This window comes from Mercurialis annua, linkage group LG2 (genome assembly GCF_937616625.2).
Source record: "Mercurialis annua linkage group LG2, ddMerAnnu1.2, whole genome shotgun sequence".
NCBI lineage: Eukaryota > Viridiplantae > Streptophyta > Magnoliopsida > Malpighiales > Euphorbiaceae > Mercurialis > Mercurialis annua.
In genome coordinates this window covers 42,646,764-42,711,211 of record NC_065571.1, presented here as the reverse complement: position 1 = coordinate 42,711,211, position 64,448 = coordinate 42,646,764, and the positions used below count along the sequence as shown (strand labels likewise).

The 64,448-nt window shown below is 31.7% G+C and overlaps 5 protein-coding genes across 6 annotated transcripts in view; 3 read left to right on the top strand and 2 right to left on the bottom strand.

The window, feature by feature from the left end:
- The first annotated feature begins 5,699 nt into the window (after positions 1-5,699).
- Positions 5,700-11,255, top strand: LOC126670660 (uncharacterized). Of its 2 annotated transcripts, none has more exons than XM_056104827.1 (6): positions 5,700-6,237; positions 6,324-6,373; positions 6,738-6,825; positions 8,194-8,310; positions 9,234-9,368; positions 10,843-11,255. In XM_056104827.1, the coding sequence occupies exons 1-5, from the start codon at positions 5,740-5,742 to the stop codon at positions 9,300-9,302; spliced, it is 822 nt and encodes a 273-aa protein (XP_055960802.1). In that variant the 5' UTR covers positions 5,700-5,739; the 3' UTR covers positions 9,303-9,368; positions 10,843-11,255. The 2 variants fall into 2 exon arrangements, with proteins under 2 accessions (XP_055960802.1, XP_050220393.1); XM_050364436.2 differs by having other exon boundaries at positions 10,796-11,255.
- LOC126670661 (stellacyanin) lies at positions 10,280-10,967 on the bottom strand. Its single transcript, XM_050364437.1, has 2 exons — positions 10,802-10,967; positions 10,280-10,696 (listed from the first exon to the last, which is right to left on the bottom strand). Exons 1-2 carry the CDS (start codon positions 10,965-10,967, stop codon positions 10,491-10,493), a joined length of 372 nt encoding a protein of 123 aa, XP_050220394.1. The 3' UTR covers positions 10,280-10,490.
- A 4,983-nt stretch (positions 11,256-16,238) lies between the features above and the next one.
- LOC126666999 (kinase-interacting family protein) lies at positions 16,239-17,198 on the bottom strand. Its single transcript, XM_050359942.2, has one exon. The coding sequence runs from the start codon at positions 17,069-17,071 to the stop codon at positions 16,355-16,357; it is 717 nt and encodes a 238-aa protein (XP_050215899.1). The 5' UTR covers positions 17,072-17,198; the 3' UTR covers positions 16,239-16,354.
- Positions 17,199-30,084: 12,886 nt separating this feature from the next.
- LOC126669174 (succinate--CoA ligase [ADP-forming] subunit alpha, mitochondrial) lies at positions 30,085-38,928 on the top strand. The gene is made up of 7 exons (XM_050362562.2): positions 30,085-30,385; positions 30,785-30,994; positions 31,310-31,480; positions 31,604-31,727; positions 33,218-33,279; positions 34,318-34,399; positions 38,619-38,928. Exons 1-7 carry the CDS (start codon positions 30,155-30,157, stop codon positions 38,756-38,758), a joined length of 1,020 nt encoding a protein of 339 aa, XP_050218519.1. The 5' UTR covers positions 30,085-30,154; the 3' UTR covers positions 38,759-38,928.
- Positions 38,929-60,566: 21,638 nt separating this feature from the next.
- LOC126667704 (dolichyl-diphosphooligosaccharide--protein glycosyltransferase subunit STT3B) overlaps positions 60,567-64,448 on the top strand; it is a 6,958-nt gene continuing 3,076 nt past the window's right edge. The window contains exons 1-4 of the mRNA XM_050360753.2: positions 60,567-61,661; positions 61,971-62,507; positions 63,508-63,962; positions 64,131-64,253. Of these exons, the coding sequence (XP_050216710.1) occupies positions 60,732-61,661; positions 61,971-62,507; positions 63,508-63,962; positions 64,131-64,253 (2,045 nt within the window). The 5' untranslated portion in view covers positions 60,567-60,731. The remainder of the gene's footprint in view (positions 61,662-61,970; positions 62,508-63,507; positions 63,963-64,130; positions 64,254-64,448) is intronic.

Genomic DNA, 64,448 nt, shown 5'->3' with positions numbered 1-64,448 from the left:
TGCCAACAACGATCAAACGATAATGCGCATATACAATCTATCGATAATCATTTAAAATATCAGAGTAATGAAGTATTAAAACTTTAGTTAGAACAAATAACTTTAGGACATCTGTCTACTGCAACTCTATGATCAAAATACTTTTTCTGTACATACTTCAAAAATAGGTAAACTTCTGTAGTAAGGATAGAAGTCTGACTCTTCAAAATTACTTCTTTGCTGAAATGTAAACATGTGAGGGGTCAGTATATGGGGATATACTGAATGAGCTTGCATAGTTACTAATAAGCATTTAAATAAAAACATGAACCTCAATAATGTAAACGATTCGACCAAATGCAGCAAGTAACTGATCCGGATGAAACCCTATTCTCCAAATATCTATCAATATACGATAACAATATGATATGTTACTACCGAAACATGGAAGAATTGAAATCTTAGATCAAAACATTATGTATGGATGGTATGGATTGTCTAAACAAGAATTCTTGAACAACGAGCAACCAGAACTATTACTCACTACATCAAAAAAATTCCATTACAATCCGATCGATCCAATTGGTAGGGTCCCGAGATAATTCAACCGAATTCAACCTATACCGTCACTTCATCCCAAGTTGTGGCTCCCGAGATAGTTCAACCGAGTTAAACCCACTGGATTCGTGTCTCGAGATAGTTCAACCGAGTTAAACCCACTGGATACGGGTCCCGAGATAGTTCAACCGAGTTAAATCCACTGGATACAGGTCCTGAGATAGTTCAACCGAGTTAAACCTCGGATCCAATTTGATATATATTCAAACTTCGATATGATACGATATTCGATAATATGGGCCCTTTTCATAACTTCCCAAATCAAAACTGGTGATCACGCAGTCTTATTACCGCCCAATAGAAAGGAACGTTCCATCAGATCTATACTGGTTTCATATCCAAGTATGAATGTAATTCTATATAAACATTCACGGTATAAACATGTGCGATGAAGATGAATGTTAAAGAAAAATTTGCGATATGAAAACGATATACTCTGTAAATACTTCAAAAGTAAATAAACAAACTCACGGATCGTGCTATTAACAGCAAAAGCAAAGCAAACTCTTCGATCAAGTTCTTGGAGCTCCGGGTCTCGTAGCTGGATGATTCACCGGATCTATAACGATATTAGATAAACTCAAATCAGGAACCTATTCTAGAATTGACTCTTGACTCACGACACGACACATTAGAATTATAGACCGTCGTGCTCCCCACGTATCAATTCCGATAAATGATTTATAATTCATTCGATTCCCATCGATCTTTTGATTCGATCCTGGATTCGACCTCCGATATAGACTTTAAAGTCTTCTTACGTAGACCAATCGATAAATCAATTGATTTCGATTACGATGCGCAAATACGAAACATGGTTTCAAAATCCAAGACGATCGGCTGAGTCATTGTATGATCGCACGCCTGATTGTGCGTTCTCACAGTTGGTTGTGCGTTCGCACACAGACTGTGCGATTGCATAGTCCTCAAACGGTCGAGTTGTGCCCCAGATCTGGTTCGAACAAGGTTCGTCTTCCTCGTGACAAATTCTGTCACGAGGAAGACGAGCGGGTTGTCGATTTTTAGAAAAAATAAAATTAATTATATATTTTATTAAATAATTTATATTAATTTATTGTGGAAGAGAACTTTTTTGTTCATTTTATAATATTAAATACTTTTCAAAAAATAAATTAAAAATGAAAGATCAAAGTGGCATTTTTTCTAGTGAACAAGGGTCAATTTAATTTTTTAGGGTGTAATTGGAAACGAAAGGTGCGAATTAAGGTGATATAGACGAAATTGCAATATTAGGGTGCAAGTGAAAAGGAGCTAAAAGGTCGGGGATTTTTTTGTGATTAAGTCTTAAAAAAATAGTACTTCAATTTTTAATTTTTATAAAAATAATTTTTATAAAAATTATTGATATTAACCTTAGAATTTTGTGTAGTTGGCCCCCCTCAAGCTTTTCTTCTTCAACAAAACCGCTTTAATTTTCTCTTGTTTTAAAATTTAATTATTAACTCTGAATTTTTATGTAATTTGGCCCTCCTTAAAACCCAATTCTCGCTCTGTCCTTGGTTTCAGCTATATATAACTCTAATATGACCTTTGTTCCATGTTAGTTTTTCTTTAATTTGGTTATGAACTTGTTACGTGCAGGTGATTCCTTTTAGATTCGTATTCACTTTTCAACGGTTATTCTAAGCTAGGATATTCTATGTTGAAGCTTAATGAAAAGGGATCATTTATACTCTCAAAGTTTACCTTCAAAATTAAATAAGTCTCAACCTTTGGAAAAGTTCAGTTATGCCTTTAATGTCTTTTAAAAAAAAGAGCAAATTACTTAGAAACCTCTGAGATATACCATAATTAACAGTTTGCTACCCCTTATTTCAAAAGTCTATTTAATGGTCCCTCAATTTTAATCTTGTTAACTGAGAGATCATTTTGTTAATTTGAGGGACCAAATTGTTTAACGGATTAAAACTCAGGTACTAAATCGTTTAAAAGTGATCTCACAAAATTAAAGGTGGAGTACCAAATCGTTTAAAAATAAGTGTCGAAATTAACGGAGGGACCTAATAGTTAACAGAATTAAATTGAGGAACCATTAAGTAGACTTTTGAAACAAAAGGTACCAAACTGTTAATTATGGTATACCTCACGGATTTTCGCGTAATTTATTCTTAAAAAATAACTGTTTTTTCTAATTTAATTTACTTTTATGTGATTAACTTCGTTTTAACGATAAAATATTTAAAATATTAATTTAAAAAACTTTAGTAGTTTATCAATTCAACAAATCAAATTTTTCTAAAAAAGTCCATTCATCTCAAATTTGTTCTACAAGATTAAAAGTAGAAATTAGTTTTAGTGGCCAACACCATGGGAGAAGAAAGAAAACATGTTTTAGCAAATGAAGAAGTTGGGTTTTAAAACAGAAAATGACATATGAACCAAAGCTTTATTGAAAAGAGGAATATGGATAACAAATAAATATTTTATCACAAATTGCCATATCTTATAAATACCACTTATTTGAATCCATCACTATCCAAATAAAAAATAAAATGTCTTCAGCTGCATTTGCTAGAGGAGCACACTCCATCTTCTCCAAGTAAGTCTACATTTTATTTCCAAATTAATACCACATCTATTGATGCAAAGGGGTGTGCAAGCGATTTGGTGAGATTTAATATTATAAAAGACATCAATTTAGGGATAACGTTATAATAATTTACCAACTTTAAACATTTTTTCATTTTAATCATCCAGTTTAAAAAGCGTCATTTTCATACACGAACTATAAATTTTTTTCAAATACAAACACCGTTTAAAAATCCGGTGAAATTGCTGAGTTGGCAACCGGAAAGTGACATGCCACAACGAACCGAATAGTGTCATGTCAGCTATTTTCGTTGGATTTTTGAACGGTGTATGTATTTGAAAAAAACTGGTAGCTGGTGTATGAAAATAAAAAAATTTAAATGACGAGATTAAAATGAAAAAACGTGTAAAGTTTGTAAATTTTTATGACATTATCCCTTTTTTTTATAACCTTTGTCTAAACCTTCTAAGTGACTAATGCTCTAAGAACACTTGTTAATTGTTTCTCAAAAATGCACTCTCCTTGTTGTCAATTAAATTTGTTTTACGAATCATCGATGTGTCAAATGTTACTAGGAACTTATAACTATTAGTAGCATCAATTTAACGACAAAAGATTATATTGAGATCCCATATTTTTTAATTTTGATAAAAAAATTACTGGTATTCTTACAACAATTATATTTGATAAAATCATTTCTTTATATCCACATTTTTAACAATTGTATCAAATATATTCTCAAAATTTAAATATTCCGATTCGTCAATTTTACGAATAATTAATGCAGGAGTACCGTTCGAAAAGGATACCAGAAGAGAAATAGTAGTAGTTCAACAATGAAGACTGATGAGGAAGTAAAGATGAACAATAATAATAATAATAATAATAATAATAAAGAAGATAATAATAATAAGTATTGGGTTCGAGATGGGAGGACTGGGATTTACTATCCAAAGGGCCAAGAGAAAGTTATGGAAACCGTCCCTCCAAATGCTGCTAAAAACTTTCCTCGTATTAATTGGCACTCATAAATTGAGGACGATGCTTCTTCTTCCTAATTTTCAGTGTTTTAAAGATCGAATAGCTCCTCGGTACGGCCATTGATTTATAGTTCAATCGGTTTAATCACCGGTTTCATTGTTTGAATAATAGTAAATATGTTTGTAATTTATACTATAATATTAAAAAATGTGTATGTACTATTTATATATAAGATCTCTTATAATTAAATATATTTAGTTTTAATATTTGGATTTTTATAGTTTTGAAAAACAAAATTTAAAATTTTATGGGGCTTCAGCAGATTTTTACAATTCAACCGTTTAGATGGTTCATCGATTCATATAATGTTTTAGATCAAATATGAAAATCAAATCGTATATAATATCTTAATAGCCTAATTGAAAATAACAAGTTTGGTCACTAAATTGGCAATCATTGTAACGAAAAATATATTTGGCTATTATTATAAAAAATTAAAAAGTTTGGCTTAGATCGCAACAAGTCGTAAAAATTTGGATTTCTTTACTATTAAACTTTAATAATTTGATGATGATGCGTTCTGCTCAAAATTCTTATTTTAATGACTAACTCAGACGGTAAGAGCATCTCACCTAAGATTAATAAATCTTATATTCGGATAACATTTGAATAGAATTAAAATATGTCCATCCTCTTCATTATAAAGAAAAAATGCTAACTTTCGGTACAATAATTAAATTTTTGTTAATTAGTACAAGTTTTGTGAATAACATAAAAATGTTATATTATGATTTGATTATGTGCTATTTATTTTGCACTGGTAATGATAACATGTATTATTAATAAGTTCTCTATGTCTATATGGTAACAAAATACTTTTTTTTTATGAATGGTAACAAAATACTATACAGACAAAGGAAGAAAAAAATAATAGACCATGCTAATAGATTGGAGAGTTAGCCTTCAAATGATCTCAGTAAGTTTTTTTTTAGAATAAAAGAAAATTGTATTGATTAAAAATATTATTTATATTTGGTTTAATCGCCAAAAAACTCCCAATTTTTAGCCTTTTTTAAATGAACCCTGACGTTGCAATTTTATCAACTGCACCCAAATTCGCACCTTTTAGTTTCAATTCCACCCTCAAGTATTAGATTGATCTCTTCTTCATTTGAAAAAAATTAAAATATGTCATCCATTTTTAACTTTTTGTGTGGAAAAGAGTTTAAACGAGTACTTTATAAGAGTTTTTATGAATTTTTCACGAGTAAAAAAGAGTCCAATTTAATTTTGAAGGTGGAAAAATTGCAATGTCAGAGTGTAACTGAAAAGGCTAAAAGGTGGGATTTTTTTTGGTGATTAAGCCTTTATATGTTAACTTTAACTTCAATGTTTGTGGGATTATGAGCTTTCAATATTTTTTATATGTTATTTTTTTGATTGTAAATGTGATATCTAATAGCATTTGAATGCTAAATAATTTAATAGTATTTGAATGCTAAATAGTTTGCCTTAATTCTCATTAATGATTTAGTTGTATCCCGCTATATATATCGACGGGCATATTTGACCCTTTTTCCTTCTTAATACGGGAAAACTGGTAATAACTGATGCACACACCACACGACCCGCCTCAAAGAAAACAGATAGCGGCTATGGCGACGAGCAATTCAGTTAACTACCAGACTTGGTTCCGGTTACCATCATCAACCAACATCAACAAAAAATTATCTAAAATTCATCATCCTCCGGTATCAAAACTGGACGAAATCAGAGTCTGCACGAACCGGACATGCAGAAGACAAGGTTCGACACAGACACTTGAAATTATCCGAGACATTTCTCCTCCGCATGTCTCCGTCAATTCTTGCGGCTGCTTAGGCTGCTGCGGTGCCGGCCCGAACCTTGCTATTCTCCCGCAAGGGATTCTCGTCGGTCACTGCGGCACTCCTGCTTCAGCTGCTCGCATTATTGCTGGACATTATTATAATCATGACGATAATGATGCGGCGATACGCAGCGTTTTGGAAGCTGTTTCCCTTAGAAAACGAGCTGAAATTGAAATTGATCAGGCTAATTTTTCCCAGGCTGAGCTGCTTCTTTCACAGGTGTTTTTTTTATTATTATTATTTTGTTCTTAATTTTATACTAATTTGTAGATAATTAGATTTGTATTTGATTGTTAGTGCTGCAGGCTATAGAGCTTAAACCATTTGGGGGACTGCATATTATCTATAAATGCAGGTAATTTTATTTGCCTAGACTGATTATTGTTAGAATTGGAATTGTAATCTAAAGTTAATTTATTCATTTATTTGGATTTTATTAATATGGTTCTTTTTTAGTTAGAATATAATGTGAAAAAGTTCTATAATTTTATTTGAACACAATTCACAAAGTAATTCATTAGTAGGTGGAGTTTCAAAGAAATTAATAAGGGATAAAACAAGAATTAAAATGTGAATTTATTGCTTCTTAAACAGTTTAAATTAAAAAAAAAAAAGACTTCTTGAATGTGACGGAGGGAGTATCTGTTAATCCTACATATTGGATGTCTAGAAGCACACTTAACTCCATTTTGACTAGGTTCTGCATTGCCTAAATCCAGGTCTACTTTAAGATTGGCAATGAAAAATTATTCAGGGGCTCTTGAAGATGCTCGGGAAGCTTTGAATCTAGCTCCTCAATATCCTGAGGTCAGCCAATTATTTTGTTGAAGTCTATATGTTTGGAATGCTACCGCAGACTGTGATATCTAAGGACTTGGTTAATTGGCCTTGTTCTATTACTAAAAATATCTAGAACTTGAGTGCTCTTAGTTGTACTTGATATGTTTTTTAATTTTGTCAATTACGGTTTAAAAATCATTTTCATTGAGCACGGTTATAAATTACTGATTACATAACATTGTTCTCAAATCACAATTACATCCATGATGAGGAAATGATAAACTTTAAAGACGTACCTAAACACTGTCGACAATTTCCCAAACTCTACTAGATTTCTTTGTTGCCTAAGGAAATCCCTCTTATATCTCCTCAAGTCTGGCATCCGCACAATGCTCTTACGCATCACAAACTGAACAGGTGCAACAAAAAACAGAAGGCAGGCATGACATAGCTTGGATGCTGTTGACTGTCCCTAAACAGTATTACTGCTGTTGATGATACTATTGTGATTTTAAACAAATAAATGATAACTGGGTTCAATTGTCAAAAGAAAGTAAGTTCAGTATCTTAATTGATAATTTAATGGAACTAGCCAAAACTGTTAAAAGGCATTTAAATTTCAAGTTTTTGAACATTAAGCTACTCCATAAGAACTGAAAGCTAAGTAAATTAAAAAAGGATCAAATAATTAATTCTCTTCAGCAACGCTGAAGATTACTTGAGAAATTTTTCTTTTTGGAATTAATTGTCTTGTCAGTATAAATTATTGTCAGGTTTATTTTTTGATTTTCGTCTTGCAAGCTATAATTCACAGATAGTACCTATGTATCAAGTTTCATTTGAAAGTTTTTTTTATGGGTTTATGTCCTCATTTTATTTATTGAAGGTCAAATGTCGTAAAAAGGCCAAACCTTTCATAAAAGTTTCACAAAAGTCCTGACCTTTTAATTTTGTCGATTTTGGCCAAAAATAAATTATTTGGTTTCAATTATGGCCAACTCTCAATTTGATTTCAATTTGCCTATGTGACGCCTATGTGGCGCCTATATGGCATGTCAAATATTGAAAGGTCAGGACTTTTGTGAAACCAAATAATCCATTTTTAGCCAAAATCGACACAATTGAAAGGTAAGGACTTTTGTGAAACCAAATAATCAGTTTTTGGCCAAAATCGATAAAATTAAAAGGTCAGGACTTTTGTGAAACTTTTGTGAAAGGTTTGGCCTTTTTACAACATTTGGCCTTTATTGAATGTATAAAGCAATCCCTCTCTTTATGTTGCGTGCATGTATAGCTCTCTGGCTTCAGAACTTTTTGTGTGTGAATGTGTACATAATCTAATGGAAAAATGTTTTAGTAGTCATGAAGATATGCTTATGAAATATTATTTAGCAGGCATATCTGTGTGAAGGTGATGTTTTCATGGCAATGGAAAAGTATGAAGCAGCTGAGAAGTCATATTTGATGTGTTTAGACGTAGATCCTACTATTCGTCGTTCCAAACCATTCAAGGTGTCACTCATTCCTTTTTTATCTTTAAGAGAAAATTTCTTTTTCAAATTTCAATGACAATAAAATTATTGGACCAAAAATAATTGTTTTGTTTTGCTTTCGTGAGAGATCCCTTTTATTGTTTTTTCTGTTGATTGGATTTATTTGTTATGTTTTTGGGCAGTGTTAGGAACTTTATTAGTTTTAGTTGAATTTTAAGTCGTGCTACTAACCCTTTATGCATGGGACCAAAGAGATCTTCAGGCTGTATTCTTTTTTCAATTATTGGGGCCATAATGTATTTAGAGAGAACTTGTGCAAAAAATTAAGAGTGGAAATAAAATTTAGAAAATTGGTAGAGTAATATGAACTAGGTATTCCCCGGTCTCTATTGTTCAATTCTTCTTCTTAGGTTTCTATTGGATCTTCCAGAAGTATTAATCTTTAAAATTATAATTTAATTTATACCTTGATTTTGCACTGTTCTTGAAAAAGTAAATTAAGCTTGATCTATAACATAGGAACTTTTTTGGCTTAAATGCACAAAAAAATCACCAACTTTCACGTGTTTTTGGTATTTGACACGAACTTTTAATTTTGGCACATAAATACACGAACTCTCAGTTTTTTGCATATTTAACACGGGCACCGTTTTTGACCTAAAACGGCAACATTTTTTAGTTTCCGTTTTAGGTGAAAAAAGGGCGTCGTTTTAGGTCAAAAACGGTGCCTTTTTAGGTCAAAAACGGTGCCTGTGTTAAATATGCAAAAAATTGACAGTTCATGTATTTATATGCCAAAATTAAAAGTTCGTGTTAAATACCAAAAACACGCGAAAGTTGGTGATTTTTGGAGCATTTAAGCCAACTTTTTTTCTTGTTCTTATTTTTGCTCGTACCATTCTCTCCCATTTTATGCTAATATAAGATCCTTCCTATATGCAGGCTCGGGTTGCAAAACTTAACGAGAAACTGATTGCATCAGATATGCCTCACAGTCACAACCAGCAATAACAATGAATTTGCCAATGCTTATGTATCTAATAACGCAAACAATAGTTATCAGCATCATATTTCCAGGTTTGACAGTCTTATTAAACTGCTTGCTGTGATTTTAGAGTATCAGAGAGATTTAGTAAATTTAAATGAAAGTGTGATAATTGTAAAATCTTATAGATTAGTTCACTTTGATTAATTTTAAGATATTCATGGGCTCGATACCTAATTATACAGATTGCGTTATAACCAAATCTCGTTGACGTCATTTCTTGGCTGCTTCAACACAAAGCTCTGTTCCATAGTCTTGTATTTGTACCATTACTCATTTTCAGTTTTATTTCCAAACTTAAAATATACGCATGGTTGACGGCTAAGATCAGCAATTTGACTTTGTTTGTGGCAATTTTATTTACATTTTTCAAAATTTTATGCCAATTTGTAAAATTACTTACTGATTTCAATTCTGCTGGTAAACTCTATCCATGACTTCCTCAGTGTTTGGGAACTTTTTTTCCATAGACCATAGTCCATGACCTAAAGGTGAATGTAAAATCAGAAATTGTGCAGCTTTTCTCTCTGCTCTATAACTTCACTGATGGACCCATGAATTAATTTTTCAAGAAGAAAAGATGCTACATCTTGTGAGGTAGCAATTATTCCGTGGTTGGTTGATTCATCGATGTGCCATTAATAAGGTTTAGGGAAGAAAAATCGAATTTGTGTTGCCTTAAAATTCTGTCAACTACATAATACAAGCAATCCTAGCATACTTAAAATGGTAAATTAGGTTTATATTAATTAATTAGAAGGAAATGGACTTATAACAATACTCGTGAAAAATGGTGTATGTTTCGCGAGTTGGTCAAGGCTTTGAATCCCTGCAATTAAGCTAGGATGAGATTTTGAAGCCACGTGAATTCTCATATACCTGGTTCTGGATGAATGCTTAAGAGAATCTCCAAGATACTCACTAAACAAAATGTTCTTTTGTGAAAAATTAACTTTAGTTTTGACTGCTTCGTACTATGCCCATATATTTTGAAGTTACAAGCAAGCTTGATGACTACAAGATATTATATAACAAAAGACTGAACTTGTTGTAGTTTAATTTGTGCTGTGTCAAACATTTTGATTTATTCGAGGAAAACTAGAATTCCTACTTAGCTAAGGAATCACATTAAGGAGGAAAAATAATAGTTCTACTTAAGGAGTCACATTGATGGTCAACTTCTGGCCATTTTCACAGTGATTACTTACCCCACATATGAACCACATTTGGGTTGCCTCTGTTAAAAGCATTGAGTCATTGCCGTTAGTGAATTGCCTGATGTGTGTGTCCTTTATGCATTCTTCATATGCATTTGAGTTCACCTGCATTACAGTGTGCGCTCCCTTGGGGTAATTGAAATCTGAAAACATAACACTCATATTTTGTAGTTTCAGAAACTTAGATATTGTTTACAAGATTCTTGATTTCTGATTATTTGTATGCATGTTGTTAATATAAGGCTTACCTAGAACATCACCAACATGAAACTCTTTTCCTTGGAGCCAGTTGGAGAAATTGGTGAAGGGCGACCAGCCATCGAGATCTCCAACCGTGAAGGTTATTCCTCTTGCATGAAACACATTGAATGATGTAGCAACAAGGTGAAGTATAACCAAACTGGAAAATGCCATTCTGTTTCCTGAAATTCTAATACAGAAAGAGGTACATCTTTTTGCAGCGCGTTATTGTCATTAAGAAAGGTACGTATTGGTTGATCACAATATTAGTGCTATTTTGATTAGGTTGACATGTAAGTTGCATTACCACTGCTATGCCATAATCACTTATAAATTGCTACATCTATCAACAGCTCTTCACATGTAAATCTCGAGCTGCTTTAGTCTGTTTTTTCATTTCAACTATGTGTTTTGTTTAAATAATAACAATTAAATAAGCTCATGAGAACTGTTTTACAATCATCACGCTTATTGCATGTAAATCAGCTTAACCATATCAGACCCACACAACCTTATTGATTGAAGTAGCACCATTTTATAGTCTTCACAACAAAGGGTGTATCATGTTGTTCAGGGTTATAACCGAGTTCAGCTAACTCGCGAGCTTCTCGTAATTGACTAGAAAAAAATAATCAAAATCGACTTGATGTTAATTTAGTCGAGCTCGAGTTGATTTCCGAGTCGAGTTCGAGTCGTGATCTTAATAACCGAGTCGAGTGGATTGGAGTTTGATTTCCAGTTGTTCAACTGAGGTCAAACTAGAGCTACTAAAATCAACTTCAATCTGAGTTTGATTTGAGCTTTGAAATTTTAATTTTGGAATCAAATTGATCGACTCTATTATCTATTACTTCCCTAATAAAAACAGAAAGTTGACATTTTAGCTTAATTAGGCTTCTTCGTCTAACATTAGCTGCACCTTTGACTATCTTTATTTCTTTGTTATTTTAACTGCAGTTGTTCTGTATATTGTGTATTATTTCATTCCATTTTTATCATTTTAATGTGCCATTTTCATTTCTGATGTGGCTTTTATCACTGGGTATTTGGTTTTACTTACAATTTATAGTTATTTTTGCAATAATCTATTTCTAAATAATAATTGCAAAACTATTCTTTCACTTTTTTATTAATAGGAATATTTTTTACCAAGCTTAAATACAAAATGACTATCTTTATGAAAAGGGCTTGTAGAATTAGAGAATAAAGAGGAGTTGTCATCCAAGTAAAATTTAATTGGCTGCTTGATTGGCAACTAGCTTTCCTATTGGATCTCCTTATTCCGTTTATTGGTGTCTGCCTCTAAAATTACAAATTTCATGTTATATAATTTGTGTTAATCAAATGAGTAATGGCGTTGTTTGCAATTACGTGTGCAATAGGTTTTCGAAAAATTATTACACGCAACCATCGCGCCATGTCATTCGTGCAACAAACCATTATGCGTTAGCCATGTGGAAAAATTGTTAATAAAAAAATTAAGTAATAATTAAAAGATTCCCTAGGTTTTCAGTCCGGAAGTGAGTTTTCAAACATCGATCGGGTTTTTAAAGGAAATAGAAAAATTATTCAATCAAGCTTCATTTTCTCAAGTTCTTGAGAGGAAGAGGGTCTAACTGAAGCATTCAACGATACTTAACCGGTGACGTTGGAGAATAAGTACTTCGTGTAAAAAGTTGCGACGGTAAAAGTTGCGACGGTTGACAAGGTGGTGGACTTGGCATTTCCATCTTAATAACCATTGTATCCTTAAAGACGTGGGTGACTTTGAATACCTTGAATAACATTTCAGATGAATTTGAATTCGGTCACTCATCCGCGTAAGTAATTCATTGAAAAAAATGTGTCATTATGGAAAGCTTAATATGAAAACATGAAAGAGGATTTCGCTAATAAACTCATTAGTTCTACCAATCTTCCTTATTTTTCAAGAAACTAACATAAAACACTTCATTTTTTATTTTATTTGTAAGCTATATTTCATTTTTAAAATCTTTTACTCTTTTTAAACTATTTTTTTATCGCTGTTATCTTTTAATTTTTTTAAAGTAAAAAAAAAACTTTATGTATAAACTCTGTGTTTGTGCACGATTCATGTTTTTTTAATCTTCAAACCATTTTTTCCTCAAAAATAAAATTATTTACGATTTTTGATGTGAATTTAAAATTTATGAAAGATTTGGTTTGAAAATCTGAATAGTTATGGAAGGGAAAAGGGTCATTCATGCCCCTAAGGTTTAGGGTCTGGATCAAGTAAGCCCTCAACGTCCGGAAAGGTTCATCCATGCTCCTAACGTTTGTAAAAATTGACAATCAGGCCCCTTAGTTTAACGCCGTTTCATTGCTCCTAAGACTCCGTTAGTGTGATCCTACGTGGCAGAGATAAAAGGATCATTTATGCCCCTAAGGTTTTGTTTCGTAATCAGATGAGCCCTCAACGTTTGAAAAAGGTTCACTTATGCCCCTAACGTTTGAAAAGGTTCATTTTTGCCCTCAACGTTTGAAAAAATGAACAGTTAGGCCCTAGTTTAACGCTGTGTCATTGCTTTCCAAACTCTACTAGTGTGATCCTACATGGCTAATTTTTAGTGTTTTCCATTAATCGAACCGTAAGCAACCAGCATCGAACATTTAATCGGTAATAATTCTCCGATATCATTGAAGACGATTAAACATAATTAATAATGAAACGTAATTATAAAAAAAATAATCAATTTATTCATCTTCTTCATGTGTTTCGATTCGACAATTACATTCCTCCAAAAATTAGAAACCCAACAATTATATAAAAAGTTAACTAAAAAGATAAAAATTGTATTATTTTTCATTTGGCGTTCCATCTCATGCACTGCCTCCTTCTACCTCACCAAACATTTCTTTTTTTCCGTCTCTGGCATTGCGAGTTTCGTCAAACAAGATACCGATTAATGAAGAGAATTCTTTATTCGATTGTTGGAGAAGGATAGTCTATCGGGTTAGCTCGGTCTTGTAATAAACTGACTTTGCAACGACAGACTATTGTTGCTGAGAGAAAGACTGTCACCATAGAGAAAAATTTGACGGTAAAAATTAGCTACGTAGGATCACACTAACGGAGTCTGGAAAGCAATGTGACGGTGTTAAACTGGGGGTCTAACTGTTCATTTTTCAAACGTTGGGGGGCATAAGTGAACCTTTTCAAACGTCTGAACCTTTTTCAAACGTTGAGGGCTCATTTGATCCTGGACTCAAACCTTAGGTGCATAAATGATCCTTTTATCTTTGCCACGTAGGATCACATTAACGGAGTTTTAGGAGCAATGAAACGGCGTTAAACCGAGGGGCCTGATTGTCCATTTTTACAAACGTTGGGGGCGTGGATGAACCTTTCTGAACGTTGAGGGCTTACTTGATCCAGACCCCAAACGTTAGGAGCATGAATGACCCTTTTCCCGTTATGGAACTGTGCGAATAAGGCGATTTGCTGGTCTAATTTTATTGGAAAAAGTCCAACAAACAATAGCCGATGAAAGCTGTTCATTTCAAATTCGTTTGTTCAGACCTTTGTGGTTTTTCTTATATTTTAGTATTACCGTTTTTATTAATTTTTCTATGCAATTTTTGATTGAATAAACCTGTTAGGAATAATTTCTCTTTTATTCTCGAATTCGGTATTCTTTGTGAATCGACAATTATTGGTTGCTTATTTATCTAATATTTCTTGAATCAATGGACTTTTAGAAGCTATAATATTATTTTTGTTAATCAGCAAATTTATCTTGGTTTATATTTACTTCCGCTGCGTCAATTTTTATCATTATTTATACTATATATAAAAGTACAGATGGAGGGGGGTAGAAACATTTGACGTTAATGTCAGTTTTGCTTTATAAAATATAATTATTAAAAAAATTATTAAAGTTAGAGTATTAACTAAAATAAACTTATATGTTAAGATAATTATCTACAATACTAACTAAGACTACTTTAAATATTTAATAATTACAATTTTAATTTTTTTAATTATATATAATTTTAAATAAGGTAAACTACTTCTAATAAATTACTATTAATTATTATTTAATATTTTCTATATTTATAAAATTTGAGTATCAATTAAATAATCAAATTATTAAAATAATCATCTTAAATATTAAATAAGATAAACTATTTCTAATTAACTATTGCTCTAAATATTATTTAAAATTCTATTCTTAAATACTATTTATAATTATAGAACTAATTATTAATTAAACATAAATATAATTATCTAATTAATCTATACTATATATAAAAGCACGGATGGGAGGGGGGGACAGGCAAATTTACCGATTAATCCTTTTAAATTTATTATTAAATGAAGGTTTTATAGTAATTAACTAATTAATTATTTAAGTAATTATTAATATTATAATTGAAGTCCTAATTAGAATAGAATTGTATTATGATATAAATTTTCTTCTCTTTTTACGTTTAAATAAAATAGAATTGTACTAATTGGCAAACACTTTTATTACTTGCTTTGACTTCTTTTACGTTTTTGTAGCATAAAATTTTGCAATATTTAATTTTATTTTAGATTAAACTTAAACAATTATATGCGCAAGGTCTAATCCTTTAGGTAAATCATTATCTAAGTTAAATTATCATTCGAATTCATGTATGACTATTTATTTGCTAAACTATTATGGTGCCCCAACATATAATTACATCATACTATTAGCTATAAGGCACAGTGACACATTTATGATAACACTGTGTTGGGTTTTAATGAATAATTCAAATTGGATGCCAAGTCTATTAATGGTTGAAACCGATTAAGTCTATCTCATGCTAATTTTTTTTCCACAGATAAAGAAAAAATAATACATGGACAACTAAAATAATTAATAACCTTAAACTAACTCATATCAAAAATTTCTTAATTCAAGAAAAATTCTATATAATTTATTATTAGTTATATATAAAATATATTAATATAATTGTAAATGAATTTAATTAATAAAATAATTTATAAATAAATATTGTTGATGTCAAATTGATTTTTAAAATTAATAAATTAAAGTATTATATTTATTTCAAATAAAAATTATAAGTAATTTGTTATTAATTATAAACAAAATAAATTATTATAATTATAATAAATTTAATTAATTATATAAATTGACGAGTCACACTACGATCCACGTGCGTAGCACGTAATGCAAAACTAGTTCATAATAAATATAATTATGATAATTAGACGAGTCACACTACAAGTCACATGTGAAACACGTAAAACGTGACTAGTCGTATAAAACTTCTTCAACAATTTTTTTTTTCATGACGGATTTAATTTACTTTGTTATAATCTTGCGTAATGAAATTGACACATTTTAAAAAAGAAAAATAATTAAAAACAACACTTGTATAGTTGTATTCATAAGTTTTTGAAAATAAACATGATTACTAATAATGAACACAATATTACGTTAAAACAATAACATTCAACACACAGCACTTAATTAATTATAACAATCTCTGTCTGATATTTAGATTTTCGCAATAAAACATAGAAGACAACACCTAAAAGCAGAATAATGTTAATTAGTAGAATGCAACGATGAAGCAGAAGAAAATGAATAAGTTGGTGTAATGGTCTTCTTCATCTTCGCCCACCAATTCGGAGTAATTCTGTTCGGAGTATAATCATTTTTCTTAACAATCTCCAGTTGAAAACAGCCCATCAACCCCACATTTTTCAAATTACTTCTTCTTCTTGAGCATGTCGAAGAAGATGACGACGTGTCTGATTTGTTTTTCATCATGATCAGCTGCTGGTAAAGCTCCTTGTTCATCTTCTCCAACGCGTAAACCTGAGCCTCATGAACCTCCCTCATCTGCAGCACGCAGCCCGCGAGCCGGGAGGCTTTGTTTTTGAAGAACATGGCCTCTGATCCGAGCTCTTCGTTCTGTCGAAAAAGTCTTGAATTCTCGTTCAGCACGAGTAATCTTTCGCATTCTAATACTTCTAGGAGCTTCTTTAGTAACTCTATTTTCCGCGACATTTCGGAGACTTCGTGCTTCATTACTTCTTCCTCTACGTTCTTGAGGACGAGATGCGCTACGATCTCCGAGTGGCGACTCGGGGTGTTGCAGCGGTCCTGCAAAGATGTGTAGCCGTTGTATAAGTCCCCGACGAGTTCGAGCAGCTGTGGGCGTTTCTTGAAGAACCATTCTGCTCTCTCTGCGAATGTGTCTCCCATTTCTTCTTCTGCTTGGAGAAGCATTTTCATTCTCTCTTCAATCTCTCTTGCCATTGCTAAGACACAGAAAGAAAAAAAATAAGTTCTGGTTACTTGTGATAATTTGCAGAGCTATCCATTTGGGGATTTATCAAAATTTGAATGTAGACTGATATCAAGAAGTTGAATGAAATGGAGCCAAAAGTGATTTTAACTGTGAAAGAGTGCTTGATAAGGACTGAAAATGGGTCGGTTAAGTTCGGTTCGGTTCCAAAATTTTGTAATTGACCTTCCGAACTGTTAATATTTTTCTCAAACACGGATATTTTTTTGACCTAACTTTTCGGTCGTTTTAGTTCTAGTATTTTTATTCGATTTGGAGTTATTGATAGATCCGTAATTTTTGATCTAAGATCGAAAAAGGCCTTAAGAACTTACATAAAATAAAACAAAATCTCTGGAATATAGATATAAAATCAAATAAAAGCTTTCTTAAGTTTGAAAAGTTAGATTTTTTCGGTATTTTAGTTATTTTTATTTTATAAATTTTTTGACCGAAGCGTTAATCAATTTTCAAAATTCTCCAAATTAACCATCAAAACAGACTGTTTTTATCAAATAATCGAACTAAAAAACTAACTTCGGTCCGGTTTAGTTGTCCGGTCTGATTCGGTTTTTACTCACCCTAGTTTGGTATCTACCTAGACCAAGAATACCGACAAAAACTTTTGTAAGATATAAGGATTGAAAAGTGACCAAACAAAAGGAAGAGAAAATGATAAGCTTTTGTTTAAAATTTGAAAGTTTGAATTGGGGAGAGTTGGAAGGGTAGTGGTGGCAAAAGTCAGCATCATATGCATAGAAATAAGAATACAAGTTTTGTGTGGGCACAGTGCATGACAACGACCTTGCTGCATTCTTCTTTAATTTTACAAACCTATTTTGATGTAATAGAGCTACTGCCTACTCGGCACCTACTACACTATTTCTGTTGCTAGAGTCTCAAAGCTGCAACAAAGGTAATGGGATGCATTACACACTTGCCTATACTTCATCACTGCCTCTATAGTCCACCGACTAAATCAGATAATATTAGACTTGTTTATGGGCCGAGCTTGGAATGGGTCTATCAAATTTTTATTTTTTATATTAGTCCAGGTTTAACCTGAACCAATTTTAATTTTATTTTTGATAAAATTACATCAAATCATCTAAAAATTCAATAATTTATGTAAATCATCTGACTTTTCTTTTTTTCAAAAGTCTCTCGATTTTAAAACATTTTTTTCATTTCTATCTTTTAATAGTTTTAATTTAATTACTATTTTATTCTTATGGTATTTTACCTATTCTGTTTCATTACACTCGATAATTTTCTCCTATATTACATAGACCAAACTACTTCTAACCGAACCACCATTGGTCGGACCATTATTAGTCGAACTATTGTTGGTCGGACCACCACCGGTCAACGGTCAGTCAACGCCGGACCACCATCGGTCAACGCCGGTCAAACCATCACTGGTCGGACCAACAATAGTTTATGGTCTAACCATTTTTAATGGTTGAACCAATATTGATTAGATAATTAAAAATTAAATAAAATACCATTTTATGTTTAAAGGAATTGAACCATTGACCTCTAATAAGAAAGAGTTTGTGCTTTTCCATGTCTATAATATATATATATATATATATATATATATATATATATATATATATAACTGGTTATAAATTTAAATTAACCTATTATAATGAAATTAATTTTATAATGCAAATTAAATATCAACTAAACATCAACTTAAATTAAATTTATTATAAGTTTAATATTAAATTAGTCTAAATCAATTTATTCATTAAATATTTACATAATAAAAAAATAAATTATACACATATTTATATTTTACACTCTTTATTAATTTATGAGTAAGGGGGTGTTTGATAACCCAACTTATTACTTAAATTAATATATTAGGTAATTAATTGTTTTAAAATGGTTTGATAACTCAAAAAGATCCAACTTAACTTATTCAGTTAAGTCAGAAATCATTTAAAATACTAAGTCAAAAATTTTAACTTATTTTTTTTTACTAAAAACATTTAATTATTAAATATTAGTTTTTATCATTGAATAAACTTTATATGTTTATTATTTTCAATTATCACTCACGAATAAAAATATTTTATCTCATATACATTATTTTTTATTTTTTAATATTACAATGAGCGTATTATATTTAGATCAACACATAAAATTACAAATTACTGTATTTTTTATTATAAATATTTTATTTTCTATTTTTAATTTTCTTTTTATAGTTTATATGTCATTTATTTAATATATTCGCTCTTTAATATATTTGAAGTTCCGTTTATAACACACAATATTAAATATCAGATTTAAACGGGTTTTTAGAGTTTTAAGAGCTAGTATTTTACTTTAAGGATTAATTTTCAAGTTAAAAGGAAGCATCATTATAATCTTTAAAATCTAATTATCGATATATGCAACTAAAATTTATGATTTTTATGTATATGATATATGTAATATTTACAATATTTTTAAAATATTTTTTATTTGTATTTTAAAATTTTAAATAATATATAATTTATATTTAGTTATTTATTTATTATTTAAAATAATTAATCTTCAAATGTTTAATATGTAAATATAATAATTTTAATAATATTTAGTAATTGTAGACTTGCAGTTATCAAACATACTTATTCAATTCAACACTTAAAAAATCAGCAATTATTATTTTCAGCACTTAAAATTCAGTACTTAATTTTCAGTTTTATCAAACGCCATCTAAGACTAGTAAGATATTCCACTTCTTAAAATTGAAAAATATAATGGTTTGGTGGTCGTGGTCGGATATGTGGTAGTGGGACTCGCCGTGGTGTGCAAAAACTCAATAAAAATTCAATGACGACTTAATGTCGACTCAATGACAACTTTATTATTTATACTATTAAAATAATTTATAGAATAATAAATAAACCAACAATAGTTTGAAAGTAACATACTTTAGAAAAAAATTAAAAGTAACTTATTTAGGGTGTTATTAAAATGAATTAAAAGTAAATTTAGAATAAGCGAACTGAATATAAATTTAATATGAACTCAATGTCAATTCAATATTAACTCAAAGTAAACTTAATATGAACTCAATTACTCAATGTCAACTCAATATTAACTCAAAGTAAACTTAACGTGAACTCAATATAATTTCAATGTCAACTTAATGTAAATTTAATGTTCACTGAATGTTAATTCAAAGTAAATGTTTTGATAAACAATTATAAATTTAAAATGAAATTATTTTTTATTATTATAATAAAATTATTTTTCTATAATTTATACTTTCAAAATAAACTAATAGTAGACTGAAAGTAAATTATTTAAGATTTTTCACATTGATTTGTGTAAATTTAATGTCAACTCAACGTCGAATCAATGTCAACTTAATGACGACCCAATGTCAATTTAATGTAAACATAATGTCAACTCGATGTAAATTTAATGTAACATAAATGTCAATCTGAAGTAATTTGTTTAGTAAAATATTATAATTTTAAAAATTTAATATCAACCCAACGTTGATTCAATGTGAACTTAGTGTTAACCTAATGTCAACTTAATGTAATTCCAATGTCAAGTCACTGTAAATCTAATGTCAATTCGAAGTAATTTTTTAGTAAATTATTTTAATTTTGAAATACAAATTAATATCAATTCAATGTAAACTTAATAACTCAACGTCAACTCAATGTAAACTTAATGTTGACTCAATGTCAACTCAATGTAAACCTAAAGTCAACTAAATGTCAACTCAATGTAAACTTAATATAAACTTAATGTCAATCCAAAGTAATTTTTTAGTGAATTATTTTAATTTTGAAATGTAAATTAATATCAATTTAATGTAAATTTAAGAACTCAATGTCAATTCAATGTAAATATAATGTCGACTCAATGTCCACTCAATTTAAATTATATGTCAATTCAAAGAAAAAAAAAATTTCTAAATTATTATAATTATAAAAATTAACTTAATATCAACTAAATTAACTTATATAGTCTATTTTGAGTTTACATCGAGTTGATATTAAGTTGATTGTGTTTTTAAGGGGTTCTGTCCCTATTGGATATTGTTGATGCTAAATCGCAAGTGACGCTATCGTGCAAGTAATATGATCCGGAAGTACGGATGTCGATCCCACAGAGACAATGGATTTAATGACTAATTTTGAGAATTCTTTTGACCGTTTAGCTACGAAAATGGTTTGAGAATTTGTAACTAGGGGTGAGCATCGGTCGGTTCGGTTCGGTTCGGTTGGAATTTTTTCGGTTTTTTCGGTTTTCGGTTTGGAAAATTCCCAAACCGAACCGAACCGAACTTTTAGTTTGGAGGTGAAAAAACCGAACCGAACCAAACCGAAAATTTTGGTTCGGTACGGTTCGGTTCGGTTAAAACCGAATTTCACTATTTTTTATATTTTTAAAATTTTTTATATTAAAATTAATTAAAATATTAAATAATTAGAGTCTAATAAACTTCCATATATGTTTAAATAAAAATTATTAACTCATATATCAACAATAATTAAGATATAAAAACAAAAAACATATAAATATAAATATATATGTATATTATTTTTAAAAAATATATATTTTTTATATCAAAGTTCGGTTAATTCGGTTTTTCGGTCGGTTCGGTTTTCAAAACACCCAAACCGAACCAAACACCGAACACCAAACTTTACCTAAATTAGAAACCGAACCAAACCGTTTTCACCGAAAAACCGAACCAAACAACGAAGTTCGGTTCGGTTCGGTTCGGTTTTTCGGTTTGGTTCGGTTCTTGCTCACCCCTATTTGTAACCAAAATAATTAAAAGTAATCAATTAACAAATAAATTAAGTAATCAAAATCAATAAAACTAAAATGATTTAAAAGATAATTTTTTGAAATAATAAGAATAAAAGGTTCAAGGGTTGATAATTCCGAATAAGAATATAAAAGTATGAACAACGAATATCTTGGTGATTATCTAGAATCGAGCTATTTTAAAACATCGAATCCCGTCTCTCGAGCCTCAAAGATCGAAATGATCACAACTTTGTTGTATTGCCAAAATTATAGTTCAGGCTAGTCTAAAGCACATATTACTCTCTCGAGTTACTATAGATAAAAATAAACAAATAACCAATTTATAGGCAAATTACTCACTCTCGTGTTATATATGAACCTAGTCGAATGATTAAATGATATTTATTAAGAAAATCCTTAAAAATACGTATTCATTGACCCACTCTCGTGTTATTAATTCATACATTGTTGATCAACTGATCTATTTCAACTAAACTCTCTCGAGTCAATAATTAAAACATAGGGCAAATGAATGAATTGATCAAAAACATTCAAGCATGAAGAATATTAATTAACACCAAATTTTAACACCTATTAATTAATTGATAAGTAACTCACTATCGTGTTATTAAAAACCAATTAACCAACTAAATTGTGATTATGAAGCAAACTCAAGATTACGTAAATTCCAACCCACTCTCGTGGCGTTGTCCTTTAAGTTTCCGATTACTTAGATCTATTTAATTAACAATTTCTCAATTAGTTAACTAAACATGCATCATGAATCAATTTCTCAATTTAATCCAAGCATTAAGTTCAATAATCGAAACACGGTAAATCACTAAAATATTCAACATCAATCAATTATATAAAAAAACGTTTATATCAACCCTCAAACAAAAGGTTTAGTTACCCATTGTCATATGGATTATGACAATAGATAAGTTACACCTTGAGTACATGAGAAATAAAATATAAAAATAATCTATATTAAAAGAGTATTTTTGGTGTCTAAGCCTAAGTCTACACTAAATGTTATATTTTCTCTACACAAATGGGGTCTATTTATAGAGTCACTTGGAGTGGAGTTCAAGCCAAAGATATCATCATTCCATATGATCAAGTTGAGAATATCTTCTTTCCTTTGAAGTTGGAGTAATGATCAAGTCCTTCCATATCCATATTTAGTGGACCACCAATCTTGACTTATCTTGTTTCTAAAAGAGCATAACTTCTTCCCTTAATAAGCTTCTATCTTATTGTCAAAGCTCACTTCTTTGTGTGCAATTCAAGGAAGATCACTTTTTGAGTGTGAATCAGCTTGTATCGCTTATGGAAGGTCTGTGAGTGCTCACTAAGGCCCCGCACTTTCCAAAACTATCAGAAATAGAATTTTCAGGTCCTCAGCCGGCCTTTGGCTGGCTTGGCGGTTGTGGGCCGGTTCCGGGCCGGCCGAAGGGCTGTTCCACCCAAATCCACTGACTTTTGCCGATTCGCTTCTTGATTCACAAGTGTTCTGTTTTGGAAGCCGATTTCGAGCCGGTTCAAGTCCGAATTTGGACTCGGTTTCTTCTTGAAAGTTGTAGATCTATCTCTTATCTTTCCATGACATGTTTAATCCTATGATTTGGATATTTGTAGCTCCAGATATGATCCGAATACTAAAATGTGTCCGAATTTTCAGTTTTTCGATCTAAACTTTCACCGACTGATTTAGCGGCTATTTTGCTTGCACTTAGACTTGATTTTTCATTCTTCTTCTTCACGAAACTGATAGAATCACTCCTTCTTGGCTTTCACTCCATTTAAGCTCTATTTATTCAATTAGACTCCAAAAATGCTATGCATTTACATTTTATATTAAAAATACAAAACAAGTAAAAATAACTATATAAGCTTCTATTTTACGTAATAAAGCACTAAAATATAGCAAATAATGATATGTAAATTACGTAAAATATAATCTTATCAGATATATGGAGCTTCCTTCCCCGCCTCCTCATTTTATTCATGTGAGTTTTCTTTGTATGCTTGTGCTTTTGTCTCTTTTAGAAACTGTTTTCCCCTTGTCTGATTGCTTATTTTTGGTTTGAATGCGTCTAAATCTGAGGCTTCTCAGCAAGATAATATGGCCTATTTCTAGTGGGATCAATTGTGCAAAGTTATCTGCACAAATGAGGGTAAATATGCAACATGCTTATGCTATATTCAAACATGTGTGCGAGTATGCAACTATATTTCTAACTTTTTTTTAGCTTTTGCAGCTTTGCATTAAAGGTCCGAGGATTAGTTGCGCCGGGCTAGTCTTGGGCCATCGAGTGGCGGAGCTAGTGATATTCCGGCTGGTGGGTGAGGATCTGGCATTCCAGCTAGTCGTGGAGATGTTGGTTCTGCTTCTAGCGTCATGCCGATGCAGGCTAAGCGAGATGATGTTGGGGATGTAGATCTAGATTAGGACATGCTCTCGAATAGCGATAAAGGAGATATAGAGCTTTTGTTTCATGATTAGGACTTCAATCGTAGTTAGAACTCCTTTCGCACTTGTATGCCTCTGATATAGTGTACCCTGGATATTCTAGTCGTACTGTTGAACTTTGTATGCATTGATGCATTGATTGTTGTATTCTATAGTTGTTTACATTATGGATGCCTTGTATGTATTTCTATTTTTTTTTTGAAAACAGACTAATATTTTCATTTTCTGATGGAATCGGCCCTGTTGAAACTAGATTTTTGTAATACCCCGTAATTTTAAGTAATTAGAATATGCCACGAGGTCAAATTGGAGTAATCAAAATATTAAAAATAATATTTTGTGGGTTCGAATATTAAAAAAAATATTCGGAAAGACTAAATTTAATAATCAAAAGATAATAGTAGGTTTGACTATTTAAGATTATTAAATCACGGGAAGTGATTTAATAGATTCGGAATATGTAAATTAAATTTAAACGTAAATTTAATTTATACGAATCCGTAAAAGAGCATCGTAATAATATGAGTTTAAAATTTAAATCGGGAATTTAAATTTTAATAAATGAGTGTGAACGGGAGTAATAAATTTCAAAATACTCTTTAGTGTCGTATAAATTGATATATTGATAATTAAAATATCAATGTACCACTCTAAATGGAGAGTTTAAGATTTCAGACAAAACCCCGAAATTAGAATGTCGAAACTCGAAAAGCTTGACGAGTTATGGACGAATATAAATTAACATATATATATATATATATATATATATATATATATATATATATATATATTAAAAAAATAAAAGAAAAAGAAAATAAAAAGAATGAGGCGGTGGAGAAGTGGGCGCCAAGTTGGAAAAATGTCCACTTTAATCCCTGAACTTTTAACTTTAATTAGTTTCAGTTATAAACTAATTAAATGTTATTAGTTGGTCTAAATTAAATATAAAATCATATATAAGTCCCGAGCGAATAATTTTGGTGTCATTATTCGCGAAATAATTCGAAAAAGCTACGGTTCAATTTTCATTAAATTTGGACGTAGTAATTTTATTTAAGTGGGACTGATTTAGACCTAATAAATCTTTGGAGATTTATTTAAAATAAAATATAAGTTGGATGCGAATAAAAATTATATTTTTATTCGTTTTATATTTTATTGGATTTTTGGGTAAAGTTTGACGGAATTTAGAATTAGTCTCCGTTTGGGCTACGGACGACTAATTAAAATCAGAGTTAAAGTGCATGATTGAGCTAGTACCTAATGGTACTTTAGCCAAATCATTTCTCTATGAATAGAGAAGAGGGGCAGCCTCACTTCCTTGCGCAGGGAAGGAGGAACCTGCTTGCTAGGCTTAGCAAGCAGAGGTGAGACGGTGTCGGCGCGGCGCGATCCGATTTCGCGATTCCGACTTTCTTCGGTAGTCCGGTAGTACGAGGTAATAATCGATAATTAGTAATCGATTAAATAGAAAATAAATTAAAATATTATAAACGTAGGAAGCACGTCGGGAATCGGCCCGTGAACGAAGTTCCGAGGGTGGCCTGACGGTGTACACGAACGTACACAAAAGTGCACGAACGTGCACAAGGTGCACGAACGTGCACTGGCCAAGGGTTGTGCACGAACGTGCACAGGCCCTACACGGACGCGTAGTCCGACTCCGACGGGATCTTTTCAAAAGCGGCGAATCCGAGGGGACTTCGCCTAGTAGGACGGTGTTTTTACCGTCAGTCAATAAATGTTTAAAGGTGAACGTTCTAAAATGATATAAGTCTATATGTTAAAACGATACGACGTCTTAACTAGGCTCTACATTAATCAATGTGATTAATGTTAAAAGGACTATAAGTCTATACCAAGAGTGGTATTATATATTGAACGAGAAGTTCAATATTGAGATTAGTTCATGTGTTTGTTTATAGAGTCGTCTATAAACAATAGTCGTTTGAGTCTATCGTTTATACGATAGGACTAGAGTTAGAAATTCAATGTCTAATATTCTTTTGACATTTGAATTTTAATTAGATCCGACGAGTAGTCGATCTAGCGAGCCAAACACCAACGTGTTTGACTGACAAGCTTGTTTGGAGCTTACGTTTTTGAAAATGGGGACGACAGTACTGTGAGTTTTACTTTGTGGTTTTTACTTTTGACTATTTATATTTAAACTGTTTTTAAATAACAAATCGCACTAGTATAATTAACCATGAAAGATCCATTGGAACAAACTTCCTATTGGTTTTCAATAGGACTGTGTGATCACCAGTAGTACGCTAGATACGAGCCTGTGTCTGACATAAAGGTCAGTTAATGTCATTAGGCGTTGGAAGTGCTAGTGACCCTGACTTAACAGTCTGAGGCGGCAGTAACGGTTACGGTCACAGGCAGTACTGTGATGGCAGTTTCACGGTTACGGTCCAGACACCCGGCTTAGACGGCAGTGATTCAGTTCACGGTCTAAGGCCTATATTGTGTAGGTTGAGACCCATACAATAGTCTATCTTGTAGGGTTTCATCTGGATCGACTAATTGGTTATTTTACATACACAAATTTTTTATGTATTTGCGATTTAAATATTCAATTGTAAATTGTAGACTCACTCAGAAATATTTATATTTCTGACCCTCCCCAATATTCATCTTTCAGGTAATCAAGTACGAGGTCGGACTTCCACAATAATTTCGGAAGTCGTCAGTCATACCTCTAGAGCTGCAAGTAGTCGGGTACTAGGAAGTCTGTCTTTTTATTTACAGCAGTTCAAACTTATTTTGATATACTCTGATTTGAACTACTGTATATGTATATGATTGAAAAGCTGCGTATTTTCTAAAATTCTAGGACCAGGTGTTTGAGTGATACACTGGTTTCATGTGTTTAGCATTTTAGGATTGTATTAGAAACAGAGCAGGTGCGTCAACTGAGATTGATGTTTGCGCTCTGGTTTCTTTAAATACAATCGGAGTTTTACAAACCCAGTTTTCAAAAACGTGTTGTCATTAAACGAGAAGAGGTTTTAACGATATTTTCTGAAAACAGATCATACGTGATATATGATCTTGAATTGCGATCGCGTTTTTAATAAAGGTGTGAAAGTATTTCTGCAACGAGGTTGCAAACCTTTTTATGTTTTAAAACGCGAAAAATTTATAAAGGTTTTTAGGCTTGCTACGGGTTTCGGAGCAACCACTCCCATTCCCTAGCGCCGGTCGCGATCCATGAATTTGGGTCGTGACAATTTTGATCTGTAATGGCCTCACGCCCTGTTTCTGGAAGTGGAGGCCTAACTCCTTTTTCTGGTAGTGGAGGTCTGACGCTTGGTTCTGGTAGTGGAGGCCTGATGCCTTATGGTTTTGGCAGTGGCGGTCTGATACCCTTTAATTCTGATATCGGCATGTTGATGCCCCTGGATTATGTGCTTGTGAATTTGCAAAAATTGGCCCAATTTTTCATTTGAATTGGCCTTATCGTCTCAAGTTTTTTTGTAGATGCATGATGTCACTTGGCTCTGGTTTCCCCCCTTATTGAAGCATTCAATTTTCTGGTGGGGAATTGGATGATTCAATGAAGATATTGTTTGCCCTGCTTGACCGTCGTAGACTGTAGTGTCGGACCTCGTGGGACCTATCTGTTTTCGATTTTCAAAAATTCTTGTGCGCGTTCAACAATTTACATAACGTGTAGCTGGAAAGTGCATAAGAAATTTTTTACTAGCAAAATATATTGATAATTTCTTATGTTCCTTTGTCTCATGGATTATGCTTTTAAAATTTATGATCCTTTCTCCATCCTCTCTCGGAACATGTGTCGGTCAATAATTATAACATGTATATATGACAAAAATATATATTTTATTGGCTCATTGAATAACTGGTACTATTGAGATATTTTCTGTTTCAAGCGATCATACCTCTGTCATCAACTACTTCTTGCAAATTTTCAAATTGACTATTTTACCTCTTTTTTGCCTTTTGTTTCACACGACCATTTAGCTGGTTGATAATCTCTATGACAGTTTTAATGATATTCTACTTTCACTTATCAGATTATCATACTCTAAAATAAGTGTTTGGGCATTTGCTGACGCTGGGCTGTCATAGCTGGTGGGAGGCTCTCTCTCGTCTCTTATCTAGGTAGATTAATCTATTTGCTTTGAGTTTTTTTCCTCTATTTTCTGAGATATCTATTTGGTCATGCAAAATCTCTCATTTATTTTCCTAATCTTTTTGCCTAAGAGATTTACGAGGATCCTACTTAGCAGGCTATTTTTATCCTTTTTGAGATAGTTTGTTCTTTTATGATTTCTCTCCCTCACATTTCAGAGGTAGTACCTATTGAAATAGATTGAAATTTATTGTTTCCTTACACTAGTTGTTGAATGTGCCAATTAGGTTGCTATAAGTTTGAGTAAACTGAGCATCCCCATGGCGCTTCCCGCTTTCATTGTCGATTCCTTTGCATGTTACCAGCTTTTTTTGAAGCTTATGTTCTAGGTATCTTCCCACAATAGATGCCCATACCTTTAAACAAGTGTTCATTAATTCTTCTTGCCTAGTCTGTCATGCTTGGACTGAAACTGTTGCGCGTTTATTATGTTCTTGTTTGATAGCAATGGATTGTTAGAGAACGTCTAGCTTGAAAATAGTGAATGTTAATATTACTTGTTCGCATGCTTGGTGCTGGGAGTGACTCAGTTTGCTGAGTAAAAATGATAGGGAGTTGGTTGCCATGAGTTGTTGGAATATTTGGATTAACGGAAAAATAAAATCTGAAAAAATCAAAGTTCAAGTGTAGAATCTATTATCAATAGCACGGATATTCATCTTTTTTTCCTAGTCCTCTGTTAGATCAAGCTCAAGTGAGGTTTTGCAGTAGATCATCAACATGGATGATGGTTACACAAAATGACAAGTCCTGTTAGCTAGATGAGTGAAGGTTGATGTTGATGCAATATCTTTTCCCAATTTTAGTGGAGTTGCAACGAGTTGTATAATGTGAGATTATAGAGGCGTGGTTATCCAAGCTAGGCATGTTCGTTTTATTGAGAATTTTAATCTGGGGATAGTTAAACTGTTTGATATAAGGGAATCTCTATGTTGGTGAAAAGGGTCGTCAAATGTTAAAATCGAACCAGACGTGAAGGATATTATTATTGCCTTGAGAAATCCGAGAAGGGTGGACGATGATATCTTGTTTCATGATTGTATTTTATTATCAACTCTATTTTCAGATTTTTTTCCCTTTATAAGGCGATCTGCGAATTATGCTGCACATGTTTTTATGCAAAATGCTCGATTCTTGTTAGGTCATCATGATTAATTTTCTAACTATCATAAATATCTTATGCCTCCAACTGATTCAGATCTCTATCAATTTGTTTCGAGTCTTAAAAAAAAAACAGATAAATATCGATAATTTTTTGCTTCTTCATTTATGACCTTCCATGTTACTTCGTCATCTCTGAATTCGCGGGTCAACCGTTCCCGTAAGCTTCGCTAAAGCTAAATTTTATATATAATCTACGTATCCTTGACTCGCGAATACTAAATAAACAAGGAAGAAGGAGGAAAATGATACGAAAATACAAGGTACAAGTTTTCTCTTTTTTTAATATGTTTTGCTGAAAATGATGTTTTTGATATTTTGTGCTAAGTTGAGGGGTGAATTGATCATTTATCCAATACAATTGCAAAAAAATTGATAAAATAACTATTTTGCCCTTCTTGACTGTAACAGGCATAAGTTGTCTGCTGCTGCTGTAAGCTGAAAGAGAAATTTCTTTGTAAAAACACAAAACAGAGAGCGATGGCTCGTCAATCCCTCGTCAAACTGATCGGCTCGATCGCATCTCGCAAGCATCTTTCCCCTTCTACATCGACCGCGATTCAGACTCGGCAGTACGCCGCGGCGGCGGCGGCCGCATCTCCTCAGCCGGCAGTATTTGTGGACAAGAACACCAGAGTAATCTGTCAGGGTATCACCGGTAAAAATGGTACCTTTCACACTGAACAGGCCATCGAGTACGGCACTAAGATGGTAACCTTTTTTTTTTTTCACTTTTATACATTTTCGCTAGTATTATTTTAATTATTATTATTATCGTTTATTAAAAGTAATGATCTTTGATGTTTGATGTTTCTAATTTAACATTTATATGCTCAAATTAGGGTAGATTAAAACTTATTTAATAAATTTTTTAATACTGTTTTATGATCTAAAAAGTGGCATTGGTAAATCTTTTGAAATGTATTTAATTTTGTACGAATCGTCTTTAAAATGTTTTAATGAACACTTGTATCGTCAAATTCCGGTTTAAAAATTAAATTAAAGATTAATAATAAGCATACAAAAAAAGGATATTTGTCTCTCAAAAGTGTAATTTTATGGCATGTTGTAATCATGGAGATGTTTTGATTATAAATTTGGTTGAAGTAGGTGGGTGGAGTAACACCAAAGAAGGGAGGAACAGAACATCTGGGTCTTCCTGTATTTAATACAGTTGCTGATGCTAAAGCTGAAACTAAAGCCAATGCTTCTGTCATTTACGTGCCTCCGCCATTTGCTGCTGCAGCTATCATGGAGGCTATGGAAGCTGAACTAGATCTTGTGGTTTGCATTACTGAGGGAATCCCACAACATGATATGGTAAAATTACTTTTTTTTAAGTTTTCAATTGTTGTTTTTTGCTAGTGGTAATTTGGTTTTAACTGAATTTGTTGGGATGAAATATTTGATTATTTCTTTTAGAAAGAAATTTGCTATGGAGATTGTTATATGAATCTATCAACTAAGATTAGTTGACTTATGTTTTTCTGTCTAAGATTGATGAAAGTATTGTCTTATTCATGGTTCTTAAAATATTCATTTCGTGTTGAGTACTTTCTTGATAAAATTATAGAAGTTCAATTTCCTTTTTCCATTGTACCTCTTGATTTGATTGTAAGCTAAAATATATATCAGGTGCGTGTAAAGGCTGCTCTCAATAGACAATCTAAAACTCGTTTGATTGGGCCAAACTGCCCTGGGATTATCAAGCCGGGAGAATGTAAGATTGGCATAATGCCTGGGTACATTCATAAACCTGGTCGCATTGGAATTGTTTCTAGATCCGGTACATTGACCTATGAAGCTGTAAGTCCTCTATCCCAGTGACCATATGATTCAGGTTATATTTAATAGATGCATTTTTCTTTGTCTTTTATGTTAGTTATATACTTACAGGCTTAGGTGTGCTTATTTTATTTAAACTTTCAGGTTTTCCAAACAACTGCTGTTGGCCTTGGACAATCCACATGTGTTGGTATTGGAGGAGATCCTTTCAATGGAACAAACTTTATCGATTGCATTGAGAAGTTCCTAGAAGATCCTCAGACAGAAGGTAAAGTCTCCGGAAATATTTGATTCCTTGTTTTTTTACTTATGGAGTTAATTGTTAGGAAGCTCATGTGAAGTATTTCTGCGCGCACTTAAAGAAAATGGATAAATTGCTTATGTTATTGTGAAGACTGTTATTATGTTGGTGACATTTATTGGTTTTTTAGGTGCTAAAATTAAAGAGGATGTTCTTGGTAGACACTTTTTGTTACTTTTTTAAATGCATACTCAAGTCTCTCTTTTCCCTCTTTTTCTGTTGTGCGGTTTACATGCTTGGTTAGAAGAGACGGAGGATGAAGAAGGAAGGGAATAGAGTATTGAAATAGCTTCTTGCTGTGTGCAATTCTTTGTATTGACAAGTGGAGTGGCTGTTAAGATTTATACAATCTTTTCATTTATCTCACTTTTCCTGTACTCTGAAAGTTAAAGGGATAAGATTGGTTGTGGTTCACCTTTCTGTACTTCAGTTTCTATATATTCTTACTTGAGGACCTACCTTCAGGATTCTAGTATCATTCACTGCGTAATTTTGGTTTGAGATTATCTAAATGCTCCTTTCCTAATGTATGACACTAATTTAACTTTGTCTAGATGTTGGAGGCACTTATTAGCTGCATGCATATCCTCTTAAGTTTTCTTTGGAATGGTATTATGGTAGTATATGCTTTCACGCCTGTAACTTGTTATTCTCCCAGATCTATATCATTATTGTAGCATTTGTTTGTCTTTTCTCCTAATCTAGGTAGTTGGATGACTCCTTTTAGATCATCAAAAGAATGCGGCGTCCTTATTGTATTTTAGAATTTGGCAAAGAACTGATGAGGATGGGAGATGGCTGGGTGATAGGTAGGGGGGAGGGGTGGGGACTGGGGAGCTTGATTTAATTTTTAAAATTGAACAGATCTCATAGTATTACATTGAGGCTGGAAGAAAAAATTTATCTAGTAAAATAGAAGTATAAAGGTGCTGTTCTTTTAGAGCTTTTCAGCTCCCTTCAGCAGTAAGCATGCCTTTGATAGGCTTATTTTGAACAGTACTACTAGTTGGATGCAAACTGGGTTGAACTTTGCTTAGGAAGTTTCCTTTAATATGTTATTGTGCTTTCAATTGGGTTATTGCAGATTTTTATCTTAAAGCAAGATCTTGGTTTGTCCACTTCCTAGGCCATTTGTTTCTCTGGAGCTTTAACAATATCTAAACCGAAATCACATCTCCATAATGGGGTATTCTAACTATGGCTAAATGCATCAACTCATGATGCCTGGATTCCTATTTCCTCAATCCATGGACTGTATCTATTAAGCGTGTTTCTTGCGATTTCCAGTATCCCAGTTCAATTACAATATTAGCTAATTAAATCAAAGTTTACTTTTTTCTTTGTTATTGATTGTTTTCCACTGTATGCCCTTTATATCTCTCTATTTTATTAGTTGCACGCGAAATTCAGCAATAGACGATCTGTACGCAATGCTAAAACTTTTAATGTGTTTGCAGGTATAATTCTTATAGGAGAGATTGGAGGAACCGCGGAGGAAGATGCCGCTGCGTTAATTAAGGTAATGATCATTGGTTTTTCATGACTATGGTAGAAGAACAATAATCAAGTATGTTTGTTCATAGGCGCCACATGCTGGGTTACTATTTATTCTATTTAAACCTTATTCAGGCTAATCATTTGAATTCTCAATTAGCTTATTTCTTTATCTTATTTTGCAGTTATCCAAATTTGATTTACATCTCCATTTCTGAATGTTTTTATTTTAATTTTATAAATAAAATCAGAGTTTATGTTTAGCCTGTAGCAAAGTACATATTTTTTAGGTCATCATCTTATCGGATAGTTTCAAATCAAGTTGAATTTGAATTTTCAGATTTCCATTTGCATTGAAATTAAACTTATATAAAGAAAATGCCGGTTCAGATTCTCAAATTTTATGGAATAAAGAATTGGGTCTACGGGTGCTTAATGACAAATTTGTATACGAGTTTCAGTTGGGCCCTTACATATGAAATCTTCAATTTGGTATCCTGAGTGTCTGTACATAAGTCTGCAACTGACGCTCCTGTCCCGGTTGATAGTAATTTTAGTGTATAAACATGCCAAAATAAGCAGCTATTTATTGAATTCTTGTAATAATGCAAAGGGAGTGAACTTTAGAACACATGCTCCCTTTAATTGTGATATTTATGTATTCGATCAATTTCTGAAACAGCCTTAGATTCAGGAGTAAACACCCAATTGCTTCCTAAAAAGATGTCTTCAGAGGTCACATTTTGCATTTTATAGTTTTGATAATCTGAGATGCATTGAAATCGACTTGAATAATGATTTTGTCTGTTTCCTTCTTTCACCCTCCACTGAGTGGTACCATGTTGGTCTATTGTCTTCTACTTGATTTAAGTCTTGAAAGTGGAAACTTCACTGCTAGACATTGTACTCTTACCTCTTTTTGTAATGCACGAACTAACATTTGAAAAATGTTTTGAAGCTTAAGTATTTAATTTTTTTATTCTTTTGTAACATGTTTCAAAAAGATTCTGTTCTATATTTATTGCTGCAGCTTTGTTCTCATTATGATTTTATGATCCAACAGGCAAGTGGGACTGAGAAGCCTATTGTTGCATTTATTGCTGGGCTAACTGCCCCTCCTGGCCGTCGTATGGGGCATGCTGGAGGTATGGTTTTGGATTATGATACACACACATTTATATATTTGGCTAGATTTTGTTTACATTAAGATGCATTTTTTTATCATGAAATGATTGCACGTTTGCATCAATGCTTATTTAAAGATGGCTTAACCCCTGAAAAACCCCCCACCTTTCAACCCCCCTTCGTTTGCACCCTCACCTTTCAAAATCTCCAATTTTACCCAAATTATCACCTTTCATTTTCAATTGCACCCTAGAAGTATTAAATTGGGCTTTTGTCACTAGAAAAAAGTTGAAATCGATACTTTATATTTTAATTTATGTTCTAAATAGTTCTTAATGTTTAAATTTCAACAACAAAACCATATTTAATTGATTTATATTTTATATAAAAAAAATTAACTTTTAAAATTTTAGGAAATATGGTTTTATTGTTGAAATTTAAACATTGAGGACTATTTAGAATATGAATTAAAATATAAATTATCGATTTGAACTTTTTTATAGTGAAAAAGGGCTAATTTAATACTTTTAGGGTGCAATTGAAAATGAAAGGTGAGAACTTGGGTAAAATTGGAGATTTTGAAAGGCGAGGGTGCAAACGAAGGGGGATTGAAAGGTGGGGAGTTTTTCAGGGGATTAGCCTTTAAAGATTAATTTAGGTTCTTTGTATAATTTTTTGTGTCTACATGGTGGGAAATGCGTCAACATTATCAGTTGGATCACACGTATAGAATATAATAGCTAAACTAACGGTGTTCTGTTATTGATATAGTTGCAGAAATTATTCTGCTGATCTGATTATATTTCTATTCTTAACATGCCTGTTGACTTTTGAAAAAGGCTTAATCATCCAAATATACTCCACCTTTTCAACTTTTATCGTCTATGGCCCAAACTTTCAAAATCGTCAATTTTAACTTATTTCTCAATTTCAGTTTCAGTTGTAGCCATCTGTTTGGAGTGGGAAAAAAAATTCAAAAACTCCCTTCATATTGCTTCATATTGTTCCAATTTGCCTTTTCTACCATAAAAATTTCCGAACATAAAGCAATTTGAAGGGTAGATTTAAATATTGAAACTGAAAATTGAGCTAAAATTGACGATTTTGAAAGTTTGGGCCATAAACGAAACAAGTCGAAAAGGTGAGGTATTATTCAATGATTATGCCTTTGAAAAACTGCATCGTGGCATTGACTTCAAAAGCTTAGTGTATGGTCCCTGGCCAAAATAAATTCCCGCTTTCTCTTTTGAAGCAGTATTCTGAACAATCTTAATCATGATATCAAGGTTGTCAATGTTGTAACTTGTATGCATTTCATCCCTTGTTGAAATGTATTATAATTTAATATTTGAACGTTTTACGAAATGATTTTATCTCTCAACCTTACCTTTTTGTGGTTGGCCATGCTAGATTTTTTTTCTCCCTCAAGTTTCTTTCTTTGTAATGTTTGTCTACATTTTCACAAGTTTAAATGATGCTAAATCCTTCATGTTCACTTTATCCTTATTGATATTCTTGTTATACTCTTCAAGTTGGTATTTGGATGTGCTTATCATGGATACAGCCATATATCTCAAATGTCCCATCGTTATCTTTAAGGGATGTTACTTTTACCTTCCTCTTAGTTTACTCAGTATTTTGAAGTTTTTATATCTTTTTTGTGTTGAAGCACTATCTTTTGTAGCATGCTTATTTTTCTGGCATGGACATGCTACTTCGTTAAGCTACCTTACCGAGATAGATCCAAACTACTTTGATATTATGAGAGAAATCCTCCTTGCTGGCTATCTGTGTAGTTATAGCAGCACCAAAGTTCTTGCTATAAAACTTCAAGTCCACCCTATGTAATCTCTTAAGCAGAGAAGTTTTAACATAACAATTAGCTTTCTATGTGATAAAAAGTGTATTAAATTTCCGTTCTTTTCAGATAAACCCTCGACCCTCATGTTCTTCGCCAAGCTCTGGTTAGCTATAGGTTAGGTTTCATCAATTTTCATAACACTTCCAAATACATCTTCAATCTTCAGCTCAAACAGCTGTAAGGTCTGTGAAGCATGATGCTACATCGAGCTGCGTCTTGTTATCAGACAAGTTGAGACAATTTGTTTCATGTTATGTTTAACAATTACATGGGCATTTATACAAGTATAGAATCCCTATTCGAAATTCTATTTTAGGAAATAGTCAAACACAAATCAATCATAATGATATTAGTCTATAATTTAGCTATTAATTAATAGACTAATTGATCCTAATATATTCACCTTCATGATATACTTCAACTCTTTATTTCAAATTCCTCATTGTCGAAGAGCTTACTGTTAGTATGTTATGCAAGAATGTAGGAGTTCAGGCTCTTGTTTAAGAAGATTAATGATTGAACTGTTGCTTGGCTTGTTTTAGCCTTTCTATCCTTTTTATTTCCTTTGAATTCAAGCTTAAACTTTGACAGTCTCCCATCCATCAAGATGAATTACATTTAGGTTGGTGTCAAATTCCATTGAAAATGCCACAGGTCTTACTTATTGTCAATTTCATTGGTGGTTAAGTACTGTATCATTTACTTGGGCCAATTGTACACACATATTAAAGCTAAAGCATACTTCATTTAATTTTTTATTTGACTGCTGGTCATATAAAGCATAAGATTTATTAGCCATTTGCATAAAAGCATACTTCATTTTCCTTATAAAAATTAGTAATCCTTTCATCAAGAGATACTTTGGTCATTGGCACAATGAAAAACACATGTGTTCTAAAATTTAAAGTAGAGCAATGGCAGCCCTGTAATAAAAAAATGTATTTATCGAAAAGAAAATGCCCGTGATAATAAGGTCTTTTTAAGTCATTAAAGCTAAAGATAGTAACCTTGCATCAAAAGATACTAGGCCATTGGCATATTAAAAAAATATGTTTTCTGAAATTTTAAACTAGAACAATGGCAGCCATGTAAATAAAAGTAGTGTTTTTATTGAAGTGCAAAAGCCTGTAATAGAAGGGTCTTTTAACTCACTTATGTAGAGTTAAAAGTTATTGGAACTTTACTTGTTCAATCTTTGTTGAATTGCTAATCATGGGCATTGGATATCGTAATACTACTGTAAGTGAACAACTTTGGATAATTTGGTCTTCCAGCTACATTAGATGGGTTTATACTTTATGGTTAGCATATTTTATTTTTGGTGTTTTGAAGTTTCCATAAGAGTTCTAATCTTGGCTGAGGTTTTCCTTTATAGGTTTTACTAATCATATTACAGATCAAGGTCCTTGCATTTTAAATGTTTTTATAATAAATACATTTATAATTCATGATGTCGCCATAAATGATCTTAATTTAACCTTTACAGCTAAACGGTTTAGCCTGCTCTTACAGCTAATTTCTAAACTAAGCACCAAGCGATTGACTATTCCCTATCTAATCATTCCTTGAGCCTGAAGCATTGAGCGTGAGACTGTTTCCCATTTACTCACTTTTGAACCTTAATCATTGTGCTACACGTTCCATATAATGAATACCTAAAAATAATAATGTTTCATGACAGTTTCTGTTTGTTTTCTGCCAAGTTGTGTCCCATTTGGTCTATCCCTGGTGATACTCTTTTGTTACAATACAAGTGAACATTTTGTCAGAGGCACTTCAGATTGGTTAATAGCATCCTAAAATGCCTCGAATCATCTTTTTCCTCTATAGGGTTTGTGGCTTTTCCTTTGCAAATCCTGAGAATTTGAGGTGCTACATGTGGTCAGATTTGTTATTCACTTGACAATTTTATTAGCAATCTTTCTTAACTTTTGCAATAGCTTGAGCGAGTAAAAATACCAAAGTTTGAGTCAACATTCCAGATCTTATAAAAATTGCGGGACCAATCCTTTTCAGGAGCAAATGATCCTGCATTGCATTTTCCACTTGTATGGCTAATTGTAGTGAATGCAGTAGAAGTTGTTCAAAATGTGAATCTTCATTTGCAGCTTCCATAAGTCAGGGTTGTCTTGCAAAATTACCAGAGTATAGAAACTAGTGAAAACATAAATCTCAAGTCTTTTAGAAATACATAGGACGGATTCCTTTTCGAAATGACAAACGGATTAACCTTGATGACTTCAGTTTGTCAATATATGTCAATATATGCACTTGTGAGATATTGCTATCGAGTTGCAATATTTGGATGCACTTACGAGATATTGTTATCGAGTTGCAATATTTGGAGATTAACATTTGTTTTGTTTGTGCATGTGCAGCTATTGTATCAGGTGGTAAGGGTACAGCTCAAGATAAAATCAAGACCTTAAGGGAAGCCGGAGTTACGGTGGTAGAGTCTCCTGCTAAAATCGGAGTTGCCATGCTTGATGCGTTTAAGCAGAGAGGCCTTGTAAGTTAGGCTGCACATTTTCATGGAACTAGTTAATTAACATTGTTAAAATGATGAGAATGCTCGATTTTTTTCGGCCAGCGTGGCATAAATTCTGTAATAAACCAATTGTTTGCATTACCCTACTTGTTTATACAAGTAGAAATTCAGAGAGAAATGCAAAAAGCCTTTTGCTTTTACCCGTTTCTGTTATTTTGTCCTTTCTTTTCTCTACTGTTATCCTGGCAAGGTGTAGTACTGTGCTTATTCGAGATTATAAGCTGGGACAAAGATCATGCAGGTACACTATTTTGCTACTTCTAGTTTGGTTCTTATGAATCTCTCGTTTTCTTCAAGTAGTGTTGGTTTAATATTACCGGACTCTAATGCGAGTTAAAAAGTTGACTAAACCTTATTTTTCTAATTTGCCTATCAGCAGAGGGGCTATATCGACTGACCAAACAATGGGGCGTTGATTATCTCCGTGTTTTCTACTATTCGTGAAAGATGAAATCTCACTTGTTATAGTGATACCGAAATTTATGGTGGTCATGCTTAATTACGAAAGTGTCGAATATGAAGACTATAAATGCCTACTAATAAAGTTGTATCCAGCTAACATATAAATTTTGGAGCAAGGTATTTTTAAGTGTTTTTCTGATTCGTAATTCACTTATAATTTATAAAGAATCATATACCGCTTTAAATCTCAAAATAGTTTTCAGATTTAGGCTGGGCTGGAGACCAAAAATCATTGTCCAAGCCTAGTTTAAAGCGAACGGGCCTGAACATGTCTGATTAAAGAGAAAATAACAAAATTATACAAAAAGAGGAAGAAAATAACAATAATACTAAATTTGTTGAAATATTACATGAGCACTTCAAAAAAAAATGGAAACTTTACATTTAATCCTTCCCAATGAGAATGCAACACATGACACAAAAAAAAAAGGTCAAAAACGCATCAGAATAGGTCAAAAACGCGTCAGAAACGCGTCTGACACGCGCGTCAGATGCGTGCGTCAGATGCGTGCGTCAGTCACGCGTCAGTTTTTCAAAAATTCAAACATGTATCATTTATGTATTTGTTATGTATTGGATATGTATCAAGCACATATCTGATTATTATTTTTTCATATTTCTAAAACAAAAATAAATTTATAAATAAATAAATATATTATTAATATGTATTATTTATGTGTCTCTAAGGTGTATTTATAATATATTTTAAATTAAAAGATATATGTATCACGTGCTTTAAATAAAATTCACTCATCAAATAATATCAATAACATTTTGATATGTTAATATTCACTATAAATTGAAGCATAAAAATAATAAGTTATGAGGTCTATATATAATATCAAAATGCTATTGATATTATTTGATATATTATTGTCTTTGAGGTGTATATATAATATATTTTAAATTAAAGATACACCAATCACATACTTTAATTGAAATTCACGCATCAATAACATCTTTATATGTTACTCGATATAAATATCTTTAATATACATGATATATACACAAAAAAAAGAACTAATAACAATATTATCCACTTCATTAGCATTAAAATATATTTTTCTCTTTATTTGCAACAATTTCTCATTATGCGTCTAAACTATTTCTGATATGTATTAGAGACGTATCGTATATGTATAGTATTTGTATTTGAGTTGTATATTTAACTTAATGAATATATAATTTACGGGTAGTTGAAATGTACCTATAACATATATTAAAATAAAAATATGCCACATGCTCTGTAAATTGTATAAAATATTTATAAATGATACATATTAAAGATATATTTATCATATTTTAATTGTATATGAAAGATGTATCTAACAAATACATCTAAAAGACGTATATTAAGGATGTACATATTATGTATAAATTATCTATCAACGATGTATCTGTTTAATACATTTTAAAAATATATCTATCATATATATAAATTATTTATCAGAGATATATCAAATAAGTATACAAAATTTATATGTAATACATGTAATAAAATTTTCGATAAGTCTTTGAGATGTATTAAAATATTATTAATAAAACTTAAAAAAGACAATAAGAAAAAGGTTCCGAACAACGAATATGTATCAAATATGTATTGCAAATGTATTGGATATGTATTTGAGATGTATCGTATATGTATCAAATTTCTTTTTTCAAATTTCTTTTGTATGTATTTAATATTCATTGGTTGATTCAATTAAATCGATAAAAATAAAAAATAACAAATTAAAAGTTTAATCAATTCAATTAATTAAACTTCAATTTACTACATCTAGTTTACTTTTCGATCTAAGATTAAAAAAAAGATTAACTCATTTATGCGTCGATTAACTATTTTTCTTAAATAATAAATTTATAATTATCTAATATATCTGAGATATGTCGAAAATGCATAAGAGATGTATTGAAAATGTATCAACGATGTATTCGTTATATAAATAGAAACACTTATAACACACGTGGAATACATATAATTTCTCTCTTTTATTATTTTTCTTTCTTAAAAAACCTGCTTATTTTTTTTTTGATTTGTTAACAATGAAAGACTTCACTTTCTCTCTATACGCAGGCAACACCAAACTCTCTTTCTCTACAGAACTTAATCCCTCCATTTGCAGTAAATCCCTTAGAAACCTTCAATTTAAATCTGTACAAATTTTTCATTTAGATTCAATCGCAAACCTAAGAAACTTGTGTTCGATGAAGATGAAGAACCTCGAGTGGGTCTATCAACCGTAGATAACAAAATAAATTCTGCCTCTTCTCTTATTACCTCTTCGCTTCAGGTGGGTTTCCATTCTTTAACTTACCGATGAATATGCCATCAAATGTGTAGTTGTAAGTGGATGGATGGGAAAACTCTGACAGTAGGGTTGAATTTTGAGAGAAGACATGGTATATTTTGGACATGAAGCTGTGAAATGATGGGCTTTTACTGAAACAGAAAGAGGTCTAATTTCACCATCATCGCCTTGTTTCTTCTTCTCCGTCTTCTGCAATATTTTTAGGATATTTGTTTTCTTCGTTTTTAACTCATTATTTGTGTCTTTTTGTTTTTTTATTCTTAAGCTACTCTTCAAATCTTTGTGGAAATATTCATTATTGTTCAATTGTGAAACTATATTATCTTCAGTTTCTAATTATAAAATGGGTTGAACGTTGTGGATATAGTGGAGGTGAAGGAGAACGCGGCGGAAGTGAATTTAACGGTGGTTGTTGCGGTGGTGGATGTGGCGGCGGAGGAGGAGGATTGGCGTTGGACTTTGACTTCGAATGCTTTCTTTTCTTGTTCTCAGAGTTTATGGATTTTTGTTTTGAGGTTAAGAATGTGGAGGTAAAGTGGAGAGTTTCTGGGTTGTAAAAATGGAAGTTCCAGAAAAAAAAAGGTGATAGTTTAAAGGGAGAAGCAACACGTGTAAGGCATGGATGATTTATGAGCATGTAAAATAATCCTGTTATTAGCTCTTTAATGTAATCAATAGATTAGTATAGGTGAAAGAAATTAAGAGGGTTACCATTTTTGTAAGAAAGTCACGTAATTAACCCAATTCTGTAATTTTCTCCTAATTAAATAGCAATTTAATAGTTACTATTCTATTCAATTTCTATCTATATACTATAGGTTTATCCTCTGAAAACCCCCCACCTTTTTGCCCCAATTCGTTTGCACTATCACGTTGCAAAACTATCAAAATTATAACCTTTCACATTCAATTGCACCCTTAAGTATCAAATTGACCTCTTTTCACTTGAAAAAAGCTCAAATCAATACTTTAAATTTTAACGTATATTCTAAATAGGGCTTAATGTTATATTTAAAACAAAAAATAAAACTATTCTTTTTAAAAATTATAAAACTTAGCAACAATTTTTTATTTGATAAATATATTTATTTTATAAAAATTCATATTCGCAACCACATGCTCGAAAAAATTAATTGCCAACATTTAAATAATTTTATTGTCACTGTCTAATCCGCTAAAAAAATTATATTTAATAATTTTTAAAAATTAAATAATTTTTTTTAAATATAAAATAATTTTTATTTTTATCAAAATAAAAAATTTGTTCGTCTTCCTCGAGATGAACCCGGTCCCAGGTCGTCTCGAGGAAGAAATACCAGTCGTCTTCCTCAAAGGAAGTCTTCCTCTATTGATATGAGGAAGACGAATCTCGTCTTCCTCAGATCTGAGCTTCGTCTTCCTCAGATTTTTGTCTTTCTCGCTTTTGAAAACGAGCTTCGTCTTCCTCAGAACAAAGGAAGATGACCTGCTCGTCTTCCATGGAGGAAGACGACTGGTTCGTCCTCCTCGAGACGACCTGGAACCAGGTTCGTCCTCCTCGAGACGACCTGGAACCAGGTTCGTCTCGAGGAAGACAAAATTTTCTAATTTTGATATAAAAAATTGTTTTATATTTAAAAAAATTATTTAATTTTTTTGAAAATTAAAAATTATAATAAATATATATAATTGATTTATATTTAATTAAAAAAATTATTAATTTTTAAGATTTAATAAAGATGGTTTTTTGTTTTAATTACAACTATGAGGATCATTTAGAATATTTACAAAAATTTAAAGTATTAGAAAAAAAGTTAATTTGATGCTTAAGGGAGTAATTGAAAGCAAAAGGTATGGATTTAAATTTTTGAGGGTGCAATTAAAAGTGAAAGGTCGTAATTTGGCTAGATTTGATGGTTTTATAACGTGAGCGTGCAAACGAAATGGGACTAAAAAGTGGAGTTTTTTTTCCAGAGGATAAGCCTATACTATATTAAATAATATTGAAGTATTAACGTAAAAATGTATGTCTCTCCTTTCATTGTGCTTCTATATACTATATTAAATAATAGTAGTATATATGTGACTTAATATTTACAAAAGGTGGACTTAGACTTACGTGTGATTTAGTAGTATAGAAAAACAAGTGGCAAAATCTCTCTATAATCTTAGACATTGTTACGAAGAATCAAGAAATATCATTCTTTTTTGAAGATTAGGAGAAACAATGATTCATCATTTCATAGTGTCCTAATATCTCGTTTTGGATTAGAAAATTTGTATCTTAATCAACTTGATGGATAAAAAATCTCTCCTTAAATTCTCAATAATGATGGATATTATCTATTTTTAAGATTAAAAAATATTTAATATTTTAAATTAGTGTCCACTCTTTTACCACTTTAATTTTAAGGAAATAGAGTCATTTATGCCCTTAAAGTTTGACTCGGAGATCAAGTAAGCCATCAACGTCCTAAAAGGTTCAAATATGCCCCCAACGTCTTAAAAAATGAACAACCTGACCTCCTAATTTTGACAACTAGGCCTCTAACGTCTCATTTATGAATCAAAATCGGGGCATGGTTGTAATACCCCGTGTTTTTCCGGCTTGTTCCGATGATTTTTTCGATGTGTTTTGGGTTGATCTATGGTGGTTTGGTTCTTTGAAAATTTGGTTTGGGTTGCACAATCGTTATTTCAATGTTTGGGCTTGTTTTGAGTGTAGTTTGGGACGTGTGGATCGACCTTGGACTTATCGGCCGTAAAAATCATTATTTTTGGAAGTAGAGGGTGTATCACGGGTGTGACAGGATCATCACGGTCGTGATATACCATCTGGGGCGCGATTTACTCATCTTGGGCGCGATTCACTCATCTCGGGCGTGATACACCCATCTCGGGCGCGACGGAACACTGCTGAAACCGTCATTTACTATAAATACTCCCTTATCTCGACCTAAAATCATTTCCAAACATTTTAAAACCCTAGAACGGCTGAGACCACTGTTAATATCATTCCTACACTCATCCCTCTCATATTTTGATCGTTGGTGAGTATTTTGATCGTTGTTCTTATGGTTTAATCATTGGTTTCTCGATTCATTCAAATCTAGATTCAATAGCTCTTTGGTTATCAATTTTTATAGGCTTTGATTGATATATTTTCTGGGTATTTCATTTCCTTTGAGTTCAAGAGGTATGTGCTCCTCTACTTTGAGTTTTGGATAGAGATTTATGTGTTATTGCGATTGATTTATACTTTGGGTGTTGTGTCAATTATTTTCTGTTTTGCTATAATTAATTCTGGAAATATATGTTTTAGGGCTGAGTTATTTTTGGATATACTTTGGGTGTTTGGATTTGTTGGTTAGATTTAAGAGTGGTATTGATTCGTGTTATGATTTGAGCGTAGAAATCACTATTTTAAGGTCGTTTGTGAATTGATTCTTTTAGCGATTGATTCGAATGATTGAATCTGAATTATTTAAGTTGTTATTAATTTATACATCTATATCACCTGATTTCAAGAGCTTTTTCTTTAAAGTGAGAATTTAAATTGAATTGGCTTTTAGAATCTCCACAATTTAAGAAATTGACGAATTTAAGAAAATTGAACGCATCGATTGAAAATGGTTTTCAAATGATATAACTACTGATATTATATGTTCTAAGTGATGTTATAAAGGTTTTATATCAGTAGTAACATACTTTGGTTCATCGATTGTTGGTTTTGAGTCGTTTGGCTAGTTTAGGCATTTTTCGGCAAAATTGTCATATTTGATTATTTGAGTGCTTTGGCTTAATTTTGGTTTTGATAAAATTGTTAATGGCTGTAAACTTTGTTTATAAAATGGTTCAAACATATTTAAAGGATGTTAGTCTTATTCTAGGCTGTGGTTAACATTGGTTAAATGAGATATAAGGCATGTAAGTTTTATATGGTTTGTTATGAGTTGATTAAATTATTTAGTTTCAAGTTGTTACTTGAAAGATGTTGAATCTTGTTGATTCCATTTAAGGTGATATATGCAAGTGTACACTGGGTGTTACTTGCCAAGTGTTGGCAAGCTTATTTGGATTTGTTATTTTCTAAATTGTATAATGACATTATTAAGTTAGGGTATGAGTTCTTATTTAAAATAATTTTGGTTTCATTTGAGGTTTGATTTAAGACTTTTGTTTTCACTTTGAGTTATGGTTGAGTAGGGGTAGACGTGTGTCGCCCGACATGTGATGTTGAGCTATATTGCAGTAAGGCTAACACACTACTTTGGGAACTGTTATTGTTTTGAAAAGATTATTTAAGTATTTTAAGACTTTGGTTTCGTTTTCAAAAATAAGAACTCACCTAAGCTTAACTTGCTTTATTTGTTAATTGGATGTATGGATACTTGGTTGTACTTTGGTTACCTTGTTTGATTCCTTGATTGCGTTGTGAAATTCTAGTCCTATGTGGAGTCTAGTATTCTTAGAATTAGGGGTTGTTCGGATTTTGACTTATATAATGTTTTAGACCCGTCGACTGCTGGTGCTTCGGAGTCTACGCAGGGTTATCTGTTTGCCAAGATTCACGTGGATAAGCAAGCAGTGAGTTTGTAGTGTTATTTACCGCTTTATTAAGTACCGCACATTATTTTAGTATATCAAATGTTTATGAACTGTTTTAAGGATTATTGATCTGGATTGAAACGAGCTACTCGATAGGCTTGTATCGAGACTGTGTGCACCGGTAAGTACTTTGGGATTGGCTGACCAATGTCTGGCCTACTTTGGGAATCGATGAGGATTTGTTCCCATCTACTTTGGGTTAAATATTTTGGGATTTTATTTCAATACTGTTTTCCATAATCAAGTATATATATTAGTATAAAAGGATTTGTTTTAAGGGTTTTAAACTTAATAAATGTAAATAGCATTATGAACTCATCTCAGTATATCTGACCCCGTTGTTTTCCAAACTTTCCAGGTTTATGATTTTGAGAGCATTGGTCATCTCCGATCTTTTGATTCTAGGAGGTCTTTTTATGTTATCAGACTAGTTACTGTTTTACTTCTTAGACCGTAGTAGAATTAGTTGTCTCTATTATTGTACTTTGGTTTTTCGTAGTGGTACGACTGTTATATTATTGTAATTTGGCATGTTACATTGTATTATTTATATATGAGGCATGTTTCATAGTTTGAATCACTATTAATTTATTAATTTAGAATTGCTATATAAGTTGTTAGACTTAGGCTGAAGTTTATGTTGCCCCCGAGCATTGGTTTTCTTGCAGGTTTATTTTGAATATAAGGTTTTCCGCGAGGCTTGCTACGGGTTTTGGTACGACCATATCCATACCATAGCGCCGGTCGCGATCCATGAAATTGGATCGTGACAATGGTTGTCCACTTTTTAAGGCGTTAGGGACATATTTGAACTTTTCTAGACGTTAGGGGCTCATTTGATCTTGTAGACAAACTTTAGGGGTATAAATGACATTTTTCCCTAACTTTAATAATACACTAACTTATAGGATTGTGTAAAGACAATTGATGGAACTCATATTATGTAAATATTTTACCTGAGTGCACTAAAATATTAGGGTAGAATAAAAAATTCCAACACAAAACGTGTTAGCTACATGTTCATTTAATCTAAAATGTACATATGGGTAGGAGAGAACATCATATAATACTAGATTTACAAAAAATACATTGACTAGACAACAAAATCTCTTAAAATTTCAGAAGATAAATATATCAAATATAAATATTTTTAATTAATCTATAGTAATACTATTCTAATAATTTTTAACTTTTTGTTATGTAAATATTATCTTGTAGATGCTGGTATTATGTTGAGGAGTATGCAAATTGCACCACATAAAAAGGAACGATATCATTTAAAAGAATGTTCAAGAAATCCACCACGAAATATTCGTGAACAATTTAATCTTCGACATTTATCTCTTTAAAATACAATTAAAAGGGCATCTGGATTTCTCAAAAAATAATTTCCTAGATTATCAACCACAAACCGACCTACTTATAATATTCAAATTCGAAAGTTAATGACTTCAGCTGACTGTATCTTGCATTATTATTTGATCGATAGATTTAGATGAGAGTAAAATTCATGTAGTAGATGAAAAAATTAGAAATCACAGTCAATCAAAAGTACACTTTGATTTAAATGAAAATGAAGAAACAAGAAAAGGAGAAATGTTAAGAGATAATATTGCGATATACACACACACACACACACACACACACACACACACAGACACACACACACACACACACACAGACACACACACACACACAGACACACACACAGACACACACACACACACAGACACACACACACACACACACACAGACACACACACACACACAGACACACACAGACACACACACACACAGACACACACACACACACACACACACACACACACACACACATATATATATATGTTATATTTTTATTATACACATTAAATAATATTATATTTTTATTATTTATTCCTTCGTGAAAATACTTGTTTGAAAATATTACATTTTTAGTATTGTCTATTTGTTTGCTAGTATGTTGTAGTTTTTTGATATAATTTTGTACTTATTGTTTTTTTAATAATAGTCTTAAATAAAAAAATGTCAAAAAAGCAACAAGAACAAGGTGATGCTAACATTGGACCATGTTACAGGACAAAAGCTATGAATAGTTTTTTGGTGGTTATGGTGAATTAACTTCATTTTTGCAAATTAATTTACAAGTTGAAGAGGCAAATTGCTAATTGATGGGGCAAATAGAAAATATGAGGTTAATTGGCCATAACCACCAATTTTAAGACAAATTTGCTTTAAAATTAATTTATGTGCTAATTGGCCATTGTTTACAACTTGAGGCGGCATATTGCTTCTTAAGTCGAGTGTTTAGCTATAAAGCACTAAATTTGAAGTTAGTTTAGAAAACTTCTTGTGAATCTTAATTAGTGGATTCTAAATCTTAATCTTTGATCGAGTAGTGCAGTAGTATCGATTTGCAATCTGAACCACTCTAAATCTTCGTGTCAATCTTCTAATACCTTAAACTCTGTTTAAATTTTTAAATGCGCTAAAAATATTTATATCTTTTATTTACAATCAAACACCAAAAGTTTTTCAATATCCCATAGGAAATTACATTTAGTGAATGGAAAAAAATATGGAATGTCGTGTGAATGAACCCTCACTAACTCAGCTTTTCAATAATATTGTTAAGGATATTTATGAGTGCTTACCTAAAAAAATGTAGATAAAGAGAAAATTTAAAACAAATTTAAGTATGTTTAAGGCCGATTTAACAAATATTATGATATTTTTTAAAAATGGAGGTAACAGTTTTACTTAAAATTTTACTACTTCCATGTTCACAGTTGAACATGAAATTTGGAAATAATTAATTGCGGTATGTATTTATTCGAATTTAATTAATAATGAGTGTTCAAATAGTATTACATTTAATATTAATGATTATTTATGTTTATTTTGATAGGCACATCCTGAAACCCGTGCTTGGAAAAATAAAACAGATTCGTAATTATGATAAATTGGCAAATCTTTATGACTTATGTTACTAAAGTGGGGCGAGCAGTCAATGACCCCAATGTGCTCATGTTTTCTTAGGCTTGTAACAATCTATTGACTTGAACTAAAATGGAGTCGTCGTCTAGTAGTACTGGAAACACTTTTTACACCGATTAGTCTATCTCACACACTTAAGGATGCATAAGATAACCTGCATCAGACCAAAAGATCATAGTTCGTATACACAATTAAATCCTGTCATTTTTCATCTTTTTAAACTTATCGATTTGCTATAATACTCTAAAAATGAATATCAAGTAACATCATAAATGCTATTTAATCGCAATAAAATAGCCAAAATTGGAAATAATTGGGAAGTTAATAATAAATTGGAAAGCTTGCTACATTAGAAAAAATTTCAAAATTTATGTGGAAGTCCAAGACTTCATCAAATGGAAAGTTAAGAATAACAAGTTTTCTATTGACCAAACGTGAAAGGCTTATAGAGAATAAGACAATATTGTGTCTTGGAATAAAATTGTTCGGGGTAAGAATTCAATCCCTAAATATAAAAGAATGATTAGGACAGAATAATTGTCTAATGTTGTATCAATTAAAGAGAGACATATCTATAATGACTCAATAAAATGATTCAGTCTACTTTACCAAACTCAAAAAATTATAGGATGAAATCAATTGTATGGTTGTGATACCTGCTTGTTCATGTGGAGCAATTAAACATTGTGCTTATGTTTGAGTAAAGCTATGATACAACTCAACTCTCAAAGCAAGTTAATCCAGTTCTTATTAGGACTGAATAATGAATATGAGTATTTCAAGAACCAAATTATACTGATGCATCCTTTGCCTAATGAAAATAGATTTTATTTCATGATCCACACTATGGATAAAAAGAAACAAATCGGTGGCAACAACATAACTATAGTGGGTAATACAACACTTTTGGCTAATCCTCAAGGTTACAACATAAATACGGAGGTGTGAAAAGAGCAGCTGTGAGAAGCGGAAAAACCATTAAAAACGACGATTGTTCGTGGAGGTTTCCACAGAAATACCCTTCGGTTCTGACAAACATATCACAATTACAGGTACCTGGGAGCATACCGATGGAATAAACAAAATACGAACAGTTAACATAATATAGTCATAGATCTTAGGTTGTAACTTGATCATGAGCGAATTTGTTGATGTTGCACCCACGAAGTATGGGAAGTGCCAAACATTGGAAACTACGCGGGGAGGAGTTAGGAACAGGAGCAAAGAGAAGCGAGAACCACTTAAATGGAGGAATCGATTGTATTTCGTCCTTTGTTCCCCATAGCAACTGGGGATAAAGAAAGCACCAAATTTAATGACTTATTAAAGGAAAGACGAAGTAAGAGGCTAGGGGAAGAAAGTTAAGTTCGAAAGGTGTTTCAGTTCCCATCTGGATCTCTCTACTCCTTTCAGTCGAGACTCTTTCTAACACTTCTTCATAAACTACCTCATAGAAGTTAAACATGTAGATTACTATGTGCCTGTTAAAACAAGGCCGTGGTTAACGAGAACTTATAATCGGGGACAAACTGGAAAAACGGCTATTGCTATCAATACCATATTAAACCAAAAGCAAATGAATTCAAGGGCCACCTCTGAGAGTGAGACATTATATTGTGTTTATGTAGCGATTGGACATAAACGCTCAACAGTGGCACAATTAGTTCAGATTCTTTCAGAAGCGAATGCTTTAGAATATTCCATTCTTGTAGCTGCCACCGCCTCGGATCCTGCTCCTCTGCAATTTCTGGCCCCATATTCTGGATGTGCCATGGGGGAATATTTCCGCGATAATGGAATGCACGCATTAATAATATATGATGATAATGGGATAACAAGAAGAATACGGGAAAGATTACAAGAGAGATGACCAAGACAAAGGCCACTATGACCACTGCATTATAGATGGTCATATCAAATCAGGTTGTTTCAAGTTAATTGGATATCCAGACCGGTTTAAGGGGAACAAGGGAAAAATGCCTCAATAGAATGTCTATATGGCATTTCAAACACAAACTGATCATGGAACCAACAACAACAATTGAAATGAAGGAGTTTTGCTTGTAATTAAGGTCCATTAACAAATATTATAATATTTTCAAAAAAGTGAATGTAGCAGTTTTGCTTGAAATTCTAATATCTGTATGTTCACAGCTGAACCTGAAGTTTGGATATAATTAATTGCGGTTTGTATATATTTGAATTAATTAATGATGAGCGTCTAAATAATAATTATATTTATATTATTGATTATTTATGCTTATTTTGATAGGCTCATCCCAAAGATTGTGCATGAAAAAATAAATAGATTCGCAATTATGATAAATTGGTAGATTTTTATGACCAAGATAGAGCTATAGGCAAGTTTGCTGAAACTCTTAGTGAAATAAGGGAAAGGTTCGCAAATGGTAATCAAGGTGATCTAGAAGCAGATATCATTGAAAATATTAATAACATAATGTCCCGATATAAACCTATATTGGAAAATTGTTCAAATGATGATACTTCTAAAGTTGAATCTCCTGGGAAATCTCAAAATGTGTATTCATCTAATATGTAAAGAACAAAAGCAATAATCCTACTCTGATGGAAAAATAACAAGCAAATTTGATCAAGGTTGTGAGTTAGTAAAGCGGTGTTTGGATAATGCTCATCTTTCAATTAAGAAGTGAATCCTAACGACTTGCATGTTTGTTGCTTATCGTCATCTAGTGAGCAATCCTAACGACTTGCATGCTTTTTTTTGGATGTCCTATAAGGTATTATAAAGAACTTTTACTTGGTATTATATCTACTTAAAGATTTAATTGTCAAAAAATACCTCATATTTTTGATTTTTTTCATTTATAACCCAAATTTTTAAAATTTTCAATTTTAGCCCACTTTTTATTTTCCAGTTTCAATTATAGCCAATAAATTAAATTAAAGTGAAAAAAATAATTTAAATATATCATTTATATTACTTCATATTATTCTAATTTATCATTTTAGCATCAAAATTCCAAATATGAAGTAATATGAAGCGTATATTGATTTTTTTTTCCATTCAGATTTGAGCAATTGGAATTGAAAAATGAAAGATGAGTTATTGAATGTTTAGGCTATAAATAAATAAAAAAAAACGAAAAGATGGGATATGCTTTTGATGATTAAGTCCTATTTAAATGTATTGGTGGAGTTTATTTTAACCAAAAAACATTTTTGGGTTTTTCTCTATATTTTTAGAGTTTTTTTAAGGATTAATGTCAAAAAAATTCACGAACTTTACACGTTTTTTCATTTTAATCACGCAGTTTAAATTTTCTCATTTTCATGCACTAACTACCACTTTTTCTCAAATTCATGCACGGTGCTGAGGCGGCACTCATTTATTGGTGTAAAATGACCCCCACCTCAGCAAATTACAGCAATGGAGCCGTGACACCTCAACACCGTGCATGAATTTGAGAAAAAGTGATAGTTCGTGCATGAAAATGAGAAAATTTAAATTGCATGATTAAAATGAGAAAACATATAAAGTTGGTGAATTTTTATGACATTAACCCTTTTTTTAATGACTGTTTGAACAATTTAATATGATGAAATAGGTTTAATTTTTATTAATTATAAATATTGTACCCCCTCCGTCACAATAGAGTTGTCCACTTTAAAAAATATTTTTGTTCTAAAACTTTTGTCCACTTTTAAAAAGTAACTAACTTTTTCACTTAATTTTCCTATATTACCCCTATTTAAAATCACTAATGAGTAAATTGAAAGTAAATTGCAAATGGATCCTATATTAAATAGGGGTATGAAAAGAAAAATAAGGAAAATTTTATAAAATCCATAAGCAATAATTGTTTTTCTTAAACTGTGTGATAAATGCAAAGTGGACAACGCTATTAGAATGAAGGGATTATCTTTTTTTTGAACTTTAAAATGTATGAGCTGATTGTTATAAACTTTTATAATATTAATGTCCGTGAAAAAAGATTATTTTTCAACCTTTAGTTTTATACTTTTTGGATTTTTATAAAAATGCATTAATTTGGATCTGATTTAGTACTATTATCTCAACTTCCATATTCATAAAGCTTATATTTTACTATAATTTAGCTAAGTTATGTAAGTAAATTATGGGATTAACCTATGCATAAGCCCATGTACTTTATCACTTTTGTTCAGAAAGTCCCTACTTTGATAATGTTATCTTTCCGATTCTTTCACTTGTCATTTCGCAGTTTTCATGCCTTTTATGTATTTTTCCGATCTATCTATTTACAATTTTTTGTTCCTCTAGTCACCAAAAAAGGCATGAAAATTGCAAAATGACAAGTATAGGGACCGATAAGATAACATTTTTGAGATGTGGGCCTTCTAAACAAAAATAATAAAGTACAATTTGGCTTAAATTATGCCTAGATTTATTACCGAGCCTTATCAAATTTGTTTCAAGAACAAATTTGTTGGATGAAAATGATAAAAAATCTTGATCTAAGTTCAAATTAATAATACTCAATTTGATACTGTGTTGCATTTTTGTTATATGATTGTTACAAATTTTGAAGGATAATTTTGTCATTTTAAAATTATTATTTTGCATTTTTTTTTCGAACAAAGGGTCAACGCGCCCCCTAAACTTGTGTCACGGGGTCATCTAACCCAGTTTAAACTTTTTTGAGCAACTAACCCCAAAACTCTTCATTTTCAGGTCAAGTAACCCATAATTGTATTTTTAAAACGCGTAAAATACAAATCGAAGGTGAGGGCTGCAAAAAAATAATTAGATATTTCCCTAATTGTTGCGATACAATTATCCTAATTTTATTTTTTAAAATAAAAATAAAAATTATGGGGTTATTTGACCCAAAAATGAAGAGTTTTGGGGTTAGTTGCTCAAAAAAATATAAATTGGGCTAGATGACCCCGTGTCACAAGTTCAGGGGGTGCGTTGACCCTTTATTCTTTTTTTTTCCTCTCAAAAAAAAAAAATTATTATTCTCTTTTTTTATCATCAAAGAAGCATTATATTAAGTTACAAAAGCCGAAGCGATATCTTCGGTAATATAAGGTCAACATAGCGAATGAGCAGTTTTGTTATTCTCGCGACGAGTAAAAACAAATTTGATACCATTAAAACACATAATCGAACTACGAATATCACCAACAACCAAACCCATCCGCGGTAAGTCTGATATTCCTCCTCGGATCAGATGAATCACCGATTGAGATTCGTTTTTCACCACAACATCTGAAACCACAATCAGCAACAATTATAATCCCGAAATAAATGGCCAAAGCTTTTCCGATTGCCATACTCTGCACAAAATTCATCTACTTTCCACATAAAGCCATAACCTAACCAACATTGTTTTGAATAATAGCCCATGCTTACTATATTAGAGACTAACACTATACTATTGTCAGCAATTTGATGATGGAGCTTTCCAGCCAGACCGATTTTCAGAAAGCCCTTCCATCGCACATCTTTCAACTTCAACTTCACTCTCGTTGCAATGCATCAGCGCCATCGTCATCGACTCATTCTTCCCTTCTTGAACTAGCAAATTTCTAAAACACCACATCTTTTATATCAAAGAAACAAAAGTAACCAAGTATGCCTTTAGGAGCAGGGATCAAGTTGATCGAATGCCCAAACAGGAACCAAGCCGTAAACCCAGAGCCCAATAACAATCCTTAAAAAGATGAATCGAATCTAGATAAATACCGCAACGAGGGCATAAAAATTTCACATTTGAAACCTCAGCTTCTTAGAACTTCAAATCAAGGAATAATATTTGAAAGGACTCTCCACAAAAAAATATTCAGCCTTAGGCATTAGCCATAATTTTCTATATAGCTATCCAAGAACTGAATTATTAGAAGGTGAGGCACCACACTCTCGGCTCCGCCAAATAAGCTGCTGGCCGACCTAATAACTGGATTTAACCCAATATTTTCCATTCTTCGTATTATCCAAAACAATCTATCCGCTGATAATCTAGGGCTCAAAATTATCTCAGCTTCAAAGGGCAGAAAAGTAGCACGAACCACATTCTCTTCAAATATGTTAATTGTCTTTAATTAAACAGCTAACTCGGGCATCCAGAGGCAAATTACATAAGACCAAAGGGCACTGCCACAGGCTTATTCCCATCCATTTGTCATTTTAACATCAGTCCAAATAAAAATAAAATACTTTTTCCTCTCTTAACCTTTCCAATTCAAACACAATTTTGACTTCGTTTTCTATTTCATCTCTTATGTTCTCTTTATATTACATTCCCTTCCCCTTTTTACCTAGTATCCATACAAAGCGTAAAGATTTAGAGGAGATTAGACGGTACACTGCACAACAACAAAATATTCTCATTTATACTGTTTGTTTAGTCCGTGTTGACAAACATTTTTTAAATCTATTTTTTTTCCCATCATCTTGGCCATTTCCTCCTTTATTAGGATCTATCTCTGCCACAAACCTAATCCTTCATTTTTCTTCCTAATTTGATAGTAAATCACATAAATGTTGTGTTTAAGTTTTAGTAATTTGATTTTGCCACTGCTAGTGCATCAGCTTCCGCCGCCGCCGTTGCAATCCCCGCTAGCTTAAATTTGTTTTATTTGACAAATTCCTCATTTGTATATTGTCAATTAAGGGGTTTTTTATTGATGGGTTTGTTGGTAGCAGTGTTAGCGGCAGGCAGCGATGGGTTGTCGATTCTTGGTTGTGATGGCGATAGTAATGACAGAGGTGCTGATAGCGGTGGGATTGTTGGCAACAGCAACAACAACCACAATATGACAGGTAGCCATCACACCTGATGGTTAAGAATAAAAAGGATGGAAAAAGCGCAAAGATAAAGCGACTGAGTCAAGTGAAGAAGTCGGATGTGCTGAAGAAGAAGCAAAATTCTACGACTAAGGTTAAGAAGTGATGTGCTGGATTTTAATTGATTAGTAATTGTGTTTTAGTTTTATTATTGAAGAATTGATAGGTGAGTTTGTTTGTTTTGGATTTTAATTACTACAAGTTGTGGTTATATTAATGTTTTTGTTTTATTAGGATATGTGGATATTTTATTGGAATTTTAGTTTGTTTTACATTAAATTTAGATTCTAATAATCTAAATTTATAATTGAAATGGCTCAATATTCAAGAATTTTACATTTATTGAGAAAATTATTGTATTATAATTTTTGAATTTTATTTTTCTCTTTATTTTTAGTTAAAAGACACTAATAGATGTAAAACCTGTGGTTTATGGCATTCATAGTAATTAAATATTTGAATGGATGCTAAGTATTCACCTAATCGAAGTCGAGAATAAAAGTCTAATTCTTTAGGACATAATAGTAGGTGCTTTTTCTTTCTTAATATGTTAACTTACTAAATTTTACAATATGAGTGTTGTACCTATTTTTATGTCAAACTTGTACTCCCTTCGTCATATTTTATTTGTCCACTATACTATATTTAGATGTCCCAAAATGACAATTATATTAGAGAATATCACAAAAATACCACAAAAATGGCTCAACATTTCATACATTGTCACCTAACTCCATTATTTATCATTCCTACCACAAAAGTACAAAAGTTTACAACAAACACCATTCCATTAAAAAGGTGACACATGGCAAACATGACATTATCTTAATAAAAAGAAATAAAAACAGCTAGCACACGTGATTGGCGTGTCAGAGCGCGTCATAGCGCGTCAGCGCGTCAGAGCGTCAGCCAATAGCACGCAAGCATCAACAAATTACAGACACAGTTTTGTAATATCATCTGATACATCTCCGATACATCTCTGATACATCTCCGAGATATCATTGATACATTCTCCAAAAAAATAAAATTGACAGTTTTTTATTTATCTTTTAAAAATATATTTTGATTATATATCGTATTTTATTATTCCTGTATATTTATAAATATAAAAAAATCCACAAAATTATTCAAAGTAATATTTACAAAAATTAGAAAGTTAGTTTAATTAACTACAATAAATAATTATGTATCAATGATATATCAAACAAATATATGTAAAAAATATATAGTGTGTAAATTAAATAAAAATGTATTAATTTAGTAAAAATGTATCTATCATGTATCTATTTAAATACATTTAAAAATATATATATCGTGTATAAATTATATATCAGTGATATATCTATTAAATACATTTAAAAAAATGTGTCTATCATGTTTATATATATATTTTTTTATAGAATTTGTCGATGATTTATTTGAATATATCAGATATGTATCCACGCTATAAATAATACTCCAACGATGGCAGTCCTTGAAAATAGAACTTGAAAAATCAGAAATGTATCAGCGATGTATTAAATATGTATCATATATGTATCGGCGATATATTAAATTATATGTTTGATAATTTTTCAATTTTCAACGTAATTTGACAATAGTCTTTTTAAATATATATAAATTATGTATCAGATATGTATCACATATGTATCCGATATGTACCAAATATTTATCAAATATTTTGTATTTCTACTCATTTTTTTCCTTTCTTCCACCTTGCGCTTCCGGTCAAATCATGAAATCAAACCGATCGAATATAAACAAAACAATAAATATAATAATACTAATTAAAATGAAATAATTATTTCATTTTAATTAGTATTATTACATATATGTTTATAAGCTTTTCTTAATATAAAAACGAACCAATCGAATTAGTCAGTTCATTCAATCAATGTATCAAATATGTATCCATCATGTATAAATTGTGTATCGGAGATGTATTAAAAATATATTCGAATTACAATTAAATATAGTCGATTAGAATTCAATAAAATATGTATCGGAGATGTATCAGATTTGTATCCATTTTTTAAAATATAATAACAAACCAATTGAATTAGTCAGTAGATTTAATTAAATCGATAAAAAAATAAAAAAAAATGTTTGAACGATCTAAATTATATATCAGAGATGTATCAATTATGTATCGGAGATGTATCATATATGTATCCAAATATGTATCGAAAATTTCACTATAGTTGTAAAAAAATAAAAATAAAAGAAATAACATCACCATTCTCATATTCACTAGCAAATTAAAGTTATTTTTAATAAAAATATTGAATTTTAACTAAAATTGGCTTAATAACTAAACAAACATAATTCAACAAAAAAGTTTGGCTTAACTACAGGTTCAGTGCTCTTTTCTGCTTTAAATTTCACTTCTTTTTTCATTTTTTAGGCTTAAAAACTTTTGCCAAATGTTAGTACTGAACTACTAATACCCACTAAATTCTAAATATCTCATCTTTATAACTAATTTATGATAAAAACGAAGAAAATCCCAAGAGAACCATCCAGATCTAACATTTCGTCCACCGCCACCATAAAAATTTGCAACATCAATTAAAAGTTGAAGTCTTTTTTCTTAAAAAAAAATGGTAGTTTTTTTGACCCGTTTCTCATGATGGATGTGGAATACCAAAGAGAAAGATCTGGTTTCAAACGGGTCATCTTTTACTTTATCCACTATTGATTGGGGTTCAACATTGAGAGAAGTTGATTCTGTTAAATTTTCTAAAAAGAATTTAGCCTCAGCAAAAAAGGTTAAGAGGAAATGGCACAGTAGGGAAGAGAGGAGTTGGTAATGTTGTGCCGTTTGATGGAGGGGTTTGTTTGTCATGGTCAGAATCTGACGTTCCTGATTGGTCCATAGGTTAGGTTGAACCTCATGAATTTGAATTTAATTTTGGTGCATAGTAGGACACGTGTAGGTTAACAGAAAAAGGTGGTGTTAGATGAAATAAAACACTCATATATGGTGGCAAAGTAAACAAACTCAATAAAATTGTATTGTGTGAAAAGTGGAGTCTTTTTTCTTGTTTTCTTGTTATTTTCTCATTATATTATATACACATATTTTCCTCTTTTACCCTTAATATTAATGGATATTATTCTTACATTTGTGTTGGCATTTAATATTATTATTATCGTATTGACTATTTTTCTTTTTTCAATATAATAATTCTAAATTAACTCAAAAATCAAAAAAAGGTACAAAAGAAAGAATTGTTAGTATTTAATGTTTTCTTAATATGTGTGAAAATAGAAAGTGGACAAATAAAATGGGACGGAGGGAGTAATAGTTTATTATGTCAAAGTAAATTTATAGTAAACATGTGGTAAACTTATTTTTAAATTCATAGGAAATATTTTATCATATCCTTAATTCTTTATATTATTTTCTTATTATAAATTTTAAGAGTTGATTTATTTTTTAGTAAAATGATAGTAAGCTGTTAGTAAATAATTAGTAAATTAATTTATTGTTTGGTAAGCTAATAGTAAATTGTTAGTAAACAGTTATAAATTAAATAACTTTATATTTAATAAATGGCCTAATTACTTAAAAACCACTCACCTTGTAACTTTTTTTCATTTATACCACGACCTAGGAAAATTTTCAATTATACCCTATTTTCGATTTTTATGTTTCATCTTTACCCTAATGAGTTGAATTGACCTTTTTTTTGCAAAAGAGTTTAAATTAGTTCTTCATTTTTAACCTATATTTTGATAAAACGTTAATGTTAATCATTTATATATCTTGTTTTCAATATTTTCATACTTAAATTAATTAAATTATTAATTTTTTTAATTTTGGGGTACAAATGAACATAAAAATCGAAAATAGGGTACAATTGAAAATTTTCCTAGGTCATGGTATAAATGAAAAAAAGTTATAAGGTGGTTGATTTTTAAGTAATTAGACCTTAATAAATCAATCATAATTTTTAGTAAAACTAGTAAACTGTTAGTAAACGGATGATAAATTAACCTATCTTTTAGTAAACGGTTAATAAATTAACTATACGGTTAAAAATAAATTAATAGTAAATTTATTTTTTAAGTAAACTGTTAGTAAATAGTTAGTAAACTGATAGTAAACATTTTGTTAGTAAACTGTATTTTTATAAATAAGAACCGTTAGTAAACTGTTAGTAAACCGATAATAAATTTTTTATTCGTAAACCATTAGTAATCTATAAGTAAACCGATAGTAAACTTGCCGTATTTTTTAAAATAAAAACCATATTTTTTTAACCAAAAAGTCTAATTTCAATTTTTAAAATAAAAACCGTAAAAATCAACCCAAACTGGTCAAACAATATTTTTCAAAATATCTACACACGGTATAGATATTTTTTAAAAACTCTCAAAAATTTAAGTTAAATTGTCGGAGAAACAATAGCTGAAGGTAAAAAAAATAAGATGTAAAATCGGCCGAGCTAAAACATAAAAACATTCAGATGTTTCATCTATGATAAATTTGTTTTAAAGAAAAAAATATAAAAATATAAAAATGGAATTTTTTTAGTTTTTTCTTGTAAGTTATTTTTGTAAATACATTTAAAATTGAGGTATGTCTTTGCAAATAAACTTGTTCTTTCATATAAACCCCAAACTCAAACCCTTCAACACATACTACTACTACTCACTGATCTTCTTCCAAAAAAATGGAAAATTTTGTCCCATGAAATCCACATCTCCGACCCAATTCTTTCTTATTTTCAACCGATCACCATCCATTTTTCACCATTAGAACAAAAAAATGGGAGGAATGAATGGAATTGCACCAAAATCAACACCATCTGGATCCACACAGACCGCAACAAATCTGAACAATCCAAAATCAGATCTGTTCAGCACATTCTCTCTCAAGTCATTCAAGCTCAAAACCAAGCAACAAGAGCTTTTGATCCGTGTCTCAATCCTCTGCCTTGTCTATGTTCTGGCCTTCATTACTCGTTTATTTAGTGTCCTTCGTTATGAGTCCATGATTCATGAATTCGATCCTTACTTCAATTATCGTACCACCCTTTTCTTGACAGAGAAAGGGTTTTATGAATTCTGGAATTGGTTTGATTCTGAGAGTTGGTACCCACTTGGCCGTATCATTGGTGGCACTCTTTACCCTGGTCTTATGGTTACTGCTGCTCTTATTTATTGGACCCTCAAATTTCTCCGATTCGCAGTCCATATTCGGGAAGTTTGTGTGTTGACAGCGCCTTTTTTTGCATCGAATACGACCATTGTTGCTTATTTCTTTGGTAAAGAAATTTGGGATACTGGTGCGGGTCTTGTTGCTGCTGCTTTGATTGCTATATGCCCCGGCTATATTTCGCGATCTGTTGCGGGTTCTTATGATAATGAAGGGGTTGCCATTTTCGCGCTTTTGTTGACTTTTTATTTGTTTGTTAAGGCTGTTAATACGGGCTCTCTTGCGTGGTCTTTAGCGTCGGCTTTTGGGTATTTTTATATGGTTTCTGCGTGGGGAGGTTATGTTTTTATTATCAATTTGATACCTTTGTATGTGTTAGTGCTGTTGATTACTGGGAGATACTCGTTGAGGTTGTATGTTGCTTATAATTGTATGTATGTGTTGGGAATGCTGCTCGCTATGCAGATTCGGTTTGTGGGTTTTCAGCATGTGCAGTCTGGTGAGCATATGGCTGCAATGGGGGTGTTCTTCTTGATGCAGGTATTTGGCTTTTCGTTTCTGTTATTTTTTTCGGCTATTTTTTCTCAATTGTTACATTATGTCATTATTGCTTTTAAGAAATGTTTAAGCTCCAAGTAACGAAATCTGTTATTTTTAGAAATAGACTTTGACACCGGTAGTTGTTGCTTTTAATCAGTGCTTCAATGAATATATGGATGTAATGAAATCCTCAATGGCATTCATACCTATGTGGAAAGCTACAAGGAGGCTATTTTGTTTTGAAATTTCATTTCCTTTAATGGGTTACCGGAGAATGCTATAATCATTCTAAAACACCTATTTTTGCAGGTATTTTATTTCTTAGATTGGGTCAAGTACATGCTAAATGATGCAAAATTATTTCAAGCCTTTTTGAGGATCACTGTGACCTGCACAGTTGGTGTTGGTGCTATTGCTCTTGGAGTTGGCACAGCTTCTGGCTATATTTCTCCATGGACAGGCCGGTTTTATTCTCTGTTGGACCCCACATATGCTAAGGATCACATCCCCATCATTGCATCTGTGTCTGAGCATCAGCCAACTGCTTGGTCATCTTTCATGTTTGATTTTCATATCCTGCTTTTCCTTTTCCCTGCGGGACTTTATTTCTGCTTCAAACGGCTATCAGATGCTACAATATTTATAGTTATGTATGGTCTTACCAGCATGTATTTTGCTGGTGTTATGGTTCGGCTCATTCTCGTGGCTACACCTGCTATGTGCCTCATTAGTGCTATTGCTGTTTCTGCCACTATTAAGAATTTGACGTTGTTGCTAAGGGCTAAGAACAAAGTTATCCAAACTGGTTCTACCAAAGGTACTAGCAGTGCAAAGGCTTCTTCAAAGGTGAGTCACTATAAAATTCATTTAGGTGTTTCATTTAGTCTCTCATTTTGGTTTATTCCTTACCTTCTGTAAGCATGTTCTTAATTGGTTAATATTTATGTCCTTTTTTATAGATCATAGAAAATTTGTAAGAAGGATCATTACAGCATCTAAAAGATTTGAAAATGTAACTGGATTAGTAATACTTTGTGATGTGTACTATTTAACGCATTTGATGTTTTAGCTAAATTTTCTAGTAATACTGATATAGGAAAACCTTGAATGTTTTGTTGTTATTTCCCATTTGCTCTGTTTGATATTTTATTTATGTGAAGTTGGAATGTTGTTAGTTTATTTTGCTTTATATAGAGTAAATCTGAGTGAATGAGTGATTAACAGTGGATCATGTTCAGCTTGTATGGGAAAAAGTATGTTGAGTTTCTATCCAGATTTAAGGAATTCCAAAGAGCGATATTTATATGCGTATAATTATGTGTATTTTGCACTCTGAAAATGTTTTTCTAAGTCGCTGACTCTGCATGGCAGTATCTTCATCATCTTTTACAGTAAGAAGCTTCCAAAAAGATTTGTAATGCGTAATTATTATTTTAGAAGCAATTTACTTTACAAAATCATAGCACTCAAGTCAAGAATTGTGATCGTCATTGGGTCATTTGAGAAACGAGAGTATAATCAGAGTAAATATTAAGATTTTAGCAAAATTCTAGAATAAATTTGAAACAACACATGCACATGGGAAACAATCAGCATATACAGAATTTTATATGATACACACTGACCACTACCCTCTCCCTCACCCTCTTCCCTCATAAAAATCTGAATTGACAATTTAAACAGACCTCTACTCTGGCCTTAATTCAGTGTCTCTGGTAGTGAACTTTGGTTGTATGGAGTACGAGTATTGCTTTCCACAACAGTATTGGCTATTATCCTATTTCTTTCATTATTTGCTGGCGATTCCCTTAAATAGGCATCTTACTCATGTTTCATGCAAAAGCAGGGTGCACTTGATCAATCTCAGCCTTTTCAAAGAGATGGTGCTATTGCGTTGCTTCTTGGGGCATTTTACTTGCTCAGTAAGTATGCTACGCATTGTACCTGGGTGACATCAGAAGCATACTCTTCTCCCTCAATTGTCTTGGCTGCAAGGGGTGCCCATGGAAACAGGGTCATCTTTGATGATTATCGTGAAGCATACTATTGGCTACGTCAAAATACTCCTCCAGATGCTAAGGTGATGTCATGGTGGGATTACGGGTATCAAATTACTGCCATGGGAAACAGAACTGTCATTGTTGACAATAATACCTGGAACAATACCCACATTGCTACAGTTGGACGTGCAATGTCCTCTTACGAAGATGAAGCATACGGCATAATGAGATCGCTTGATGTGGATTATGTGTTAGTTGTTTTTGGCGGTGTTACTGGTTACTCTTCTGATGATATCAATAAGTAAGGCTGATAGCACTCATATTTTTGAAAACATTTGACATGCTTTTTAGAATTCACTAAACATCTGACATGCTTTTCAGAATTCACTTTCTTTTGCATTATTTCTTGCACTTTTTATGGTATATGGAATTTGTGCTGATTCTACGTTACATACTTCATTTGAACTAGGTTTTTGTGGATGGTAAGAATTGGTGGTGGAGTGTTCCCTGTTATCAAGGAACCTGATTACCTTGTCAATGGTGAGTATCGTGTCGACAAAGGTGCAGCTCCGAAGATGTTGAATTGCCTTATGTAAGTTCCATTTCCCAGCCATTCTTTAATCTTTCTTTAACATTATCACAAAGATGTAATTTCTTCCCTTTTTCCTTGGTGTAAATATGTTTCACAATGTTACTAGGAGTTTGCTACCGCACTCTTATTGTCTTATGTAGCACAGACACAAATATAGGAAACAGGACTCTAACACGGTGAAATAGTGTTCTTTTA

Bases quoted from the DNA above. Each gene is read 5' to 3' on its own strand.
- LOC126670660 (XM_056104827.1), top strand. From the start codon at position 5,740: ATGCACACACCACACGACCCGCCTCAAAGAAAACAGATAGCGGCTATG. The intron at 6,238-6,323 runs GTGTTTTTTTTA...TTAGTGCTGCAG, and splicing joins CTGAGCTGCTTCTTTCACAG to GCTATAGAGCTTAAACCATT. The intron at 8,311-9,233 runs GTGTCACTCATT...TCCTATATGCAG, and splicing joins GTCGTTCCAAACCATTCAAG to GCTCGGGTTGCAAAACTTAA.
- LOC126670661 (XM_050364437.1), bottom strand. From the start codon at position 10,967: ATGGCATTTTCCAGTTTGGTTATACTTCACCTTGTTGCTACATCATTC. The intron at 10,697-10,801 runs GTAAGCCTTATA...TTATGTTTTCAG, and splicing joins TCATGTTGGTGATGTTCTAG to ATTTCAATTACCCCAAGGGA.
- LOC126666999 (XM_050359942.2), bottom strand. From the start codon at position 17,071: ATGGCAAGAGAGATTGAAGAGAGAATGAAAATGCTTCTCCAAGCAGAA.
- LOC126669174 (XM_050362562.2), top strand. From the start codon at position 30,155: ATGGCTCGTCAATCCCTCGTCAAACTGATCGGCTCGATCGCATCTCGC. The intron at 30,995-31,309 runs GTAAAATTACTT...AATATATATCAG, and splicing joins GAATCCCACAACATGATATG to GTGCGTGTAAAGGCTGCTCT. The intron at 33,280-34,317 runs GTAATGATCATT...ATGATCCAACAG, and splicing joins ATGCCGCTGCGTTAATTAAG to GCAAGTGGGACTGAGAAGCC.